Source organism: Marmota flaviventris, chromosome 9 (genome assembly GCF_047511675.1).
Source record: "Marmota flaviventris isolate mMarFla1 chromosome 9, mMarFla1.hap1, whole genome shotgun sequence".
NCBI lineage: Eukaryota > Metazoa > Chordata > Mammalia > Rodentia > Sciuridae > Marmota > Marmota flaviventris.
In genome coordinates, this window is record NC_092506.1 from 125,155,029 (window position 1) to 125,227,117 (window position 72,089).

At 41.9% G+C, this 72,089-nt stretch overlaps 1 long non-coding RNA gene and 1 pseudogene across 3 annotated transcripts; one reads left to right on the forward strand and one right to left on the reverse strand.

The window, feature by feature from the left end:
• Nucleotides 1–14,097: 14,097 nt before the first annotated feature.
• Nucleotides 14,098–35,755, reverse strand: LOC139707143 (ruvB-like 1; annotated as a pseudogene).
• Nucleotides 35,756–54,984: 19,229 nt separating this feature from the next.
• Nucleotides 54,985–60,896, forward strand: LOC139706916 (uncharacterized). Of its 3 annotated transcripts, XR_011708633.1 has the most exons (4): nt 54,985–55,537; nt 57,852–57,919; nt 59,651–59,824; nt 60,673–60,896. It is a non-coding gene; the product is annotated as an uncharacterized lncRNA (long non-coding RNA). The 3 variants fall into 3 exon arrangements; XR_011708632.1 differs by lacking the exon at nt 57,852–57,919 and having other exon boundaries at nt 54,996–55,537; XR_011708631.1 differs by lacking the exons at nt 54,985–55,537; nt 57,852–57,919 and having other exon boundaries at nt 58,379–59,824.
• The last annotated feature ends 11,193 nt before the right edge of the window (nt 60,897–72,089 follow it).

The window sequence follows — 72,089 nt, forward strand, 5'->3', positions numbered from 1 at the left end:
ATTTCTGAATTAAAATCTAAGTTCCATGAAAAGTTGAATCAATATTTTTATGTTTGTGTATTGAGATAATTACTACACTAAGACATTTAGGTGTTTGTAGAGTAGGAGGATATAAGATACTATTGCAGTGTTAAGAAATAGGGAAATAAGAGGAGCTCTATCATGAACATCATGTTGAATTTTGCTGAAAACCCAAATGTGAAGCCTAGGGATGTTTTGTAGAAAGCAACAAAGTTAAGCAAATAGATCATCAGTTTTCTTGCTTCTGAGTACAGTCTAGAAGGTAATAGTTTACACACATATTTGTAACAAATTCAATAAAATGCTTCATTTCAAGGGAAACTAATAAACCAGGCTGTGGTTGAAGGAACTATCAAGTTCAACTTGTTCAACTGTCTTTAACACATCTATAACCGAGAAGAAAAAATGACTATTTTCCATGAATAAACTCAGTAATAACAAAAAGTTTTCTCAGATAAATGGCTACACTTTGAAAAATATTGCAATATTCATTAACTCTGGTTCTGCTTACAGAATAGTCTCAGAGTTCCTTAAAGACTCATGGGTACAAAGAAATATATATCAAGGTCTTATAGTCTTCTTCAAAAAAAATTCATTTTTTTCCAAGATTTAGCCATCCTGACATCAATGTGTGGATTCAGATATTTGGGGCAACGCTGTACTCTGATGATCCGTTTACCTTTTTCTTTTAAAATTACAAAAATTTCTGTAGAAAATGTTTACTTTACCCAAACACCCAAAGTGTCATTCTTTGAAAGAATTTAAATTGTCTTTGAAGAGCATTTTTTCTTGAAAGTTTTCAATGAACAAAATCATCCTTTGATATTTGGGTGAAAAATCAGTGAAAATTCCTTTGAAAGTTTGAATACTTCTCAGAAAAAGATAAAATACCTTTCTCTAAATTATTATAAACTGCTCTTATTACAGAAAAGTCAGTAATGTAATAGAAAATAATTTGGTATTTATTGATGTTGTCTTTTTTTTTTTTTTTTTTGGTTGTTTGTTTTTGGTTGTGTTCCTCGCAAAACAATGTAAGACCTCTCATTAGACCCTGGACGTGTATGGCTTGTTGTATAAGAAAATAAATTAAACAAACAATCAAACAAAAAAAAAAAACTAATGTTTTATGTGAGTGTGTATACTTTTAAAATATATTTTTCAGGTTTTTCAACTAAAACCAATTCAGAGTAATGACACCTAATATAAATGGATATGCCTCCCATAGAGCTTTATTTTCCAAATGACTAGTTTGTGAGAAGTAAATATGAAGAGTGAACTGAGACATCTTCTCTTAGAAAGAAATCAAGGAATGAATGGAGAGTGAGAGATAAGATGGAAATAACCAATAAAATGAGGAAGGAAGAAAATAGAGAAGAGAGAAAGAAAAAAAGACATTTGACTTTTAATTTTTTATCATTTGGGAATGAAGACAGGTTAAACAACTTCTTCCTGAGGGAGCCAGTTTTCCTTCCAATTACTCCCTTTCCATTATAGTCCATCTTCTCATTCTCTCACACTCATCATGTTGAATATATAGCAGATATACATTGTGATTATGAACTAATCTGTGCTTGAAGATAATTTCTTCAGCCACTGTACAGTCCAGCTTAGCCATGGGCAGGTAGTTTAAGAACTGTGAAAAAAAAGAACTGTGGTTGCCAATCATGCAGGATTTTCTTTTTCCCATTCTAGGAACCAAAATGAGAACCTCTTTTCTGTTAACCTTAGCTGAGAATGTAAGCGAAGGTCCTGACTGGCCCTGATTATGTCCAACTCTACTAAATATTGTTGTGAGCGTAATGGAACTTGATCTGGACAGAAATGACTCAAAGTCCCTGTTATCTGTTTGGGGTAGGTTAGTGTTAGTAACTACCAAAGCTCAGAAATGCAAGATCTACCCGAAAAGGGTTAATTTATTAAAAAATGAAGAAAGAATATGGAGCTCTCAGTATTACCAAATGCCTACTATTTATCAGATCAATTGGACTGTGTTTCTCAGTAATATCACCCACAATTTATCTGGCCTTTAATGTGTATCAGCACACCTCTTTACTTGGACTATCTTTATTTATTTCAACCAGAGATTTATTGAGTAAGAAAAAGAAAGTACTCTAATTTTATAGGTAGCATATTGGAAGTGAGGTAGACTTAAAAAATCTCAGATAATTTTCACATGAATATGAGTGTAGTAAAAAAAGTTTAGAACATCTTTTCCTTAGTATTCGAAGAATTACTACCTATGTAGCAGAGTGATGAATAACCATTTTTTATTGATGTAAAAGCATCTTTTGAATGTAAGGTACTAGTTTATTCACTAAGGACTTATGTTCACTGTTCTCTAAAAAGATAATGAAAATTGTAAAAATAGAAAAAAAAAGAAAGAAAAATAAGGTTGTTGGAAATTATTTATTCTTAGTACAAGTTTTATTATTGAGGACCTTTCCTAGGGCTGTGCATGTTTGAGGCAAGGAAAATCAGCAAACCTTCTCTGATTGTTTTAATGAACAGACTTTATTTTAAGAAGAGTTTTAGATTTACAGGAAAATGAAGCACATAGTAAGTACCTTGATATGATACGCCTTCCCTTATTTAGAGTTTTCACTACTTTTTTCTTTCTATATGACTGAGAAATATTTGATATAAGCAAAAAATCAAAATACTTTTCCAATAGTTTTGGTATTAAGTAATTATTAATGGCAATGAATAGTTTAATTATTTATTAAAACACTAATTTTACAGTTTTTAAATCATTGACAAAGAATAATGTCAATTTTCTTCATGATGGTGTCTTACAGAGTATATTCACCACACCAGAAGTCCCTGATCTTCACCTCTTTAGCATCTTGTACTCTCCCTGATTTCTTGGCAATGTTTAACATTTTTAATGTTTTGACTTTTACATAATGTCACAAATATGGCATTTCAGACAATATATTCTTTCTGGCAAATATAAATTTATGATGCCTACATTATTTTTATGTTTGATAGTAAATTTCATTTTTTTTAAGTTTTGAATGACCCTCCAGTGTATGGATGTATCACAGTGTTTACATTAATAACAGGTAAATAGCTACTAAAGTCTCTCTTAGCTGCTTCCTGTTTTTGGCAATCATGAATGAAGAAGCTGTGGACATTTGTATGTGGGTTTTGTGTGGACTTAGTTTTTAATTCCATTGAAATAACACTGAGAAATACAATTAGTGAACCATATTAAGTGCATATTGTAATTTTAAGAAGCTACCAAACTGTCTTCCACAGTGGCTGTCCAATTTTGTGATCCCAACAGCAGTGTACGAGAGTTCTTCTTGTTCCACATCTTTGCCAGCTCTTGATATTGTGAGGTTTGAAATTTTGTAAATTTTTATAGGTTGTTTAATTTGTAATTTATTAATGACATATAATATTCAGTAATTTTTCTATGCTTTCCAAATATATAGTTTGTTTTCTGAGGAATATATTTATTTCTTTCATTCAAATGTAAAACCATTGTATTAGGGTAATACCAAAATACAATAAAATATACATATATAATTCATATTTTGTCATGTTTGGACATACCTATTTACCAATATAACAGTGACCACAATCAAGTTTTTTACATTGAGAGTTTATGCATATGTTTCTTGGTGCCCTGTTGTAATTTCTACCTCTTGTTTTAATTTCTCCTCCTCCTACAGTGGGGGGGGGGTGGCAAACCAAACCAAACCAAACAAACAAACAAACAACAAAAAAACATGGACTTGTATTGTGATACATGATACAGTAAATTGTAAATCACACAAATTAATTGTGAGAGCCTTAGTCTGCATAGATGGTGACCCTGGGACAATCAGTCATCCCTCAAACTTAGTGTACTCATCTGTAAGATTAGAAGTCTTCCAATCAGGACTCAAGATAATGGAAAGATAAGGACAAAGTAAAAAATGAATGTCTGACACAGAGAAAGCTATTGAATTCTGTTATCCAGTGTTACCATCCAAGCTTTAGTCTCATGATGCAGAGTACATGTGAGTGACTACAACTCCATAGTTTCTTTCTTTTTATTATATTTTATTTGTTATTTTTAAATATTAATAATGATAGGAAATATTTTGGAATATTATGCATACAGTGAGTATAACTCATTGTAGTCAGAATTCTATATTTGTGATTCTACATCATGCAGTTACTCTGGTCATCTGTTCAAATACAAAGATAAGAAAGTTATGTCCAAACACATAGTTCATTTCTGTAACCTCTGGCTATAATTGTATAGACTTCAGTGTTTTCACAATTTTTTTTTTTCTTATTGGTGTTATTGAGGTTTAATTCTCATAAGAGTGCCCATCAAAAAATTAATTAAGTATTGACATTTACAATTTTGTGGTAAAATTACCACAATTACCTTGTTTTAAACATTTTAATAACTGATTTAATTAATTTAATCTGTTAATCAACCACTTAAATGCCTTCCAAGTCCCTGGCAACAAACTCTCTCCTTCCTAACTCTATGATTTTCTAATTTTGGATGTTTAATATAAATGTAATTATCTCTCACCCATACAATCAATAACTGATTCCTACATGGATGGATTAAGAAAGAATCTGCTAATGTGCCCCTTTGGATGACATCCTAGGAAGAGACCTTTGTGGTAACCACATGGAGCTATGCACTTGAAGGAACTAACAGTCCATTTTGGGTTCAATGTGCCTTGGTCTCTGGCCAATCTAGATGGACATGTGCTTGGTCAAGTAGCAAATAGGGTGTCATATTGCAGAGGTTACTGTACAGTCTGGTAACTCCTTCCATGTTAGTCACAGACTTACTAAATGACCCAGCAATCCTACTCTAAGTGTACACCCAAGAGAAACAAAGGTATATGAGTATTCAGAGCAGCATTATTCAAATAGCCAAAAAGTACAAGTGATTCAGTCAACTAACAATACAGATTAATAAATATGGCATTTCCATCTAATGGAATGTTGTTCTGCAATAGAAAGAATGGAATACTGATGACATGCTATTATATGAATAAACCTTGAAAATATTAGGCCAACTCAAAGAAGCCAGTCATAAAAAAGACAGGGTCTCACTTAAGGCTCTGATTTTATCCTTGATGAAGGAAGAGCCACAAGGTACTTTGTCCCAAGTGCAGACAGCCACACACCTCTCCAGGCACAGTTAGAGAAAGGTTCACTGAAAAGTTCTAAGGTGAAGCCAGGTTTCTCAGCATGCTTTGCATGGTTCCTCCCCCAAGTTCCCTGATGTCACAATTCCTTTCAACACCTATTCTTCTAGTAGATCCTCCAGACAGAAGGCAGCATCTTCCAGGATAGTTCTTGTCATGCCATGTCATTGCCCTGCCCGAACTTCTCCATTCCTGCCTTTCTCTGGACCTCACCAGAGAGCCACTTTCAAGGTTGCTCAGGGCAGAGCTCAATGCTCTAAGGCAGCAGGCCCTAAAGCCTCTAGGAGGTGCTCTTCTTAGAGTCATGGGCTAATGGAAGAGAGGGGACTCAGGAAAAAGTGCATCATGTAATTTATATCACAGAATTTTCCTATGGGTACGTAAAGTATATACATATTTTGAATAGAGGTTTACATGTCCTAAATGAAGGTGTCATTTCTTATTTTCAGAAATCTGTCACTGTAAAAAACTCTAATAGAAGGCCACATTTGTCATATTTATGACCTTCATTCAGTTGTATGTTGAAAACAAAAGTTGTATGTTTTCCTCTGACCCAATATTAATATCGCTAATGGCATAATGACTTATTCAACCAAAATTTCAGGCAAGGATTTATGAACAGCCTGCCATCACCAACTAAACCCTCCCAAATGAATCCTCAAATGAACACCTCACCAGGATGGATATCCCAGCATGTGGCACCATCTAATATATGTATTGAAGTTGAGTCACCTGCCATCCTCACTGACAACTCACCTCTCTGTTCTTTTAGACTCACTGCTCCTTCACTGGAACCCCTCAGTTGTTTGTTTTCCATTTTAAGCACTGTATTGTGGTTAAAATAGACATGACATAAAGTTTTACATGTTAAGCATTTTTTAAAAAATATTTTTTTAGTTGTAGATGCACATAATAACTTTATTTTTCTATATGTAGTGCTGAGGATTGAACCCAGGACCTTGCATGTTCTAGGTGAGTGCTCTATCACTGAGTCACAACCTCAGCCCTCAAATTTTTTTTAAATGTAATTCTTTTCCTCAATATAAATACTCTCAGGTCCATAGCATATTTGAGAAATATTGTTATCCCTGAATATATGAATTTAATTCATTTCAGCAAAATTCTACCATATACATTTCCTCTATTTTAGAAGAGTAGATGGTGGCCAAGTGCTAGGAAATACTTCTTCAGGCCTTTGGTAAAACCACTATAGAATCAAGGAATCCCTGTAATGAATAGAGTATGTGAAAATAATTCAGGCCTAATTGTTATTGGTTATCTATTTTGGGCTTGTATTTATTTTATAATGTAGATATCCTCATTATATTTTTAGATTATTATTAGTGGTTATTAGAACATAATCATGGGCTGGGGTTGTGGCTCAGTGGCAGAGCTCCTGCCTTGCATGTGTGAGGCACTGGGTTTGATTCTGTATCCTACATATAAATAAACAAGTAAAGCAAAGGTCAATCAACAACTTTAAAAAGTCATAAATAAAACGCTTAATCATATACCTATTAGTTTCATTCACTTGTACTATATTTATCCACATTAGTCATGTAAAAAAAAGACTATTTCTTTAATTATGACAGCGTGAATATCAGGAGGAGGATTCCTCTTTAGTTGTGGAAATTTTGATTTTTACAATAACAGCCCAATTATTTAGGTAAAGTACATGTAAACATGTACTGTATATATTACTTTTTTTATTTAATACTTCCTTATTTTTCTATAAATTGCCGAATTTTAATATTGTTTTATTTTATTTTACTGTCATTTTTTAGAGCTGTAAACAATGTTGGAACCTGATTCACTAAATGCTGTCATATTTAAAAGGGCCCTTCCGGTTTTTATTCTGAAGCTATAATTTTTTATAGGACTGTATCATGGTATTTAGGCATTTCAGTACTGTTTTCAACATGAAATTATATTATTTTTGGTTTCTTGATGTAAAACATGAACTATACTAGCAACTATTCTCCTACAGTAGTTAGGGCAGAAGTAGTTCTTGATTAATATCAGTGGGGAATAGTCAGCCCATTTTATAGAAACTTTGGATGTAGACTGCCATCCACTTATTTAGAGCGAGTAATGTTTTATGCTGGAAAGTAAAAATTATTTATAGGATTGATTTAACAACAAATGTTACTTTTGAGAGAAAAGTGATTAGATTTATTGAACTTATAGAGTTTCTTTTTCAAGGCCCAACTTTTTCCTCATTTAAATTAATTGTGGGCTCAAGTATCATTGAAAGTCTTCACTGGCCATCAATTGTGATAAAGCTACTGTTTATATTTAAGAAAAAAGTTATATTACTGTATTTATTTTAGACTTAAATATATAATCTTCACAAAAAACTGAAGAACATATTTATACTTGGAAAAAAGCTTTAACCACTAATTCTTAATTAGGGTATTTTTTATAAATGTTCTTTCTTGGTCTCTATCAGGGAAGCATTGTTCAAAGTGTCACCTCTGGACTGGTGCAGTTTTGGAAATTATTACTTATTTGAAATGATATAGAAATTGAACATAAGAACTTCAAACATGTTATAGTAGTTTAGCAGAGTCATTTTATGCTTATTGAATCTAACAATAACAAAATTTTGAGTTATGTCTTTGTTTCTTTATTTCAGTGTCCTAATAATTTATTTGCATTTTACAAAACTCTCCCTGGGAACAAAACAAAGACTAGAACACTCCCCATATCAGCATCATGTGTATGAAATAAAGAAGATGTAAGAAAAAACAGGGACAGAGTGAACTTAAATTATGGTTTTCAACTCCTATAAGTTTTCTGAGAATTGTAATTTTTTTCTGTATTCAAAATCTCCTATTTCCATGACATGTTTAATTGTGTTTCCTGGCTTACTCTTAATATGCTCTAGTTATAACTTTTTTTAATGGAAAAAGTAGCAGATTTTTATTATCATTATCAATGCCAAACAAGACTTTAAATCAATTAAAATCTTTCATTAAGCATAAAATTACTTTCACATTTGCTACAATCACAGTAAATAGGTTTCTTTGTATAAAGGGACAGTCTTTGGAATTTAAAATATCCCCAACTGAAAGATTACATATTTAAAACTCTGTCTGTTGCTCATATAATAGTGGATTACTCAAATTAAATGTTATACTCTCTTAAATAAGATAAAATGGAAATAATTCACTCATAAGATTTATAAACCATCTTTATTTATAAAATACTATCCTCAGAATTATAATCTCATCAAGCTTCAATTGGAGCAAAATTATAATCACTTAAATAAAAGCACTTACATAAACTAAAAATGAGAACTATATTACTTTTGAAGGCAGATAAAAAATTATTGTCAAGTTTCCTGTTGTACTTCTGAATGTTCAGTAGCAGAATCTTTTGAAGGTGGAATCCACCCTGAAGGGAACTCACTTCTACTTTCAGAATGCAGGGGAGAGAGGAAATCCAGCTCTGGGGGGAGATAATGAAGAAAACATCATGGTCCCATTGAGAATGGAGGGGGTGGTGGCCTTGGTTGGAAAATATTCTTGAGATGCTCCATACATGTTTTCTGGAGGAGGTGGAAGAAAAAAAGGTCCTCTTCTCATGAACTTACTCCTTGGATCCATTGGAAACAACGGATGTTTGATATGAGGGAAAGGTAAGAAAGCAAAGCCAGAGTCAGTTGCTTGGATTTCAGCAGGGAGAGACGAATCAGTTTCATTGGAATCACCAAGATCAACTTGGTATCCTTTCTACTGGCTTTCATTTCTGAAGATGAGGCCCATCCAATTAATCCAAGGGCAGCATATTGAAACTTCTGACTTCTGCTTATCAAGATGGTCTACTACCATAATTAGAATAACATCCATCTTGCCTTTGTAGAGGAAGATGTGGCTGGTGGCAGGATCATTATCCTATGGGCCTGTTCCCATGGAGGTGCCAGGGGCCCAGCACCAGAAGGTGCTCTCTGAAGATCACTTCACAAATCACAGCTTGATTCTCTTTTTGAACTGCTGATAAGATGGTCCAGAGGATTCTATGGGCCCCTTGGCCTCTTTCTCCTCCCAATGGCACCAAAGGTGAGAGTATGAGTGGACCCTTCTTTTCTGAATGAGAAGGTCTTATTTCACATGAATTTTGACTCAATGGTGAGGAACTATTTGGGGAATTCTGCTGGCAAAGACTGAATATGAAACATCAAGTACAGAAGGATATTTTTCCACAAGTTTAAATTTGAAATCCATTTCAGTTTATTTTTGTCTATTGAGAGCATTTTGTTTCCTTAAATCATTAAGGTATCTTTCAGCATTCTGAGCTGCCAACACATTATCATGTGCTTTTTTTTTTTTTCATAGTAAATAAAGTGTGCCTGATAAGAACAAATGGTTCTCTCGAATTCTTCAAGATCTTTGGCTTACTTTCTATAGGTCTCCAGTGGTTTAATTATATGGCTTATCTTTTCCTCCACTTTGGAATGTTTGTCCTCTTGCTCTACCTGGTAGTTTTCTTCTCTTATTAATTTCCTTTGGAGTTTCATTACATTTTCTTGATATAGTTCCATCATGACTTTAAGTTTATGCTAAAGATTCTGATTTTTGACTTTCAAATTCTGTATTTTCTGCTTGCAAAGTGTGCTGTATGTATACACATGGACGTATAACCAATGTGATCCTGCAATCTGTATACGTGGAAAAATGACAATTTATACCCTATCTGAATCAAATGTATGATATGTCAAGATCATTGTAATGTCTTGAACAACTAATAAAAAATAAATAAAAATTTTAAAAAAGAGAATATAAAAAAGATGCTTGTTCTGTCTTAAGATTGTTAATGTTCTATAAGGTCTTCCTTTGTTTTACCTACTTCAGATAATAAAGTAAAAATTTTATTTCTTTCTCTAAGCTTTTAAAAGAGGCATTTAACTTAGCAACATAAACCAGTTTTTAAAGCTCCTTTTGGCTGATCTTCTAAGTGAGCACCAATTTCTGATTCACTTTCCATTTCCAATTCCAAGTTACCACCATCTGTTAGCACTTCTCCAAGCAGAGGAACCCAATCTTTCATCTGCAGCAAGTGTTCATTCAGAGACTTAATGTGATTTTCTTTATTTTTTAAAACTTGTTCTGCATGTACTTTAGAGTGTTCATGTGCCATTTATTAAGGCAATTCAGTTTTTCTTTTCATACTTCAACTTCTTATAAAAGCTATTTTTGTCTTTCCTGAAGTTGGGGATTTTTATTCAAAGAATTTTTTATTGCTACCGTAACTCCTTTATTTATTTGACATATTCTCAAGGTTGTTTTACTTTCAGGTATTTGTGATTTGAGGAATTTTGATTTATCTACTAGAAACTTAATTTTTTTATATATCCCACTATCAATTCATCCTGTTGAGAATGTTTAGTTTTCTCTTCTTGTAGCTCTTTTTCTAGAAAGAATATTTCATCCTCAGGTTTAGATACAGATCTATCCAGGTTTTTATATATTGCCACCAATTTTTCTGCTTTTATTGACTCTTTCTCCAAAATGGCATCCTTTAAAGATGACTTTAAGCCATATCCACAATATATAAAGAGCTCTTACAATTCAATAATAAAAGATAACATAATAAAAAAAGGCCAAGGATACAAACAGATATTTCTACAAAGATACAAATAGCCAATAAAACACAAAAAATGCAGTCTCACTGGCCCTTGGCAAATACAAATCAAGTGAGAGGCCACCACACACCCACCGGGACATCTACAGTGGACAGTAACAGATGTCAAGTGGCATATGGAAAAACCAAGACCCTCAGACATTCCTGGTAGGAGTATGGCAATAAAGCCATCTTACTGGCAGTTCCTTGGAAGGTCAGTGGTGCTGTGTGACACAGCAGCTCTACCTCTCCACACAGATCCAAAAGAAAGAAACTGCAGTCCCTGCACATCTGTGGCAGCATCACTCCTACAGCCAAACCTCCCAACGGGCTGGGACTGATGAGTGCACAGATCCATGAGCTGGTGAAGGCCCCATGCAGTGGGCGCTCCTCAGCCACGGGGGATTCAAGGGCCTGGAGGACAAGGGTGAATCCTGTCAGTCACACCCCACACAGCCACAGATGGCTAAGGGACAGAAAGCAGCCTCCCACTGCCTGAGGTCAGGGTGATGGATGGGACGCAGCAGCAGAGGGGCTGTGGATGGCTGACAGGGATGGGGGTTGCAGTGTTCTAAAACCGACTATGGTGGCAGCCTTGCGATTTTGTGGACACACTAAGCACTGCTTGAGTTTTCCAGGGTGTAGGAGCTGCATCTCATAGAGGGCTGTTCAAAGCCCCACCTGGGACTAGGCCACAGGCTCCCACTGGGACCAGGCCACACCACTGCCTATGGCCTGGCGCCTATGGCCTGGAGCTAGCCTGGCACGGGAGGCACTGGGCTCCCTCCTTAGCCCCACACAGAAGAAAACGAGGAGGCCAAGTCCGCCATCCAGACTCACCACCTAAGACTTTTAAAAAAGACTGGATGCTGCAGAGGCCCACGCCTGTCATCTCAGCAGCTTGGGAGGCTGAGGCAGGAGGATCGTACCTGGAGGCCAGCCTCAGCAAAAGAAAGATGCTAAGTAAGCAGCTCAGTGAGTCTCTGTCTCTAAATGCATTGGGTGGGGGGTGGGCCTTGAAGCCAGGTGCTGCTGGGGTGGACACTTGCTGGCTCTGGCCTGGGCAGGTCCCTGAGTCAGGACAGCCCCACGGGCTCTCAGCAAGTCAAGACGTCCCACTGCCCCTGAGGTCCCACGTGCAAAGCCAGGAGAAAAAGCCCTCATCCAACACTATACCTTCTTCCCCTGTCCCTCATGAGTTCCGGGGTCAGACATGGGTCTGCGGGGCAGGGAGCGGGAAGGTCCCCTTGGGAGCAGCCTGTGGGCAGCAGGTCAGAAGTCGCCGACAGTGTGCTCATGTCCCAGATACTCTTCAGCCCCCGCCCCAACCCCATCTTGCCCAGAGCCCTGGGTCCTGGCCCAGTCCAGCATTGGTCACAGCCCAGCCTGCCTCTGGGCTGCACGCTCCCTGGACACCAGGTCACAGCCCTTGCTCCTGTGCTTGGGGGGCAGGGCCATGTCCCTCAGTGCTACTCAACCACGTCCCCGGGACTAGGCACCAGAGTCCTGTTCTGGAGACCACGGGGCTCCATCCCCACAGGCAGGTTCTCGGGCCAGAAAGCTCCTTCCCGTGGAGCTTTCTCTGGGGCTCAGGGTGGACAGAGCAGCACCCTCTGAAGACACCTGCTGGCCAGGCCAGGGACCCTGGGAGGGGGCTGTGAGCAGGGATCCCCAGCAGAGGGTGCCATGTATCCATGTGGAGCCCTCGGCCAGCCAGGCAGGACCCAGATAGGGGACCCAGTGAGGGGACCCATTAATAGGGACCCAGTGAGGAGATCCAGTATGGGGAACCAGCGAGCGGACTCCTACAGTATCAGGTGGTGGCTGAAGGGCCCCCGGCCCCCAATGCTACTCAGGGTGCCCTGAGCTCCCCCAGCAGCTGGCCAGACTGACACCAGCTGCCCCCAAGCTGCAGGAGGTACTTTCACCCTGATCTTGTTCAGTCACGTCAGGGGACTTGGGGGGACCACACAATGCTGCCCATGAACCTGGGTCATTCACTCAGATCCCAAGGGCAAGGGAGCACCCAGTGGCAGGGACTCGTGGGTGGCCTAGTGCTGTGGTCCCCTAGCTCCTGAGATGGGGCTTCTCCATTGAGAGCAACTGAATTTCCCACTGTCTGTCACTCAGCAGCCAGTCTGGGCAAATGGGGGGGTCACTTCTGGCTCTAGCCGTCCTGAGACACTTGGATCACAGGGTTCTTTTCTAATTCCTGCCCCAGCATGCATTCTCGGGGACTCGTCCCCATAGCCCTCGGCTGCTGGGGTGGAAGAGGCCCTCTTGCCACCTTTGCTGAGAAGACCCAGGCCCAGCTCCTGTTGAACCAGGAAGACAGAAAACCCTGAGGGTGCCACCTGACCACTGAAGCTGCTGGCACGAGGGGAGGCAGGAGGCCTCCAGCGCAGGGGCCCAGGGAGGAATATCCCCCAGCTGTGGCACAGATAGCAGAGCCACTGTGCTAAAGGTGTGTCCACGCCATTCTGCACAAGACCCCCTGTCCCCACAGCCTGGAGTAGCTATACTCAAAGGCAGGCTGAGGCCAGGCAGGGGCCAGAGGCCCCACTGTGTCTCCAGGAAGGTCTTACTGTCCTTACTGGTTTTGTTCCTGGAGAGACCTGCGTTCTCCTCAGTGTTTAGAGCAGCTCAACTCACAGTAGACAAGCTACAGAACCAGCCTAGGTTCCCCACAGCAGATGGACGGATAAAGAAACTCTGGTCCCTATACACAGTGGAATATTACTCAGCCATAAAGAAGAATGAAATGATGGCATTTGAAGGTCAATGGATGGAGCTGGAGAGGACTGTGCTGCTTAAGTAAGCCAATTCCAAAAAACAATGGCTGAGTGTCCTCTCTGACATGCAGATGCTGACTCACAATAGGGGAGAAGAGAATAGAATTTAATTGGATGAGACAAAGGGAAGGGAGGGGAGGGACTGGGGGATGCAGGAAAATAAATGGATGTCACTTTCCCATGTTCACATAAGAACACAACCAGGGACACCCCACAGTAGGGCCAGTCACAGGAATGAAAATCATACCCTGTGTAGGTGACATGGCAGGATGCATGCTGCTGTCATGGGGAGCTAAGAAGAACCAATTCAGAGACAAATCTGTGTTCCCACCTATGCCAAGTGACAAGGTGCAATGTCATTCAGTGTCCTCATTGGAGATGAAACGGGCTCTCCTGGCCTCTGGATGCCAGTGTGAGGAAACTGACACTCAGGTCACCAGAGGGGCCCCACCTCCTCAGGCCTTTGCTCCCCACGGGAATGTCGAGCCTCAGAGGCCCATGGAGACCCTGCCCATCAGGGACATGGCAGCTGCGGCCTTCAGTCCCCCTGCTGTCTCCTCCCAGGGGCAACATGCACTCCCTTCATCCCATCCTGACTTGTGACATCATGGGAGGGGACAGACCCGGGCAGCAGGGACAGCTGGCAGCACCTACCTGATAACACAGTGGCCTCGATTGGAGGCAAAAATCACGATGGGGGCGATGGAAGATTCCAGAGCTCAGTGCAGGGAGTTGAAGCCCTCGATGTCCAGCATGTGCACCTCGTCCACAAACAGCATGCTGGGGACCCTCTCAGCCACGCCCTGGTCGATGTACTTGTTCACCACCTTGTTGACCTCGCCTTGGGCAGGGTCCCAGCCAGTGGGGGAAATGTCACCTGCTCTCTTCTCCACACCTAAATTCAATCAAGACCCAACCCTGCAGCCTGGTTCTCCTACTGGCTCTCTGACCCAAGGCTGGGTACTGGACCCATTCCAGGTTTGGTGTCATCATTTGTAAACAAGAATCATGCCAGTTGTGGTGGCACACGCCTATAACCCCAGCAGCCTGGGAGGTTGAGGCAGGAGAATCACAAATTGGAGGCCAGCCTCCACAACGTGGTAATGCCCTGAGCAACTCAGTTGAGACCCTGTCTCTGAATAAAATACAGAATAGGGCTGGGGATGGGACTCAGGGTCAAGAGCCCATGAGTTGAATCCCTGAACCCTCATCTAAAAAAAAAATAAAACAGGCATCATCGCCCCCAAATGCCACAAAACGCCTTTTGTGGAGCTGTGTGGGGCACAATGACCAGGAGCTGCCCCATCAAGCCCTGACCCTGATGCCAAGACACCTCATTTGGGAGCTCCAGGGAGATGTGTTTTCAAATGTGAATTCCCCTCTGCTGCACTCAGTCAAGGAGCTCTTTTGGGGGCCGTGCATGACAATGCTTAGGTTAATGAGCTTTCCATCAAGTGCAGTTAGAATCCTCTCCCCAGGAAACCTGAGCAAGGAGGGTCAGAGCAGGCCCAGCCTTGGCCCCAGAAACATCAGCCCTTACAGAACAGCAGGCCCACCTCAGGTCTCAGCCCTCACCTTCCAAACCAGCGCCCCCTGTCATCAGGATGGAGCTGTTCCCAAAGAACCGGGATCTGAGGCCTGTCCTCGCCCAGAGCCATGATGCATGGCTCTCAAAACCGAATTCAGAGACAGATCTGCTCTTGGCCACTCATGGAGGAGCTTAGGCTGCTGCAATGCCTCAAGGCAACAGCGGATTCATGTTGAACTTACATTTTCAGGGAGTAAAGTGGTAATGGTCCGGAGAAGGACACAAAATTAGGGAAGAGCCAGGCGCGATGGCACATGCCTGTCATTCCAGCAGCCAGAGAGGCTGAGGCAGGAGGATCACAAGTTGGAGGCCAGCCTCAGCAACCTAGCAAGGGCCTAAGCAACTCAGCCAGGCCCTGTCTCTAAATAAAAAATAAAAGTGCTGGGACAGGGCTCAGTGGTCGAGGGCCCCCGAGTTCAATCACCGGTATCAAAAAATAAATAAATAAATAAGTCCATAAAGGAGCAAGGGAGACCCACTCCCTGGTGTCAAATTCGGCACCTTTCTGGGACCTCAAGAGAAGCAGATGCTGACCTCTGTGGGGCCAGAGCACACAGTGTGGCCATGGCTTCTAAAGGGAGTGAAGACCCAGAGCCACGCAGTGGGAGGCGCTCAGAGCCAGGAGCTTGTCAGAGAAGGGCTTCAACTTGGCTCCAGGCTTTGGCTTTGCCATGTGTCCTACCTGTGATCTCTGTCTTCTTTGGTTTCATCAACTGGCCCATCATGGACAGGACATCTTGTCCCCCTGTACCTGAGAGGACTTTCTAAGGCAGCTACCAAAGCTCATCCTCCTTCCTCCTGTGGGTCCCTGATGTCACTCAACTTGGAGGCCTGAGGTGGACAGGCCCAGCACACTCCCCTGGAAGGGATGAGGGGCTTCTGAACTCAGAGGGATCCCCTTGAGGTTTCCCCTGACCTGCAAGAATCAAGCAGAGTCGTGCGTGGTGGAACATGTCTTTAAAAATCCTGGCAATTTGGGAGGCTGAGATAGGAGGACCGCAATTTGGAGGCCAGCCTGAGAAACTTAGTGAGGTCCTGAGCAACTCAGCAAGACCCTGTCTCTAAATACAATATAAAAAGGGCTGCGGATAGGGCTCCATGTGTAAGCACCCTGGGGTTTAAGCTTCAGTACAAAACAAAACAAAAAATACTTCCGGCCAAGAAGGAAGAAACTCCAATCTCAAGAGTCTCTGGCCTCTCCTGGGAAAAGCTCCAAGGGACTAAAAGAAAAACCAGATTCCCAGCAGAAATCCCGTTCCTGGTGGGGAGGAGGAGGCCCCTTCAGGATGAAGAGCAAACCTGACTCTCTGTCCAGTGGGGCCCAGAGCAGCACCAGCTGGGAGCTGGAGGATTTGGAGCTCTTGCTCTATAGAGGCCAGAGCCTCCGTGAGGCTGTCTGAAGCCCTGTGAAGGCTCCCGCCAGGAACCCCCAGCCCGGGGTGGAGAGCAGCCCCCAACAGGCTGGCAGGCGGCCAGGGGCAGACAACGCCCAGAGATCAGCGGTGACAGCATCTGGACATTGGGACAAAGGGGCCGAAGCTCATGTCGTGCTCATTGCTGAGCCTCTCAGAGGGCTTTCAGGAGGACAGCACGGCCCTGACAACTGGTTCCCAGGGCCTTGGGCATGTGCTGGCCCAGCAGAGCCTGTCCCTGGGGCCTGGTATTGGCCACATCCAGGTCATGCAATATCCCATTCTGGATGACCTCCTTCTTCTTGTGCATGTCGCCCTTGGGCAGGGCATGTCCTCATCGGCCTCCAGGGTGAACTCCGTGGCCTCTGCCTTTGCCAGCAGAGCCATGGGGCACCGGGACCACACAGAGCTCAGTGACAGCCAGGTCTCTGCTGCCCACCGAGGGCCCCCAACAGCAACCTCTGCCTATGCCCCACAGCCGGGGGCCCCGCTTTGGCTCCCAGACCCGCCCGGGCCACACCTGAGACTTTCTGGAAGATTCTCTCCCCTTTCATTTCACTCCTGATAAAGGAGCATCCAGGGGACTCACTGGAGCCGGGGTCCCGGGCTTTTCTAGGTGGTGATTTATGGGTGACACGAGGCCTTAGGCTCATCCATGCACCAGAGAGGTGCAGCCACCATGGGACGCAGCAGCAGATAGAAGACGAGCCACCTGGTGCAGTCCCCAGGTTTAGGACTCAGGGAGGGACACCAGGGAGATAAAGGAAAATGGAAGATGCTGCCTGGTGCAGCGGGAAGGGACAAAGGCTATCTGGTCCCTGTCCCCGACAGGGTTTGCATCTTGCACACTCTGCCTGCTTAAGTCATGAGGAGAGGAAGACAGAGAAATCCAAGGTGACTTAGGTAAAGGGACAGCTGCTGACCTTCCCCCACCCACCACCAATGAGCAAAGTGACACCCTAGTTACCCAGTTGTCCCCCTGGCAGACCCTCATGTGTAACACTGTCCCCGGGGAGCATACCTTCACAGCCCCGATGTTGGCCTCCATGTAGATGACGTCATTGGCCTCCACTCGCTCCTTCTGCAGACTTTAAAAAATGCTGGAGTTCAGCTAAAACCAAACCAAACCAGACAAAGGGGGACTCAGACCACCCTGATGCATGTTCCAGTTCCTCCTGACCCCGAGGGAAGGCACCTTTCCGGAAGAGACCTGAGAGGCCAGGCACAGCAGTGCACACCTGTCATCCCAGGGACTCGGAGGCTGAGGCAGGAGGATCGCCAAGTTGGAGGCCAGCCTCAGCAACTTAGCAATGGGAGACTCTCTCTCAAAACAATACAAATCAAAATAAAAAGGGCAGGCTTCTGGCTCCCTGCTTAAGCACTACGGGTTCCGTTCACAGGACTAAACATCCATGGGAACGAGGTCCCTTGGAAGGTCATGACAATATTCTAGAATTAAGATGGAGAGTGTAAACAATGTCATGCATCAAAATCCTGTGTGCTACACAAACTTAAAATGGGTGGATCATGTTCACAACTACACCCCAAGAGAGCTGCCAGAAGCTCAACAGGACCTGGCCTCTTTGGCCTCGTTGGGGCACTGTGCAAACAGGAGCAGGATTGGGGAGTCCCTAGGCAAAAAATTCATAAGCCTCCTTCAAACTCAGACACTTCACAACTCCACACAACACACCTGAGGTCCTTCTGTCCCAGTATCTCATCCATGTGGAAAAACTGCCCAGAAGGACATGAGTTTTGGGGGGGCTGGGGGTACCAGGGATTGGGCTCAGGGGCCCTCAACCACCAAGCCCCATCCCCAGCCCTGTTTGGCATTTTATTTAGAGTCAGGGTCTCCCTGAGTTGCTTAGGGCCTTGCTTTGGCTGAGGCTGGCTTTGAACTTGCGATCCTCCTGCCTCAGCCTCCCAAGCTGCTGGGATCAGAGGTGGGTAGCACCTTTGTTTTGGAAGACAATTTTCCTCTTCTCTGTTAGGCTCATTTCTTTGAGAAGCTGGTCGAAGCAGAGTGATGGATGGCTCAAATTTCCACTGTGTTTCTGTGTCCTCTCTCCTACAGGGAAGAGGACAATTTTTCTCTTTTCACCTCAGGCACTTTTATTCGGTTGATTTTCCAGAAGAACTTTCTCAAGGTGTTATTCTTGAGAAGGGGCCACCTTCTCAGAACCTCATTAATCCAGGATGGACAGGATGTGATGAGGGATTAAAGAGATAAAGACAGGTTGTGGAGCCAAGCTCCTGAGATGAAGGCCCCATTAGGAAACAGAAAAATAGCCCTTGGAAGAAGTGACATTTTCATGATCTCCATAAAGCTGTGACCAAGAAACTACCTCAGAGGATCAAAGAATCATCAAGTTATAAAAGGGGGAAAGATGGAGAGATTCTATGGTGGATGGAGAGTGGTCTAGAGATGAGAAACTGAGCCCCAGAGAGCTCAGAGGACATGCAGGTGTTACCCAGCACCAGAGGACTCGCAGTCACCCTGGCCCTCAGCCAGCACTGGACACAGGATGACTGTGGAGCCTCTTTCTGAGCCTGAAGACTTGATCTGGAAAACAGGGGAAATGAGATTCCTGGCACCTGCACACACGGGCACACAGCTGTGATGAGCCACAGGTAAAACACCTCCCCAAGCCCACAGCAGGGGACCTGGCCATGCAGCAGGGGAGGTACAGAGCTAGTGTGAGTCAGTCATAACACAGTGGATGAGTAAAAACATTATGAAAAAGAAAGAAAAAAGAAAACAAAATTATGTCCACTTAGACTTTTTGGGGAGGTGAGGGGGCAGTTTGGGGATTTGAACCCAGGGGTGACTTATACCTGAGCCACATCCCCAGCTCATTTTGTATTTTATTTAGAGACAGGCTCTCACTGAGTTGCTCAGGGCCTTGACTAAGTTGATGAGGCTGATCTCCACCTTGTGATCCTCCTGCCTCAGCCTCCTGAGGAGCTGGGATGACAGGCATGCTCCACTGTACCTGGCTGGCCAATGGTTGTCATTTGGGGGATGAGATGGCATTAACAATTTCTTGACTTAACCACACAACTCACAGAAGCAATGAAAAAAGAAAGACCTACCTTATGAAGGGACCTATGTCCTAGTCCTTACGAGGTGTCCCTTTATACTACACGGTGTTATCCTGAGTGTCCCATATGGCATCAACAGTGCAGAGGCCAAGGAAAGGGGGACACAGAGGTCACACTACCTGCCTGTGCCACAGTGCTGAGGACAGGGCTCAGGACAGACTCCCCTTGAGCTGTGTGGTGCCCTTGGCTGTCTTGAGCCCTATGATCACGTGGCTGATGGTCTTGCCATGGGGTTCTCGGTCTCACATGACGTCAGCTCCGTCACCTTCCCCTCATAGACCTCCTTGGCCTCCTTTATCCACAGCCCTGGAAGGGATGGCTGATGGGTACATGGTGAGAAGTGGGACCATCCTTCTCTTCACATACATCTCCTCCTCACCAACAACCTTCTTACCTCAAACTGCCACAGCACAAGAACTGACAAGTCACCTTACAGTACAACCCAGTGACAACATCATGGGTGGAGAGCAACTCTTCTGGGAGCGGTGACACAGGCCTGTCATTCCAGCTCAGGAGGCTGAGGCAGGAGGATTGTAAGCTGGAGGCCAGCTTCAGCAACTCAGTGAGGCCCTGATCAACTCAGGGAAACCCTGTCTCCAAATAAATTCAAAACAGGGCTGGGAGGTGGCTCTGTGGTTAGGATCCCCGGGTTCAATCCCTGGTGCCCCTCCTCAAAAGAAAAAAAAAAAAAAGGGTCACTGCTCTCCCAACAAATGGGGAGGCCACAGAAGACTTCTGCTGGCAGGTGGCCATCAGGATCCCTGTGAGCTGATATGGAAATATCCCAAAGGCAGAGACACACAGCCACATGATCAGACACTCAGGCCACTTCCCTCGGTTCAAGGGGGGCATTATCTTATCACCCTATCCCTTGCCTTCTCTTCTCCAGAAACCCAACCAGGACAAGGACACTCAAGACTGGAAGCTAAGGGCCAGCTCTCCTCTGCCTGTGATCCACCTGAGAGCCTATAAGTGGGGCTTGTGGAAAACATCCAACAGGGTAGCCACATTCTGTGTTTGATGAACCAAATTCACAGCTCCTGAACCCCAAAACAAACTTCCCAAACAAAGCCCGAAGCAGCTGTGCACACCTTGAGTCCAAGTAGCTGCAGAGGCTGAGGCTGGAGGATCATGGGTTAGAGGCCAGCTGCTAAGAGCCAAGTATATGATGCATGGCATTTTTGGTTGAAAGGTGATGCCAGCTAGCCATTGAGATGATATGATTATGTTAAGATTTGCATTCATATGGATATTGGACTCCTGCTGTTCACCTAGGCCGGCTACGGGACTCCTGGAGAGTTCCCATTGGTTGGGGAAGTACAGTAGGAGGGAGTTCCGGGGGAGGAGCTCGCTCGGCGGTCCGAGAGGAGGCCGCGTGGGTGGAAAAAATCTTCCCGGGCGGTACCGGACATTGGCGGCAGTTTCAAAAAATAAACTTTGTTCCTGCTTGAGTGGCTCGTGATTTTGTGCCCAGCCAGACTGCGGCAACTGGTGGCCCGCACGGGGAACGCCTGAAGTTTGGAGGTGAGTAAAATTGCTCGCCCCTGAGGGAAGGCAACAAAATGGGTGACCATTTCAAAAAACAATGTGTTCTCGTTTTGATTTATCTTGTTTTTGTTTCAAGCTGCCTATCCCTAGAATTTTCTCAGGCAAACTGGGAAAATTGGTTGGCTCAAGGTTTGAAGTTGTTCGGCCCTGAGAAAGAGAAAATTGATACAACTATTCTTTGTTCGGTTTTTGTTTCATTCTTTTTCGGTTTTGTTTTATGCTATCTTATTGGGTTGCGTTACCTGTATAGTAGATTAGAAACTAGTAAAAAACAAACCGAAAGACTGTTAAGTAAATTGTTAGAGGTCCAGACTATGGTAGAAAACATGTTAGGTCAAGCGAAAGAGAAGGTCTCTCAAGCTAGTCAGACAGAGGAAGATTTGAAGAAAGAAAGCTTAGAGGAAAAACAACCATCAGGCGGGGAATTACAACAGGAGGCTGCTACTAACCCCGTTCTATCACCAGAGGGCGTAATTCAACCAACAGCTCCATCTACAGCTGAGCGGCCCTCAACTCCCGTAGTTGATGGACGGAATCCTGAGGCAGGACCCCAAAGATTAGCATGCCCTGTACTTGAGCAGGCAGGAGGGCAACGAATTCACAGTGCTTTAGATTTCAAAACAGTGAAGCAATTAAAAGAGGCTGTAACAACCTACGGGCCGCAAGCATCCTTCACTGTGAGCATGGTCGAATCCATTACCAACTTAGACATGACGCCAGCAGATTGGGCTAACATGTGTCGATCTGTGCTAAATGGAGGACAATATTTGTTATGGAAGGTTGCCAATGAGGAATTTTGCATGGAGACAGCTAGGCGAAATGCAACAGCCGGTTACCCTCAAAGAAATCTAGAGATGTTATTAGGAAAAGGACCTTATGAGGGTCAACGGCAACAAATTGAATATGATCCTGGCGTATACGCACAAATTGCTGCAGACGCAGTTAGGGCATGGAAAACTTTACAGGGGCATGGAGATTTACAAGGACAATTATCTAAGGTAATACAAGGAGCTAATGAACCTTACGCTGAATTTGTAGATAGGCTTATTCAGACAGCATCTAGAGTATTTGGAGATACACAACAGGCAATGCCATTTATAAAACAACTGGCTTATGACCAAGCAAATCGTTGCTGCAGAGAGGTCATCAGACCATGGAAACATGAAGATTTAAACACATATATTAAATTATGTAGAGACATTAATGAACAAGGGCAAGTCTTAGCAGCAGTACAACAGGCTTTAGATGCCAGGCCAAAAACATGCTATAATTGTGATCAAACAGGACATTTTAAAAGGAGTTGCCCCATAGGAGGAGGGTTTAACAAGGCTAGGTATCAAAGGAATAGAATACCGGGTATTTGCCCACGATGCCGTAGAGGGAAACATTGGGCTAATGAATGCCATTCTCAAACTACCATAGAAGGTATTCCGTTATCAAAAAACAGACAAGGACCAAGTGTTTACCCACGATATCGTGGAGAAAGGCATCAGGCTCCATTGCCAAAAAACGGACTGGAGGGCCCAATGCTCCGGGGCCCAAAACCACAAATATACGGGGCAGTGGAGGAACCCAGCAACACCATCAAGGTAGTGCCCAGGACGCATTATCCATTAAATCCCTCATCAGACAAACTAGTGGGAGCGCAGGGTTGGACATCTGCGCCTCTGCCAGAGCAGTACTAACTCCAGAGATGGGAGTTCAAATCATTCCCACAGGAGTAAAAGGACCTCTTCCCCAAGGAACAGTAGGCTTATTATTGGGACGCAGTTCTTCAACACTAAAAGGACTTATGATAAGTCCTGGGGTAATTGATCCCGATTATGAAGGTGAAATAAAAATTATAGCTAGTTCTCCAAGAGGTATATCAGTAATTTCACCAGGAGATAGAATAGCACAGTTATTAATAATACCCAGCCTACATGATAAATTTTCCAGTCGTACTGTAGAAAGAGGTTCCAGGGGATTAGGCTCCACAGGTGTAGATTGGGCTATGCTGTCTTTAAATCTAGATTCTCGCCCAATGCTAAAACTAAATATTCAAGGACATGACTTTAATGGGCTACTTGATACAGGTGCAGACCTTAGCATAATATCTCGTCAAGAATGGCCAAAACACTGGCCATTACAACAAGCCACTCAAACGCTTCGAGGCCTAGGAGTGGCAACTAATCCCCATAGAAGTGCAATGGTATTAGATTGGAAGGATCCTGAAGGATGTGAAGGAACTATACAGCCCTATGTATTGGATCATCTTCCTATAAATTTATGGGGACGAGATGTCCTAGATCAATTAGGTTTGACATTAACAAATAACATCAATCCTAATGCGCCCACTACTAGGGCTAGACAAGGCTTTAGGAAAGAAGAAAGATTAAGAGAACAAGAACAAGGTATGACAGCACCAATTCAAATAAATCAAGAAACAAATAGACATGGATTGGGTTTTCAGAAAGGGCCACTGAGACAATCAAAATTACTTGGAAATCAGAAAGACCAGTGTGGGTTCCTCAGTGGCCCCTGACTAAAGAAAAGATACAAATAGCCCATGACCTGGTCAAACAACAATTAGCGGAGGGACATATACAACCTTCCATATCTCCCCATAATACTCCCATTTTTGTCATTAAAAAGAAATCTGGTAAATGGAGATTATTGCAAGATTTAAGAGCCATTAATAATGAGATGGTTATTATGGGACCTGCTCAATCAGGGATTCCCCAATTGTCTGCTTTACCAAAAACCTGGTATGTTTTAGCTATAGATATTAAAGATTGTTTTTTTTCAATTCCAATTCATCCCGAGGATAGTCCACATTTTGCATTTACTATCCCTGCACTAAATCATGAAGGTCCTGATCAGAGATATGAATGGAAAGTACTCCCTCAAGGGATGGCTAATAGTCCAACTATGTGTCAAATTTATGTTAACAAAGCAATCCAGCCACTTAGAAATCAAAATCCTGAACTACAAATATTTCACTATATGGATGATGTGTTATTGGCACATAAAGATAAAAACACATTGCTAGAATGTTATGCCACACTTACAAATTTATTAAAAAATTATAATCTAGAGATAGCAATAGATAAAGTACAATTAAATCTTCCAATTAATTATTTAGGGGTTTTATTATCCTCAACCATGGTCCGTCCACCCAAAATTCAAATACGAGTAGATCAACTCAAATCACTTAACGACTTTCAAAAGTTATTAGGAGACATAAATTGGATAAGGCCTTATCTAGGCATACCAACAGGAGAGTTGGGACCTTTATTTGATATTCTAAAAGGTCCATCAGATCCAAATTCACCCCGCATGTTGACGCCTGAAGCAAGAAAGGCATTAAAAATCATTGAAACATATATGGAAAATATGCATTTAGATAGAATTGATATAAGTTTGCCTTTATTATTTATTGTACTGCCAACAAAAAATATACCTACAGGAGTATTCTGGCAAGAAGGTCCATTATTGTGGATACATTTATCTTATTCTCCTAATACTATTCTTACTAGGTATCCTGAGGCTGTAGGACAATTAATACTCAAAGGAATAAAAGCAGCCAAGGGAGTGTTTGGGATTTCTCCCAATAAAATTATTACTCCATATACTATAGATCAAATTGATGAGTTAGCTAATGAGTTAAATACTTGGGCAATAATCATGTGTAAATCTAATGTTTCATTTGATAATCACTTACCGTCTAATCCTTTGTTGTCTTTTTGGTCTAAACATCCTGTAGTTTTTCCAAAGATGACAAAAAAAACCCCTATCATGAATGCTCCAAATATATTCACTGATGGGTCAAATAATGGTACAGCAGCAGTAGTTACCCCTGATCAAACTTTTACATTTTTAGTACCCAAACAATCAGCTCAAAAGGTAGAGCTTAATGCAGTATTACAAGCTTTTATGATGTTTAAAAATTCTGTATTTAATTTATTTTCTGATAGTCAGTATGTAGTTAATGCTATAGTATCCCTTGAAGATGCTGGTAGGATTTCCCCTTCTTCTACTGTTTTCTCTTTGTTTTCTACTATACAAAGTCTAATCTGGGACAGAAAAGATCCATTCTTTATAGGACATATCAGGGCACATACAGGATTGCCTGGAGCCCTTAGTTTGGGCAATGAGTTAGCAGATAAAACTACACATGACATACATATTTTCTCCACAATACAAGAAGCTATAAATTTTCATAAAAGGTTCCATGTCAATGCTAATACTTTACAAAAGTGTTTTAAAATAACTAAAGAACAAGCCCGACATATAATAAAACAATGTCAAAATTGTGTGACATTTTTACCACAAGTTAATCTTGGAGTCAATCCTAGAGGACTGATACCTAACCATATTTGGCAGATGGACGTCACACACTTGCCAGAATTTGGAAAATTAAAATATTTACATGTTACAGTTGATACTTCTTCCGGATTTCTGATGGGCTCCCTTCATGCTGGAGAAAAAACTAAAGATGTTATAGCTCATTGCTTACAAAATTTTGCCACTGTGGGTGTTCCAAAACAGTTAAAAACCGATAATGGTCCTGGTTATACGTCCACCTCTTTTAAACAATTTTGCTCATCATTTGGCATTACTCACATAACAGGAATTCCATACAATCCACAAGGACAAGGCATAGTTGAAAGAGCTCATCAAACTATTAAAATGTACTTATTAAAACAAAAGGAGGGAATTGGAAAGGGGTATATATCCCCCAAAGATAAACTTAAAATAACCCTTTTTACTCTAAACTTTTTAAATTTGGATTCATCAGGGCTTAGTGCTGCGGAAAGACATTTGTATCCAAAAAATGTACATAAGCCTAAGGTACTTTGGAAAGATATTCTAACAGGACAATGGAAAGGTCCTGACCCAGTGATAGTCTGGAGTCGGGGCTCTGTTTGTGTTTTTCCACAGGAAGAACAGCAGCCGATTTGGATTCCAGAAAGACTAACTAAAACAGCTCCTACAGAACAAAAGGAAGATGATTCCACTCAAATCCATAACAGCTGATATCCAGATCTCCAGCTTGGCTATTCTTACATCTGTGACAGTGATTAACCAGGATGTTTTTTTCAATATCTATTTTATTATTGCTTTTTCCCACATCATAAAGTTCTATTTTATTTTTGAGCTCATACAGACCTAGGTTAATGTTTTTTCTGATCAGTTTTTTTGACTGTGGAGTTTTTGAACATTGCAATGGAGATTTCACCTAGGTAAAGCTACAAGGCCTTTACTATTGTCTTATGTGTTATATGTTACGTGTGCACACTTCTGTTTTGTGTTGTATGTCTGTATGTGCGTATGTCCATATTTCACATATGAGGGGCGCTCATGCACATGGATCCAAAAAATTTTTTTTTTTTTATTATTCACGTGATTTTAATAGTTTAATTTGGGTAAACAGCTGTTGAGGATTGTTCTAATATATGAACAAATAGAAGGTTAACAAATCTGTTTGTTTACTTTCACCTTTCCTTTTCATTATATTTAATAATTCTGTTCAGGATAATGTAAATTGTTCTAAATATTGTTGTCTTAGTACCTGTTGAAATGTTACATATTTTTTTTTTAGCATCATTGTCAAAATTCCTATTTTCATCCCAGTGCCGGTGAAGACAAAGATAAAACCAAACTACAACTTCTTTGAGAGTTATCACAACAAACCGTGTAAGCTGATACATCAATGATTTATAACTCAACAAGTAATGCTCAATCAATGAGTCGATTTATTTTGGAAGGATATGGACATATTGATAGATTCCTCTGCTTTGAACTGCTTACAGAACTTGCCTGGACTATGTATCACTTGTATGCTTTATTTTGGGAGGATATGGACATATTGATAGATTCCTCTACTTTGAACTGCTTACAGAACTTGCCTGGACTATGTATCACTTGTATGCTTTGTGATCTATTTGTTGATGCAGCGAATTATGGTAGTGCTAGCGTATCTTTGCTGATGTGTCACCAGTGATGTAATTTTTCCTAGGAGCCGTTAATTGACTTGGTGTCATGACATTTCTGTATCCTCCTCCCTTCTACTAGTGATGGTCTAATTTTGGGGGCCAACAGAGGTGAGGTAAAGAACCTCATCCCCCCACCAGCACCAAGGCCAATTTTGGGGGCCAACAGAGGTGAGGCAAAGAACCTCACCCCCCCACTGGTACATAGGCCTATCCACAAGTATGGCTATATGCTGGACCGGTAGTCAGTGACGGGTATGATCCAATTGCAGTGGTATCAACCTAAGACAGGAGGCTGACGCCTAAAAGTCAGTTTTCCGATGACGGGTAAGAACCATATGTTGAATTGGACAAACCTAACAGGCACGGTCCCTAGCCAGATTGCTTGTTACTTAAACAGAAGGGGGGAGATGCTAAGAGCCAAGTATATGATGCATGGCATTTTTGGTTGAAAGGTGACGCCAGCTAGCCATTGAGATGATATGATTATGTTAAGATTTGCATTCATATGGATATTGGACTCCTGCTGTTCACCTAGGCCGGCTACGGGACTCCTGGAGAGTTCCCATTGGTTGGGGAAGTACAGTAGGAGGGAGTTCCGGGGGAGGAGCTCACTCGGCGGTCCGAGAGGAGGCCGCATGGGTGGAAAAAATCTTCCCGGGCGGTACCGGACATTGGCGGCAGTTTCAAAAAATAAACTTTGTTCCTGCTTGAGTGGCTCGTGATTTTGTGCCCAGCCAGACTGCGGCAGCCAGCCTCCACAACACTGAGTCCCTGAGCAACTCAGGGAGACTCTGTCTCTAAATCAATGCAAAATAAGGCTGGGGACGGTGCTCAGGGATCGACGGCCCCTGGGTTAAATCCCTGGTACAAAAAAAAGAAATTTTCCAGACAACATGAAGGTATCAGAAAACTCTATCAAGCTTGGAAAATTCTGGGCTTTTAAGCCTACTTTGATTTTTTTAATAGAACCATTTCTATTTTGCAAAGAGGAAATTCCTCCAAATGGAATGCCTGCCCATACTCACTGTGAGGGGACAGTGACATTAAATTTCTCCAGGAGAGGAAGAAAGGCATCCCCAACTCTCAGCCACTCATATTTGTCTAGAAGTTTCTTGGTGGTGACAAGTAGACAGAGGAAGGCCCAGTGGACCATGGGCCCAGCTTTTGGCCAAGAGAGAGGCTGTGGGCGCTGTCTCTGGCCAAGACAGCACAAAGGACACAGGTTTCATCTGCTGGCTCAGGTTTCTAAGTCCCTGACAGGGACTTTATCACATCAAGGAAGTGGCACAGACGGGGACAGATGACCCTCTCTCCCTCTCTCTGCAGCTTTGCAGGAATTCAAAGATGTGGGAAAAGCAGGCTTCTGTCTGAGGGGACACCACAGCTTGCCCTTTATTCTGTGGTAGGATCTAGAAATTTCTCCTCACCTGCTGCCACCAAAAGCCCTGCTGTGTCCCCAACCACACCACTCCAGGGGCCACTCCCATCAAATGTGCCTGGTGACCTCTACTTTTTCAAATTTTAAAGCATTTCAGTTCCCACTGAGCCATTGAAATACAAGCAACTGTGTGAAGGCCAGTTTTATCAGGTTTTTGTCTCACAAAAATGGGGGTTTTAAATTTTTTTTTAAGTTGTAGATAGACATAATTTCTTTATTTTTTCAATTATTTTTATATGGTGCTGAGGATGCAACCCAGGGCATCACACATGCTAGGTGGGTGCTCTACCACTGAGCCCCTGACCCATCCCAGAAAAATGGTGTTTTTTAAATTTAAGTTCTTAAAATATTAATATCCAGGTATTTGAAAGGTAGTAATATCTTACTTGTCACATATTTTTCTTGGTTCCTTTTTGTACCAGGAATGGAATTCAGGGGCCCTGAACCCTGGAGCACCATCCCCAGCCCCTTTTATATTTTATTTAGAGACAAGGTCTCACTTAGTTGCTCAGGGTCTGGCTAAGTTTCTGAGGCTGGCCTCCAACTTGCTATCCTGCTGCCTCAGTCTTCTGAGCTGTTGGAATATGGTTCATATGTTTAACTTATGAGTTGAATAAAATCACTGGCACATGTTTAAATAAGGAAAAGTAATCCAGGCACTGTAGCACACATCTGTAGCCATAGTTACTCAGCATACTGAGGCAAGAGGATGGTTTGAACCCAGGAGTTCCAGGATTGCCTGGGAAACATAGTGAGATCCTGAAAAATAGGACATGAAAAGGGAAAATAAAAGAAGATATGAAGAAAAAAAAAAAACAATAGAGAGAAAATTTTTAAACGTAAAACCCAGTTGTATACATGTATAATCCCAGCATCTCAGGAGGCTGAGGCAGGAGGATCGAGAGTTGGAGGCCAGCTTCGGAAACTTGGCGAGACACTGTCTCTAAATAAAATATTAAAAGGGCTGGGGAAAGGGCTCAGGGGTGAAGTGCCCCTGGGTTCAATTCCTGGTACCAAAAAATAAAAATAAAAAGCCTAAGTTCAATGTGACACAAAGCTTAGCTTCTAGACACAAGTTCAGAATTAGAACTCTTCAGTTCAGCATTAGTGTCACACAGGGGCTAGGGGTGGCTCAGCAGCCATGGTCTCAAAAGGAGAGAGAGAGAGAGAGAGAGAGAGAGAGAGAGAGAGAGAGAGAGAGAGAGAGCGAGCCTGCCCCATACTTGAGTGCTTACAGGGACCTGCTGGGGAAGATCAAAGGCAGAGCCAGTCCCACAAAGAGGAACCACAGGAAGATAGAGTGCCAGCCACGGGGGTACCAGGTGGCTGTGGGGGGTGAAACAGGGTCCCATGATGTCTCCCCACTTCCAAATGCTGCACCCTCCTACTGCGTTTTCTTTCCTTCAGCATTAAATCAAAAGTTCCCCAAGTAGACTGCTTAGTCTTTTTATTTATTTATTATTTATTTGGGTACCAGGGATGGAATCCAGGGGCCTTCGACCATTGAGCCCTGTCCCCAGCCCTTTTTATATTTTATTTAGAGGCAGAGTCTTGCTGAGTTGCTCAGGGCCTCAGTAAGTTGCTGAGGCTGGCCTCCAAATTGTGTTCCTTTTACCTCATCCTCCTAAGCTGCTTGGATGGCTAGCTACTCTTGCCTGTCTTGTCAACAGCACCAAAAGAACATGAGCATTTTTAAGATGAAAGGATTCAAAGCACCGGAGAAGCAACAGCCATCTTTCACACTGATGTGATACTCACCAATAGCCCTGCGGAAGTTCTCCATCAGCACCTCTGTCTTCTTGATCTCCATGAAGTAAACTTTGCTCCCCACCAAGGAGCAGAAAGGCACCTTACTCCCCAGCTCCTGTGCAATCGCCAGAGAAAGGGCTGTCTACAGAGGCAAGAAAGGAAAGGTTTTCATTTTACAGTCTTGAAAACATAATTCAAACCCATCTATAAAAATATTTATTCAAGAGGCTGAACATGGTATTGCACACTTGTGATTCCTGAGACTCAGGAGGCTGAGGCAGAAGGATGGCAAGGTGGAGGCCAGCCTCAGCCACTTATCAATACCCTGGGCAACTCAGTGATACCCTGTCTCTAAATAAAATATATAAGTTTGGGGAATGGGGCTCAGGTGTTAAGTGCCCCTTGGTTCAATCCCTGGGACCAAAATAAATAAATAAATAAACAACACTAACAAATCAGGAAGGATTTATTACATGACCTTTATTTTATGTTAAAAGGCCAGAAAATAATGGATAATACATGAGGCCAAATCTGTAAGCGGTGGCTTGGTCTGCACAAGCTCCCCCTGACAGTGCCCTGTGGTCAATTATAAATTGATGCTCAGTAACATAACTTTGGTTGGAAGATACTAAAGAGAACCTGGTGAAACAGACATGTCATCAAATACCAAGTTTTAGAAAGCATATGCTCTCAAGTGGGTCCAGGACTGGGAAATGCCATGGCCTCTGAGTGCCATTTCATCCTCCCTCATCTCTGAAATAAGAATGAGGTCAGACCCTAGGTGTGTAGGCCAAGCAGAGCCTCCTGAGATGCTGAGGGCCTCACTAAGTTGCTGAGCCTGGCCTCCAACATTAGATCCTCCTGCCTCAGCCTCCCAAGCTGCTGGAACAAGGCCAACTGAAGCTACTGCTTCAAAGATGGACCAGGGAAGGCTCCTCTTTTCAATGCCCATTTGGTTTCAGCTCTGAGCAGCCGACATGGGGAATGATCAGCGAATGCTGTCAGGAAAAATCCACTAGCCCATGGGGCAGAGGTTGGTTCTAGTTCTGATCTTCTCCCTGTTTTCTAGGGTGGTCTTGAGCACACAATAGTGCTAATGCTGGACAGCCTCATCTGGCGAACTAAAATACTGTTTAGATTACAAGAAGCCAACAAGCTGCCCACAGGATGGTTTGATTGGGACCACGTAGTTTTATATGTGCCTTTAAACTTGGCTTTTGTGGGGGGGGGATTGAACGCAGGGGCCCTCAACCCCTGAGCCCCATCCCCAGCCCTATTGTGTATTTTATTTAGAGACAGGGTCTCCCTGAGTTTCTGAGGGCCTCGCTTCTGCTGAGGCTGGCCTCAAACTCGCTATCCTCCTGCCTCAGCAACCCAAGCCAGCCACTGGGATTAAAGGCATGTTCCACCGTGCATGGCTCTTGCCATTTTTTGAACCCTAGGAACTTTCCTGTTAAAATCCAACTATTTGGTTTCTGTTGAGAAACCAGGTCTGGACACAGTGGCCCTCTTTAGTGAAAGGGCACCACATCCTTGGGCTTGAGCAAGTCACTTTGCTTACCTCGCTGCCCGAATGCTTAGGCACCTGAGTTGGCAAGCCCAAAGCATGTGTTCTAATAGCAAAGGGAAAATGAACACAGAGGGATGCGATTCCAACACCATGAGGCCCAGGGGAGGCCACAGGTGGCAGTGCTCATCTGTTTTATTTTGATGTTCCTGGGAATGGAACCCAGAGCCTTGTATGTGCCAGGCAGCTGTTCCACCACTGAGCCTCAGGCCCAGCTTTTCTTATTTAGAGACAGGGTCTCACTGAGCTGCTGAGACTGGCATCCACGTTGAGATCATCCTGCCTCAGCCTCCCATGTTGCTGGGTTTACAGTTGTGAGCCACTGTGCCTGACTCTTCCCTGTTCTTTCACAGCCCCCAACTCCCCATTCTCAGTTTCCAGTGTCAAAGACAGTGCCCACTAGCCACTGAACAGCATCCCTGCCTCCTTCCACCTAATACTGAAGGGGTGACCATTACCCTTCCATTCAAATAGAAACAATACTTGGTTAAGAATGGCTCCTTTTCTGTCCAGCTTTCTCCAATTAAAAGCTCATGGAAGGGGCTGGGCTGGGGCTGGGGCTCAGTGGTGGAGCACCCGCCTAGCATGTGCAGGGCCCTGGGTTTCTTCCTCCATGTGACATAATAATAAATAAATAAAACAAAGGTATTCTGTCCAACTACAACTAAAAAACTATATTATAAAAAAGAAACTCATGGAAGAAAGGCACATATACCTACCCTTTCCTATGGAGCTCTTTATATCTCACTGATCTTTCCATAGCCTGTCATCTTGAAAGTCTAACTTGTATTTTTTTAATATTTTAATATTATCAGGCCTCCCAGCTGATCAATCACTACCCAACAAGACACATCCCAAACCTTTATGTTGTTTATTTTTGAACAGGGTTGCATTATTCATATTTATTTTTAAATTTTTTTTTTCTTCGAAACAAGTTTAATTTTGTTCCAGCCCTAAATTGGGGGAAGAACTTAAATCTTAAAAAATTCTCAAAAATCAAGCCATTATAAAGTTAAGCACCCCTCCCCTTAGCAATAAATATTGAACTGATATAGGTGACGGAATTAATATAACTGATTTAGGTGTAGATGGACACAACACAATGCTTTTATCTTTATGTGGTGCTGAGGATCAAACTCGGGTCCTGTCCATGCTCTGTGAGCCCTCTACCACTGAGCCACAATCCCAGCCTGCTAACTTGTATTTTATGGATTAAGAAACTGAGAGCTGGGTGTGGGGGTGCACTCCTGTCATCCCAGCAGCTTGGGAGGCTGAGGTGGGAGGATGGCTAGTTGGAGGCCAGGCTCAGCAACCTAGCAAGGCCCTGAGTAACTCAGCAAGACCCTGTCTCTAAAATAAATACAAAAATGGCTGGAGATGGGGCTCAGGGGTTAAGCACCTGAGTTTGATCCCTGGAAGCCCCCCCAAAAAAATAGGAGAGTCTTTTCTCTGTTTTTTGGGTACAGCCTTGCAGTGCAGGTTGTTTGGCAGCATCGCTGGCCACTAACACTGGAGTCCCCCCATCATGTTTTGAAAACCACAAGAGACGACTCTCCAGATAGTGGCAAAGATCTTCTGGAGGGCAAAACCAGCCCAGGTTGAAAATCACTTCAGAGCTAATCTCACCTAGCTGGACTTCCAGAAAGAGCACACAGAGAACAGGAACAGGCCACAGCTCAGGGGTTCAGAGCTGGCGACTGTCCACACCAACGACACCAAACAGTGAGTCTCAGAAAGCCCTGTGTACATTAAGAAAGGGAAATCAGGGGAGGGCGCCCTATCCAAAAGTACCTCCAAAACATCCAGAAAGGAAGGTTCCAACCCTGAAAATCAGACTTCTTAAGAGCAACACTGGAAGACAAAAAGTACCAAATAACACTGAGTAAAACAGCACTGAAGGAAACAGCTATCATGCTGGTGCTGTGGCGCAGGCCTGTCATCCCAGCAGCTCAGGAGGCTGAGGCAGGAGGATCAAGAGTTGGAGGCCAGCCTCAGCAAAAGTGAAGCCCTAAGCAACTAAGTGAGACCCTGTCTCTAAATAAAATGTAAAAAGGACTGAGGATGGGGCTCAGGAGTCGAGAGCTCCTGGGTTCAATTCCTGGGGTTCAATTCTTGGTAACGCCCCCCCCAAAAAAATGGAAGACGACTTGGACAAGCTAATGTTCCTGTAAGTGCACACTGTATGGCATTCCAGCCTCAAAAATTTTCCCCCAGATACAGGACTTCTTCATCCACCATCAGACACCACAAAACACACCCTGGCAACTCCATATGTACAACTTCAAAATTAGAATTCAAGCTTTTTTCACAGATGATTGTGTTTCTGCTTCTGAAAGGTCAAGTGGCCTGCCCCAGGCCTCCCAGCTGATCAATCAATACCCACCAAGATGTAGCCCAGACCTTTATGTTGTTTATTTTTGAACAGGGTCACATTAAGTCACTTAGAGCCTGGTGAAACTGCTGAGGCTGGCCTCCAACATGTGATCCTCCTGTCTTAGCCTCCAGAGTCACTGAGATGACAGGCAGGGGCCACCACCCCTTGTAAGAGCCCACTTCTTTACATACAAGAGTGCAGGCTCCTACTCTCCTGTGCCAAGAGGCCCTTCCAGAGAACAAGCCATGCCCAGACCAGGAGCTCTGGGAAGCCTGAGGATCTGGCCAATCCCCTTGCAGATCCCAACAAGCTCCACCATGTGTCCTCTTTTGTCCCCTGGAAAGCCCAAATCGGGGGGAATTATCAAACCCTCTGCCCAATTCCAGCATTTATAATCAGTCAGCAGTTTGAAGCTCAGACTCAACTGAGCCATTTTGTGCCATCAGGAGACTTCCTGTTTCTCTGCCCAGAAAACACTAGAAGCCCCTTGAAGATCAAAATTGTGTTTCTGTTATTTGTCAATCATGCACGTAGCCAAAATAGTGGTGGGCAAATTTCGCATTCAAAAAAATACTGGCTGACTCATTTTCCCCCTCCAAAAATGTGCCACAGAAGATTTTTAAATATTTTTTTAATTGTGCATGGACATAATATCTTTGTTTCATTTTTTTAATATTTATTTTTTAGTTGCAGTTGGACACAATACTTTTATTTCACTTATTTATTTTTATGTGGTGCTGAGGATCGAACCCAGGGTCCTGCACATGCGAGGCGAGCACTCTACCACTGAGCCACAGCCACAGCCTGTCACAATTTTTTACAAGGCCCTGGACCAACAGAAATGGATTTTCAGTTGGGCGCGGTGGTGCATGCCTATAATCCTACCACTCAGGAGGCTGAGGCAGGAGGATCACGAGTTGGAGGCCAGCCTCAGCAACATAGCAATACCCCCAGCAACTTTAGCAAGACCCTGGCTCTAAATAAACTACAATCATGGGAAGTGACTCAGTGTTGATTGCCCCCAAGTTCAATAACTGGTTAAAAAAAAAAAAAGAAGAAGAGAAAAGAAAAGGAAAAGAGATACATTTCCCAAGCAAAGGAGACTTGAAAGAGTTCAAGGACCATCCCAGAGACCAGACCCCTCTTAGGACTTTCCCCTCCCTCTGACCAGGATGATTTTCATTCTAGAAGTATGAGTTGAGATCAGATTCCTTTCTTAAACACACATGTGACCCACGTCGCTAAACAAAGACTAGTTAAGATGCATATTCCAACTGGCTTCAACGTGAGAATCGTCCTCTTGGGCAGCAGAAATCAACGAGAACACAAGCACCTTTCCAGTTCCCAGGGGTCCGGCCCACAGCAAGGCTCTTCCTGCCATTTTCCTGCTTTCAATTAATTCTTCTATGATGTCACATGCCTGCAGCACAGAGGGGAGAAATGGTCACTATTACTGTGTTTCAGTGGGGAAAAAAATGCAGTCCCTGGTCCAAACAATTCACAGACTCGTCCAACCAACCCTGAGAGCCAGCACCCTCCAGGCACAGCTCTGGGTGCCCAGACAGTGGAGGTGAGAGAGGAAAGTCTGCTGGGCACAGTGGCCCACACCTGTGATCCCAGGGACTCGGGAGGCTGAGGCAGGAGGATCTCAGTTCAAAACCAGCCTCAGACAAAGTGAGGCCCTGAGCAACTCAGAGAGACCCTGTCTCTAAATAAAATGCAAAATAGGTCTGGGGAGGGGCTCAGGGGTTTAGGGCTGGGGAGGGGCTCAGGGGTTTAGGGCTCCCCCCGCCCTCCAAAAAAGACATAGACAAGAAACCAGAGGCTTTTCTTTGGCCCTTTCTGTTACTAGGAGACTCCAAGGCCACAGTCACAAGCTCATATAAATTGCAGGTTTCTGTAGCTGCTCAGCCTCCAGGGAGACCATGGGCCATGACTCTAGGGTCCAGCAGCTTAGAGGTGGTGGAGTGCAAACCTCCAGCTGTCATTACTAAACTCGGTGGCCTATAGATAGGCCATTTTTTTCTGCAAATAATAATAATAATAATAATAATAATAAATACCATAACTGAAGCGACTTGGTACAGTTGCCACTTAACAAAAGTAGAACTTACTGGTAAAAGGATGGTTAGGGTTAGGGCACGATGGTGCAGGCCTGTCATCCCAGGGCACCTGGAGGCTGAGGCAGGAGGACTGTAATGTGGAGGCCAGCGTCAGCAGCTCAGCCAGATCCTGTCTCGGAATAAACACAAAAGGGGCCACAGTGTGGTTCTGTGGGCAGCGCCCCCGGGGTCAACGCCGGGCACCAAAGTGACACTGAGTCGGGGCGAATGCCAGGAAGGTCCCCACGCCCCCCAGCCCCGCCCGCCATCCCTCTCATGCATTCTCCTGGCCCAGGAGCCCCGAGGCCGCCTGCTTGACCAGGGCACTCTCGTTGAGGCCCAGCCCCTTCCCGTGGCTGTGCGAGGCGATGCGCGGCATCTTCGTGGTGCTCTCCACCTCCTCGATCTTCAAAGTGCCAGCCAGAGCCCAACCAGTGCAGGAGCCACTACCCTGCACCCGCCCAGGGGTTACCAAGGGCCATTACAAGGGCGGCTGGCAAGAGCCCGCCTCTGTCGGTGCCCCATTGGAGGATATTGGAACACCGCCACTCTCCATTGGCTCAGGCATGTGCTCATCGCAGCTGCCGGTAGAGCTCCACCCACACACTTCCCGCTGTGTCTCTGGGTTGACTTCCCTGGCAACAGGTTCTTCCAGCTAGCTCTGAGGGTGTGATTGCAGGAGGGAGCCAAGAGTTTTGCTGCCTGGCTGAAGAGCTGAGCCCAGGGGGTGGGTGGCTCCGAGGAGCGTTATTCTGGGTGTTTATTTGGTACCAAGGATTAAAACCAGGGGCTCTAAATCACTGAGCCCCAGCTCCAGCCCATTTTGTATTTTATTTAGAGACAGGGTCTCATTAAGAATCTTAGAGACTTGCTAAGTTGCTGAGGCTGGCCTCCAACTAGCGATCCTCCTGCCTGAGCCTCCAAAGCTGCTGGTATTAGAGGTGTGCGCCACCATGCCTGGCACTTACTCAGAATCTTAATAAATGAGTGAGAATTTATCAGAAGCAAATGGCATTGCACCATTTTGCAGATGAATAAAATGCATCCAGAGAAATACAGAACTTCCAGGGATAAGTGAGTTCACAGGAGGGTGAAGACACGCCCGAGATCCAGCCCAGCTGTGGGGGCTCCTGACTCCCATGTGATTTCTTTGTCCTCTCTAGTCTGACTTTAAAATCTAATTATTTTATTCTAATCATTGACATCATTATTGAGTCAATGTTTGCCTCTATCCCTATACTGCTTTACATTATGAAGGTGGAGAACACATATTTACCATTTTAATTTTAATTTTGGAACATGGTACACAGTCTACAAACAAGCTTCTAGATAAGACTTCTGATGAATTCAAAGAAGGTTCTAGAAGATATCCCCCTGCACACGCACACACACTGTTGAATCCATGCTCTTTAGTTTTATACTATGGATTGAACCCAGAGGCACTTCACCACTGAGCCCCATCCCCACTCTTTTTTATGTTTTATTTACAGTCAAGGTCTCACTGAGTTTCTTAGGGACTCACTAAGTTGCTGAGGCTGGCCTCCAGCTTGCAATCCTCCTGCCTCAGCCTCCCAAGTCACCGGGATGACAGGAATATGCCATTGTGCCTGGCTTCAATTATATTTTTATCCACTAATAGGTACTAAAATGCCAGATCAATGCAATGAAACACACACCAATAATCCTATGGAGAACTACCTTCCAGAACCGTGCACTGGACAAACCATCTATCCCGTCTCTCAGCTTCTCACTCCCATCAAGTTTCACCTTAAGTCCTTCCACCTCTCTTCTCTCCAGCCCAAGACTGAGGCCCTCAGTCACTTGGTTCCCAACTCTTTTGCTCCCTGCCTGCCTTGACCTCTGTCCCATCTTATCTTTGAACCCCCAAGCCTGGGATCAAGCCTGCCTTTCCTTCTGTACTGCTGCTCAGGAGGAGAAAGTCACCCAGGGTTCCCCAGGAGCCCTTGTGTCATCATAGCCTCCGACCTCAGCTGAACACTCACAGCTGTGCAAGTGATGATCTAATATTGTATTAGTTAGAATGTTAGTATAACTGCATTAATGGAGAGATTCAAAACAATGGTGGGTAAAGCAAAATAGAAGTTATTTTTCTCAGTTGGGCATATTGGTGCATGCTTGTAATCACAGGGCTCAGGAGGCTGAGGCAGGAGGATGTCCAGTTGGAGGCCAGCCTCAGTAACATAGTGAGACCTAGTCTCAAAATAAAACATTAAAAGGGCTGGAGATGGAAATCAGTAGTTAAGCACCCCTGGGTTCAAGCTCCAGTACAAAAAAAAAAAAAAAATTATGGCTATCTGCAAGGGATTTCCAAGAAAGAAAAGCAAAGCCCGGGACCCAATGGCTTGACTCAATTTTGAATTCTATGATATATTTAACGAATGAACACCAGCCAGGCAAGGTGGTGCACTCCTGTCATCCCAGCAGCTGGGGAGGCTGAGGCAAGAGGATTACAAATTAGAGGCCAGCCTCAGCAAAAGCAAGGGCCTAATCAACTCAGTGAGGCCCTGTCTCTCAGTAAAATATAAAAAAGTGCTGGGGATGGGGCTTCGTGGATAAGTGCCCCTGGGTTCAAATCCTGGTGCCAAAACAAACAATGAAACCAAATGCATTTCAAACTCTTATCAAATAAATAAATAAATAAAGAGGAAGAAATGTTTTCTAATATGTTCCCATGAAGCCAGCGTCATCCTGGTAACAGCATCTGGTAAAGATTCTACAAGCAGAAAAAAAAAAAAAAAACAAGGTCAATATCCCCATGAACATAGACACAAAATTTTTCACAAAAATCTGGTATTAGTAAACTAAATTCAGTGGCAGTTTTTCTCATTGATTGTGGTCCTAGGGAGGGAACCCAGGGATGCTCTACCATTGTGCTGTATCCCTCGCTCTCTTTGGTGTTTTTATTTTGAGTCACTGTCTTACTAAGGTGTGGAGGCTGGCCTCCAACTTGCTTGCCATCCTCCTGCCTCAGCCCTTGAGCCACCTGGATGACAGATGATCACCACTGTGTCCTGCTTGAATGAGATTCTGCCACTGCATCAGACTTCCTGCACCTCTGATTCAGTGTGACATTAGCAGATCTGTTCAGTTCTGGGGGTGACAGGGAGCTCAGCTGGAGGCCTGAAAGTCTGCTCTGAGGTTGGTGTACAACCCACTGAGGATCACACAGGGTTAATGGCAATTGCTGGCAAGGTAGGTCCCCTCTGAGAAAAGAGAAATTTCCATTTCACTCCTGAAAGCATCTTTAAAGCCCAAATTTCAATCAAAGGGGAAAGTATAATAACTTCCTCTGGGCAAATTTATAATGAATCCAGGATTAATTGCCCTTAATAAAGTTGAATTCAGGACTGGCTGTTTGTAAAGAAGTCTGAACCACCTCAGTTTCAAAATGGCATTGAAAACACAGAAATAAGCCAGCATCCTATGACCATGAAGAACAAATTCCAAAATCATACAGTTCTGCAGGCAGTTTTCCAGCAGTCATGTCCCCAGGGATGGTGCCCAGCTTGTGGGACTGAAGGGGACATGGGGAGTGTGCTGTGGAGGAAGATGCCTATATAGGCTAGTGCTCTGGGGGTGAATCCCACTCAAGTTGGGGTCATGGTACATTTACACATGTCCATGCATCCTCAGAGATGGGTATGGTGGCACATTCTCTCATCCCAAGAGCTTGGGAGGCTGAGGCAGGAGGTTCAAAAGCTGGAGGCCAGCCCCAGTAACTTAATGAGGCCCTGAGCAACTCAGCAAGACCCTGTCTCTAAATAAAATATAAAACATGGCTGGGAATGGGGCTTAGGGGTGAAGCATCCCTGGGTTAAGTCCCCAGTACACACACAAAAAGAAAAAAAAAACAGGAAAGAAGACCAGCAGCCCTCAGAACGTGGGTGGCCTCAGGAGGGCTGACCTGTGGGCTAGCCTTTATGCTCAGTCCCGAGGCTGGCTTTGAACTCAGGCATGTGGCTGGTGTGGAGGGACATGGGGCTGATGAGGGTCTTGGGCACATCTGGACCACAGATGGCTGTAGAGATATTCTTACTCGCCTGCTCTCTCCAAATGACAAGAAGATAGAGAAATGTTGACAGAGGGCTCCAACTTCAAGTCAACCCTTCAACAAGCTGGGAACCATAAATGGTGAGCCTTAGTTTCTAAATCTGTGAACTACAGCCAAGGACAGGAGCCACACTGCCTACTGAGAGGTCTGTGGAGAGAATTACAGACTAGAAAATATGGAAATACTCATGAAGCTTTAAAAAACTGTTCAAAGTTGGTGACAGGTAGAGATTCAAAAATGTCTGTCAGGTATTTCTACAGATGATACTTGAGATGTGTGGGTGCTGTGAGTGAAAGAGGATAATATGTGTTTTACATCTGAGTCAGAGAAGCCTGTTCTGTTTTGCTGCCCACCATAATCTGTTGAGATAGGTGCAGAGTCTCACACTCATTACTCATGAAAATAAAACAAGGTTTCTGAGCATGGAAGGGACTTATCCAAATTCCCACAGCTCCTCTGTGATGGAAATGAGGGCACATTGCACTCTGCCATTTGGGCTTTTGTAGAATTTGGTACAAAATCCTTTCTAAAGAGTCAGATTGACAAAACTGGGTGGGGAGCAGACTGGGTGTGATGTCACATGCCAGGAGCCTTGGATTCAAGTGGATTATTGCCAGTTTCTGAGACTTGAGTGTCTCTTTTTCCCTTTCCTGTTTTCCTGAGGAGTATTTGTGTCTTCAGATCAACATTCTGTGCTCTCCTTTCTCTGATATTTGGCCACCCCTGTCCTTGAGCCAGGAATTTTCTCCAGGAAGAAGCCAGGTGGTTATATGATGCAAAAGATAAAATCTAGCTTTTGGGCCAAACAGATGTAGTTGGATTCCCAGCTTCACCTTTTCTTAATCTGGGACATTGCACAAGCCATGGTTTCTGAGCCTCAGTTTCCTCATATGAACTGACTCCTCTGTGTCTCTGAGATGCTTTCAAAATTTAATGAAACACAAATGAAAGAGCCCAGCCTGGGGCCCAGGACTGAGCCAATGCTCAAAGAGAGGGGGCACCTTTTTCATTCCCCCTCCACGGAAAAAGTTCCATGGGAATATAAGATCAGTGTGTCCCAGGGAGCAGGCAGGCAACACCTTACTAGCTATGGCCACCAGGGACCTGAGAAAAAAGCAAAGATTCAGTGAGACGAGTCCAGAGAAGGTGGTGTGGAAAAGTTCAGAAACATGTGGCTAATAATTCCCTGGGAGAAGAAGGAAAAGTTGCTTCTATAAAAAAATCTATGTCAAGAAAAAAAATCGAGGGAATCTTAGGGACAAACACTATTCTGTACAGAGTTGATAGGGCCTTGAAGATTATCTTATCCAGCTCCTTTGACCCATGTGGAAATTGAGGCACAAAAAAGGAGGTTACTATTGGGGTCACAGAAGGCATTCATGGAAGACTTCCAACTTCCTCTAGTGTTCTGAAAAACCAGCCTCTACCTCAGAGCAAAGCCTGTCCAAGGAAGAGACATGACATTTGTCCTTGGAAAGACCCACAGAGCACTCCTAAGCACATTCCCACCCTGCTGAGTTGTTTATCTACAAATAACAGGTGAGATCTGCTGTGCCAGGTGTCCCTGACTCAGTCAGGCTAGGTGGGGATCCATAGCAGCCCCCTAGCAGCCACCAATCAGCATGAGACAGGGAAATACCTGGGATGCCAGTGGTTTATGGTGGTTGATAACAAGTTGGGAAACCATGTAGTTCAGCACATACACCCCTCTTGGCTTAAACCAATCAGATCAAATGAATACCCCTTTTGTACTGACCAATCACCCCTACCCAACTTGTTCCCTCCAGTGAATGTGCTAATCATGTTTTAGAGTTGTTATTTGATTTTCCTGCGGTGTGTGATGATTTGCTAAAAGAGGCTATGATGTATGTGAAGTCCCTGCCCTCTCCAAAAAATGTATAAAAATGCTGCAAACTCTGGGCTCAGGGCCTCTCAGCATCACCAGTTGCTGTGTGTGCGCACGAGGAGGACCGAGCTAGCTCACAATAAACACCTCTTTGCTGCTTACATCGATCTTGGGTCTCTGGTGGTCTTTGGGGGTCCTGAATTCGAGCATAACAGTTCATGAAACCTCCCATGCAGGCTGTTTGGGACTGAAAGAGGGCCTACCTGTGTCATGGAAAGGGAGATAGAACTGTAAGGGTCCCGCAAAACGTCAGAGAAAGAGACCACCAAAGTGACCACTCATGCAATTGGCAGAAGGGGGATTTATTGAACCAGCATGCTGGGGCTCCGTGCCCACTCAAGAAGGGAAAGCAGCCCAGAGCCCCGAGCAGGGGCTGAGCACTGCTTAAGTACACTTTTTGGGGAGGGCGGAGGGCTTTGTATACATCAGAACAAATCATCATGAGGCGTGGGAAAATTGAACAACAACTCCTAAACATGATTAGTTCATTCATTGGCGGGAACAGGTCAGGCTGGAGTGATAGGTCATTCCTAAGGAGGGGGTTACATTTAAACTGATTGGTCCAGGCCCTGCAATGCCTATGTGCGACCACACAGAGCCCTAAACAACCAAATAGTCAGGGGAAATATTTACTGGGTGGTTCTAAGCATTGTCTTAACAGCTACAGAAATTTCGGGTTTTTCAGGTAGCATAGAAACCTAACAATACCTCCTTTACATTTTAACTCAGACCTTGCAACTTAGAAACTTTTACAACACCCGGTCTTTTACCCTTTAACTTTTATGCTTTAACTTCAATTTCTTTTACCCTTACAGAACCTGCTCCTATCTTTTGGTGGTCAGAAGAGAAACAGGAAAGAAGGTGGGTCCATTGGCAGCATCCAAAGCCTGTACCCCAACATTTCTGTCCAAGGCCTGGTGGCCTTGCAATGACTCTGATCTGCCAGTTGAAGCTGGCTGGACAGCCCTACCTGTCTAGAATTCTTCCTGGCCCATCCTGCCATGAAATAAGAAATTCTGCACTCAAAGAGGGGGCTGGGGCAGGCAGGATGTCCTTGGAGGTCCTTAACAGCTCTGGAAGTCTTCACACAGGGTCTCTGGAAAAATGAGAGGTGATGTTCCTGCAGAAGAACCCTTAGAAACTTCTGTGTGATGGTGACACATACCATTTCTTCTTCCATAATCATCCATGCTATAGTCCTGGCTCAGGTCAGACAGCCTGCCATGCATGCACTTTATTTTAAAATACCTCTTGCTTTATCTATATCTATATCTGTATCTATGTATCAATCTCTCTCTATATCTATCTACCTACCTATCTACCTATCTATCTATATATCTATATATCCATACATCTATATATCTATACATCATATCTATCTATATCTATATATCTGTATATCTATATATCATCTATCTATCCCTGTGAATTCCTGAACTCCCAGTCAGAAGAAAGCACTCAATTCTGTCTTTGAGTATGCTGATGGTGATGTGATTTCTCAGACAGAACCCTCTGAGCTCTGCAGCAGAAACAAGCCCCCTCCTGATGTAATTTAAAAGAATAGCCTCCCAATTTTCTCATCTCTTTGCTGGATACACCTTATCCAAGGACAGGATAAGCCAATGTTTGGTTAAATAGCTCAGAGGTTAATTCTCAACAGATGTGAGAACTTTTTTCTTACATTCCTCCACTCTTAGAGGGAATCTGGTCAGCTCTTCTTGCTGGATTCACAAGGCTACCTTTGGCCCACATGTTCCCCACTCTTCAGGCCTTCACACCTACATTCGATCACTGAAAGATAACAGAACAAAGGACAGGAACCCTGACAGAAATGCAGGAAAGCTAAAAGAAAACCTTAGCTATAAAAAGGAGAAGAAGACCCTTCCACGGATTCCACCTCTTGGGTCTCCTTCTTCCTCTGAGACGTCTTTTCTGCTGTCCTTTAATAAACTTCTACTTTCCTCTCTGACCTTGCCTCAGCGTGCTTCTCTGGTGTTATACTTCAACATTGGGGAACCAAGGACTCGTCACTGGTAAACAACAACAACACTGGTGTCCGAAGAAGTGAGGATTTCTGTCCTTTTTTGTATTCTAGGCTTCCTTTGTTCTCATGCCTTTTCTTCTTATTTTTCTCTTTTCTGAATCCTTGACTAGGCCCAGAAATAGGCCAAGTAATTCTTGGTGGGGTGGCCCAAAGGTGGAACACAGGTGGGCTGAAGGAGGAAGAGCAATACAGAGAGCGAAAGACAAATGAACCACCTTAAAGCTTCCTGTAAAGAGGGGGAATTCTTGGGACAGATTACCTTGGTTACAGGTGGAGGGGTGAGGTTCTTGACAGGGGTCAAAGAAGAACTCTGAGAGAGTTAAAATTCTTCCCTTATTGGACAGTCTCCAAATGGTTGGAATCATTCAAAATCGGTCTTCTTGATTTTGCCTGACTCAAGTTATCTATCTGTACTGACTGCCTGTCTAATTCTGGCTTCATGAAAACATTTGCTTTTCAATTTTCAGTATTTTCCCTATAATTTAACATTGCAAAAAAACAAAGAAAAAGGAACCATTAAATCATCAAGGAAAACAATTAATGGAATGCACTTGGGCCCCTTCCCTTCAGTCTCTGGACACTCTCTCAGCATTCCTGCTTTTTTTTCTGCCAGGGTCACAGGAAGCACCTGGGGTAACTGTGTTAAGATGATGAGAGTCACGGCCTCAAGAAAGAGTGCTTTTGTAAAGTGATCCCAAATAAATAGTGAAGGAGAGAGCAGAGTTCAAAACTAGGATCTCCTAAGCCCTCAGGCACAGAATAGGCTCAGTATTCATTTCTAGTTTTTTTTTTTTTAATCTTCATACAGATTTCCAGATTTGTATTAATTTGCAGATCCACTGAAAGACCCAAGCAACCTCATTCTACTTGGGACCTCATTTTGCTCTGAAACTTAACCTTTGACCTACTATAGTCCTAAAGTCAGGAAAATACCACAGAAAAGCTCTGTGGAAACAGTTCTAAAAAAGCCGCAGATGGTGATCGCTGAAGACAGGCCAAGATATTGTAATATCTGAAATTCCAGATGCTCCCATCTAGGTGTGGTGGCCAATATCTAAACTAGAAGCCCTGCAGCTGGGCTCCTGCCCCCCTTGCCACACCCTCATGGTTTAAACCAATCATTTTACTTGCATCAAACCCTTGAACTAAGAATCCTTTCCATATTCTTAATCCGCTAATCCTGTTTTAGAATTGTTGTTGGATTTTCCGCGGTGTGTGGTGATTTGCTAAGAGATGCTGTGATGGATGTGGGGTGCCTGCCTTCCCCAAAGAGTGTATAAACTGCTGCAGGCCCTGGGCTGGGGCCTCTCAGCGCCCCCAGTTGCTGTGCATGGAGGACTGAGCTAGCTCGCAATAAACACCTCTTTGCTGCTCACCTTGATCTGGGTCTCTGGGGGTCTTTTGGGGGCCGCAAATTAAACATGACAGCACCTGGGTTTTAATCCTTCCAGGTCACGATGGTTGGTGGAGAGGATTCTAGGAAGGGCATATGGATAAAAGGTCCTGATCCTGGGCTAGGGCTCAGTGACCCAGACCAGTCCGCTATCCCTGGGGTGAGGGCGGCGGAGTGCAGAGAGGAGGAAAATCTCGCTAGTACTGGCGGTGGTGGGGCCAACACGTGAGCTGCAGGCAGCAGCAGTGTTCGGTGGGGGCTGAGGAGGTTAAGGGGGGGTATTTGAGGAGGTTGAGAGCGGCAGAGACCAAGGCCGCAAGGGGAGTGGGTCGGGTGGGTGGCCCGCATCTTCGGAGGTAGCCCAACAGGCCCGAGGCTACAGCAGCACTGCCCAGCGCTGCCCAGTCCCTGCCATTTGGGGACCCAGCACAGGGCAAGGCACCAGGTGCCGTGGGCCAGTCCCCCTGGCCATTCAATCCTTGCACTCGGGTGCAACCCTGGGGCCCACCTCAGTTTCCCAGGGTGGCGGGGTTGGCACTGCTGGCCATGGCACTACCACTTTGCTGTGTACCAGGCACTTAACTTGTGCGTTTCCATGCTCAGGGTGCACAGAGAGGTGCAGCGCCCTGCCCAAAGTCACACTGCTGGGATGTGGTGGGATGAGCTTCCAATACCCGTGCAGGCCTGCACACTTCCTGGCCTCTGGTCCTTCTCCCAGCGGTGCTCACAACTGGTTCCCTCAGGTCCTGGTGGGGCTGCTGAGGGTGTTCTGGGACTTGCTCTGAAATTGGATGCAGCAGAGTGTGTGAGTTCCTTGGGACAGGCTTTTTCCATGCCTTTGTCCAATTACTGGAAGGTATTCCTGTTAGGTGCCCTCTGAATCTGGCTGCAACCAAATAAAACTGTTTCCCCATCTTCAGTGCTATCTTAGGTGCCTTGCTTTGTCCATCACTACAAAAGTATACTTCTATACACTTAAACATTGTTTATATTTTCATGAAACGGTAAACAGATGAGATTAATTGTGTACTTCAAATAACAAAATATCACTTATTAAAATGGAATAATTTGCCTAAGTTCAGAAATTTACAAGGATTGTTTTAAAGTGTGAATAAAGAAGAAGTTAACAGATGGGAAAGAGAAATTAGAAGGTTCTAAGTATGGATTTAGTAGAAGGAAAATTTGTTTTGGGATAAGAGAGTGTATGTGATTAAGTAAATCAGAGGGTTTAAACAAGTGATAAAGAAGGTCTGTTTATGTTGGCTATATAGGATTCAGTAAGTCATAAAGAAGGTCTGTGTAAGTTGATTATATATGTAAGTTTTTTGAGCAAGTAATCTTGAAGTAATTAAGCATTATACAACTGTGGTTAAACCACAACTGTTATTTTGCAATACTGTAGTATGTTATTTCTTTAAGAGCTAAACTTGATTAATATAAAATCAACTATAGTAATTGTGGTAGTATTACTCTTTTTTGTATATCAAATGTGTTCATGTTTTCCAGGTATATAAGTCTTTAAATTAGAAGCTCGACAACAACAACAACAACAAAAAAAAAAAAAAAAAAAAAAAAAACCTTATATCAAGCTGGTGTTCTCCAAACTAAAGTTGCATGGTAATTTTAGACTTATAAGAATAACACATTGAAGATTTATTTATATCATTTAATTTTCTATAACTGGACCTGTTATCAATAATATAAATATGAAGTCCTATACACTGGGTAGAATTCAAATGTAACATCATATTTTGTTAGCTAGTATTCATGTAACATCAAACAACAATATATGTAAACTTTATAAAATGATATTTAAGAAACAAAGATCAACTTCAATACTAGAACACTTTACCTAAGATTTATAAAGAGCCTTGCCTTCCCTGAGATAATGTTCTGCCTACCATCTTACTATATATCAGAATGACTCCAAAGTAGCCCTGACTTCAGCTAAAAGCCAGTACTCTTAATTTAAGGTGAAACTGACTTTGCTGGATCTTTAAGATCAAGAATTAAAGTTAAATTAAAAAGGCCAAGAAAACCAATATTTGACTCTTGCCCTCTGAGTCAGTCTGAATCTAGGGAACAGGGAACTTCTCTAAAGAGCTTTGCAACTCTGGACCACATAACCTCCTGATCAGGGAGATTAATGAGACCACTGGAGAATGAAAACCCAATCAGTGAACTTGCCGTGAATAGGAGGGTCATTTGAGACAGGAGATGCCCCTGATTCTTCCAAGGAAAGCCACATGGTCAAGCAAGATCTGGACCCCTCATTGTGCAGATAGTACTAGCAGAACTAAGAGGCTGCTTTCAAGTTCTCCCACAAGTGATCCCTATGGGAACTCAGCTGACTCTTAATGATAGAAACAAAGTCAATTTTGACCAGCTTCATCTTAAACACCTACCAAAAACAGTTAAGCTAAAACACAGTAATTCCTGGGAGTAATGAAGGACAGGAACAGCTAGAAAAGAGGAGACAGCAACTAGGCCAACAGAACTCCAGGGGTGGTGTTCAGTCAAGTGTGGCCTTGGCTCCTCCACCTCACAGGACCCCTATTAGTCCTCTTTATGTTTCTCCTAATAGAACTCTGTATGTTAAATTGCCTACAGAAGTTCCTGCAAGATCAGATACACAAATTCACCAACCAGCCGGGCAATCAACTACTTCTTTAAGACTACCAGCCCCTGATGCCCAAGACAGAGACCTACGACTCATGACCAACTCTTCTAGTGAAAAACCAGCCTATACCTCAGAGCAAAGCCTGTCCAAGTAAGGGACATGACCATTGTCCTTGGAAAGACCCACAGAGCACTCCTAAGCACATTCCCAACCTGCTAAGTGGTTTATCTACAAATAACAGGAGAGATCTGCTGCACCAGGTGTCCCTGACTCAGGCTAGGTGGAAACCCATAGTAACCCCCTAGCAGCCACCAATCAGCATGAGACAGGGAAATACCTGGGATGCCAGATGACCCTCCCAGTAATTACATGTTGGGAAACCATGCAATTCAGCATGAAAACCCATCTTGGCTTAAACCAATCAGTTCAAATGAATATTTGTAACCAATCACTTCTACCCAACTTGTTCCCACCAGTGAATGTGCTAATCATGTTTTAAAGTTGTTATTTGATTTTCCTGTGGTGTCTGATAATTTGCTAAGAGATGCTATGATGTATGTGGGGGTCTCTGCCTTCTCCAAAGAATGTATAAAACTGCTGCAAATCCTGGGCTCTGGGCCTCTCAGTATCACCAGTTGCTGTGTGTGCGCAGAGGACCGAGCTAGCTCATAATAAATGCCTCTTTACTGCTTACATTGATCTTGGGTCTCTGGTGGTCTTTTTGGGGGTCCCGAATTTGAGCATAACACTAGCTCTAGACACTCTTTCCCACCTAACACCCTTCATAACCTCTTTTCCAGATATTACAACCTCTCTTTCACTTCCTAGAAATGAGATCTGCTCTCTGGCAGGCCCACTCTACTTGGTCTGTCTGCTCTACAGCATCCCCACCATGAAGCATCAAACCTAAACTCCCCACACATCAGATGAGGAGCCACCAGTCAGATGAACACTGGCAGATCAACTTCACTCACATGCCTAGGCACAAAGAGCTTCACTACCTACTTACTTTGGTTGATACATTCTCAGGTTGGATAGAAGATTTCCCTACATCCAGGGAAACTGCTGACACTGTCACCTCAATCCTCATCAAGCAGACCATTCCCATGTTAAGAATTCCCACCTCCTCCCAGTTAGACAAAGGTCCAGCCCCCACTTCTCAGGAAACAAGCAGACCAGTGCCTTCCTGCAACATTCATCACCTCAGTCCCAGCACAACCACAAACTGAATTGGACCCTCTTCAACTCAGTCTTACTTCAGGAACTACATTCTCAGTTGTTGCAACCTTGCTGGATGGGACCCCATACAGTCATATTTACTACCCCAATGGTGACCAAGCTTTTAGACATTCTCCCTGGTACCATGTCTCCCACCTGAAAAAGGCACCTGTTCCAAATATCCAGTCCTGGACTTCCACCACGCCCACTAAACTCAAAATTTCTCACCAATCCTGTTCTTCTTTTACTAATCATTAAATTTCTTTCAAGTTTCTATCCCAACCACAGATGGTGCTTTAACATCCAAGTGACATGGCATGAGGATTACACCACCCACTCTCAGTTTATGGGTCAATTGCCCTTCCACTGGCTGAAATTGGGCTGTCACCCTTAACATTACTGGATTCAACCAAGCTACCTCTGATACTTCCTAGAGTCCCTACGACAGGACCAAAGGCTGATACCAAGGATCTCCTCTGCCCAGGACTGATTTGAAGCCATCGATCACTTGTGGTTTCAAGGAACTTTTATGGACTTTACCCCTGCCAAAATAACTGTTTATAGCCACTGGGTGTTATTTCTGGCTGCTTGGTGTTCCCAGACCTGTCCCTGAACATTCCTCCACTTTCTCCCCTAGGTCCTACGCTGCCCACCATTAAGCAGGATGTAGCCAGAGGATTTTATGATTTCCCCATGTCACTTAGAAAAACAAATGGGAGGAATGTTAGGTTCAGGACAGGCTGAACCCAGTTGTATGTAGGGCAGGCTGAACGGATGTTAGCTGCAGGATAACACATGCCCCCCCTCCCCCCGTTCTTTATCACCTGTTTACATCAAGTCTGAACACTCGACCCCCACCCATCTGGTGCAACAGAAACCCACATCTGACCCCTGCACCATCTGCCTGAAGGCAGAAGAGGATACCCTTAGCAACTACTGTGTAATCCAATCATTGTCCACCAACAAGGCAGCTTGCAGACCCAGAGACCCCATTAGAATTTGGCTTTAAAAACTCCCTCCTGCTGGTGCCTCCATATCTTGTTCTCTCTTTCTCAATCTCTTTCTTCACTCTCTCTTTCTCTCTCCTCCTCTTTTGCACTGCTGCAATAAAGATCTCTTGGTCACTCCGAGTGTTGTGGTCACTTTCCTTTCACTTCTACCCCTAAACTATCATTTGGCCCTGTGTGAGAGAGCAGAGGTGGGCTTAGAGTGATCTTTGTACTCCAGAGGTGGTGTCACTCACCCAAGGAAAGTGAAATACTGGAGCCCAAGCCTTGCCTCAGGCAAAGGAACGTTTAGATAACCCTTGAAGCATGGGATTTCAGTCTGGAACAGTTGGTTGTCAACCCCAGAACCAAGGTTCCTCTCCTTGGTATTGAATGTTTATCAAGCCCACTTTGCTACTGAGCAGTGAGGTTTGTACACAACAGAACCTGCCTACACACATAAGTGAAAGTCGGTGTGATACATTCACATACATGTAGAAGAGAAATAAAGGGAGGACAATATATGACATGCATTGCAGTCTGACTTATAACCAGAAACTTCAGCTGTAGTGAAAGACAGCATGCGTTCGAGTGCTTGCACCTGCTGCTAGTGAAGACGTTTGAGTTGGTTAAAAAAAGAAAGAAAGAAAAAGTACTAGGATCTAGTTCAAACAAGAAAATCCAAGAGGGAGATGAAGATGGAAACTAGTGTTGGGACACTTAGTGTTGGGACAACCTTATTTAAACTAATAAAAAATAGAGGCTAGATTGAACTAGGGATGACACGCCAAGGTCAATTACAGGCTGCCTCAGTCTACCCACAGGTTGTACTATGACCCTTCCATGGATCCCTTCAGTTGCCACTAATAACAAGTAAAATATTAGCAAGATTGTAATTTTTAGATTCATTGGGGTGATATTTATGTGCCATCTCATACTGTTAGCATATATACTAGTCTATGTTTACTCACTATAATTTTAAATTTATGTTGAGTTAATGTGTAGTGTGAAAAAATGAGCACTAATTTTCATAAAGTTTCCTTATTCTCCTGAAGCTCCCCTTACTACTTTGTGTTACATAATTAGAGGCAAGGGGTAGAGTTTCCTATAAAAACTTTTAAATATTGTGTCTTAAAATAATTGTCATTTAAAGTGGGCTTGATTAAACCATTTTAAGATCAAAATTCTTGTGACCAGATGAATCTTGATAATACAGATCCATCCCACCCAAGAATTGTGTGAAGCCTAGATCCTGGCACCCAAACACTAAATTGGTGTCCCTCAATATATTTGATAACTAAAAATTTTCCTTAAGGACTGTTCTGCCTCTTTGAGAATACTATTGAGAACATATCCATTACCTACTTTATTTTAACAAGAAAGTGATGACAAACAACTTCTTTCTGGGAAAATTATTTTTTCTGATGTGTCTGACATATAAAAAAAGGCTATGATCTTGTTTAGTGACACCTTTGTCAATTATTCTAGAATCTTGGAAGGCAAGGTTATGTTTGTCTGTGTTTAATGGGAATTCACATTAGAAATGTTGACATCTAAACACTAATATCATTTTAGCAGTTTGATGTGAGAACAGAGTTGGGAAGTGACAGCCGTGTGTATGATAGTAGTTCTGAGTTGAGTAGAATATACATTCATGTCATCACTTTGGCGGGGTGGGTTACTTACTAGGGGTTGAACCCAGAGCCACTCTACCACTGAGTTCCAGCCCTTTCTCCCCTTCTTGAAATGGCAGTCTGAAACTTGGGATCTTCCTGCTTCAGCCTCCCAAATTCTTGGGATTAACAAGAAAGCAGCACCATGCCCAGCTGTAATCACTTTTAAAATAACCCTTTCTACTTACTGGTGTTCATATTAGCAAATTTGAAAAATGCAGATAGATGTACATACACCAGATCTCATGGTATGACTCATTACAAATTATCTTTTCATTTGAAGCACTGCTAGTTATGATAGAGAAAATTAAAATAGCATTTAGCTCAAGCTAGCTACAATGTAACAAAAATTTCTTCAACTTGTTTAACTTTAAAAAGGATGTTTATTTTGACTTTTTAAAAATCTTGTAAAGTGTTTGTTGCTTATTAGTATTGAAAGGTGCTGTGGAAACATGTAAGTAAAGACTTCTCGGAAGAGAATATATTTTCAATTGTGTAGAGATGTATTGAATCTCTTTGACCTGAGAAGCCAGACAAATTGAAAATAATTACTTTTTTTTTATTTTAAGCAAGAAAAATTTCCCAGAGTAAAAGAGGTCAGTACTGTTAAAAATACTGTTAAAAATCATTACTTTTTTTCATATTCACATATTCCTATGTAAACTAAATAAATAACGAGTTACAAAGATATTGAAAATGTTCCAGTTTCTAAGCATGGAGGAAATGTCATCAAATGGACAAAACATGCATGCCTTTTTGGAGTTTTACATTTGAGAGACATAAGAGTTAATTGGAAGAAAAACAAATAATTTACCATACAATTCTGTGGTTTATAATTAAGGCATTTCATTGATTTTTAAGATGCACATCTGAGATGGATGGAATCTTAAAATTGGCATGTTGTAACCACATGGAAATTTTTCTTCTGAGTTGAACATAGAATAAGAATGTTCTAAGTGTCTTAAAGGTGGTGGCATCTCAGAGAGAATGAAATAGGAAATATATAAAAATGTCAGCACATTGGTTAATTTTTAGCATCCAAAACTATTCAAAGGTGACTTGTAAAAAAAAGTTACAGATTTCTATATCCTTCTTTTTTTTTTTTGGAGGGGGGTGAGTACCAGGGATTGAAATCAGGAGCACTCAGCCACAGAGCCACATCCCCAGCCCTATTTTATATTTTATTTAGAGACAGGGTCTCACTGAGTTGCTTAGTGCCTCACCATCCCTGAGGCTGGCTTTGAATTTGAGAGAGTCTTGTCTCAGCCTCCAGAGCTGCTTGCTGAGATTACAGGCATGTGCCACCACATTTCACTTCTAAATCTTTCTGTCTAAACTAGAATCTTTTTTTTTTTTTTTTTTTTTTTTTTTGCAAAGGTCAAGAATGTTTTATTGTGGCTTGGGTGGGGAGGGGAGCGCTGCAATTGTTGCGAGCCCAGAGGTGGCAAGAGGGAGGGGGCCAGGTCTGGAGGCTGAATCCAGCTAGCCAACCAGGGCCCTGCCCATTGGCTGCCGGGTGGGGCGGTAACCATGGCGACGGCCATTGCTAAGGGCCAGAGCCAATCAGGGCATCACCCGGGCTGTTTCAAAAATCTCCCTGCAGCGCTTGGGGGAGGGGAGGCCAGAGCTGCGCATGGGGGAGGTGAGGTCAGAGCGGCGCGTGGGGGAGGGGAGGGGAGGTCGTGGCCCAGCAGGGAAGGTCCCCCTCCACGTTGTCGCGTGTGGGGCCTGGGCGCTCACTTGCAGCCCTTGGGCACCTTGGGGACACTGGGCTTGTCTGCCTTCTTCAACTTCTTGCTCCCAGCCGCTGCCTTCTTGTCCTTGCTGCTGCTGCTGCTGCTGCCCTTGTCCTCTGTGGCAGCGGCCTTCCGGGGTGCGTGCTTGTTGGCTGTGGCACCCTTGGTGGGTCAGGGGTGCTGCCTGCTTCTTGGGTTTGTGCACTGTTAGCTGGCCGTCAGCTTTTGGCAATTGAGCTTGAAGGAGCCGGTGGCGCCTGTGCCCTTGACCTGCAGTAGCAAGTCACTCTGCACCAGCGTGCACCAAGTACTTGAGGTAGGTGCAGCTGTTCTGCTGGTTGAACCCCTCCACCTTCCTGGCCTCTGCATAGATGCCCACCAGCGACAAGCTTCTGCTTGCTCAGCCTGCGCACGTCTCCACCACTAGCTGGCTGACCAGCTGGTTCTTCTTGCCGCTGCTTTTATGCTTGGGGCCGCCACGGCCCTTGTCGCTGCCCCCCCCCCCACCTCGCCGCCCTCCCCATGGCCCCCTTGGCGCCCAGGAGCTGCAGGGCCTTCTCCAGCTCCACCAACATGGTGGCCAGCGGGTTGGTGGCAGGCAGTGCCAGGAAGAGGAAAGTGGGGGGGGGCGCTCAAGGCGTGGGTCCTGGGGCTGGGTGGCAGGGCTGGGGACAGATGGACGAGCTCCATCGGGGAGCCGGGGTGGTTGTCTGGGGCAGCTCTGGGGCTCAGGGAGGGCTCAAGCTCGGTCCGAATCTCACGGCTGCTGTGGCGCCGCTGCTCCAAAGCTGCCCGCCTTCTGGATGTGTGTGATGCGCTCTGCTAAGCTACAATGTTTTATTCAGAAGATTCCTGTGAAAGACCCCAGCCCAATAACTTTAGGCCCAGTAATAAATCACCAGGGCTTGCTTCCGCACCTGCACAGACGTCAGATGTATTTTTCAGAAAATCAGTTAAGTGTAACCGATTAAGAAAGGACAGGATGGTTGGGAAAGGAACCGGCACGGTTGGGCAAACGGGATCATACAATGAAAAACCATACAATGAATAACAAATGGTTTTTATATGGTTTTTCCAGGAACCTATAGTGAAAAACAAGTTTACCCTTTAAGTGACCTATATGCTGGATTCAAAAGAGCCAATGAGATACCTGTTACTGTGCTAGGAGGGAAACTGACCACTGTACCCTATAAAAGATCTGTACCCCAAAGCCCGGTGTGCCAGTTCACCGAAGCTCCGGCTGAGGTTTCGCTGGGCACCCGCAGGCGCCTGTGTATCAATAAATCACCTCTTGCGTTTGCAGCCAGTGCCTCGTGCGTCTTTCTTGGACAGGGAATCGGTGGGTCTTTCATTTGGCGAGCCAGCCAGGAGAACTCCTGTAACCCCGTCCGGATCCCTGCCCGAGGAACACCCGATAACCACTGGGAGGTAAGCTGGCCAGTTCGTGTCATTTTGTGTCTCTGTCTGTCTGGTTGTTATCTTGTTATCTGTTCATGCGCAGCGTCTGTACGATTACGCATAATCGCTCTGTATTCTGGGCAGCTTGAGAAGGAGTTGACGAACTCGGACTTCTCCCCTGCCACCCTGGGAGACGTCCCAGGGGCTCAGGGAGGCCCATCTTGGGGGGCCTCCAATGTTCTGTAGAGTACACTGTACTCGTGGGTGACGGAGGTGATGGTATCCCTCCTCTCCCTAATCCGTCAGGTACGTTCGGTTTGTGCTCGAGCCGCGCAGCGTTCTCTGTGTCCAGTCTGATATTTGTGTCTGTCTTCTTGCCTTTGCACTTTCTCACTCCATCTAAGACTAACATGGGACAATCTATAACAACTTTAACATCTCGCTTTGACTTTTCTCAAAGCCCTGTCCTCATTATTAAATTAGTGTTAATTGGCTTTAGAGATGGGAACCAAATTTTCAGTCACAAATTTTAACACTCTCAAGGGGACTTTTAAGGAGTCCCCACTCTGCTCTCTTGGGGAAGCCTAGCACTCGAAACAACTGCAAGCAGAGGATGGACTTTTTGGGAGCTGGCTACTAAAAAGTTAGAAAAAAAAATGCCTAATGCCTAAGGTCAAACCAAACTGGAGGAACTGATCCTATGGGTGAAAGATGGGATTAAGGGACTCCCAGCAGCTGCCAGAGCCATTTAGCTCTGGGGAGTTCCCTGGGTCCTTATCTACATCTTAAGGATTACGCTACCTCTGTTTACTTAAAAAGAAGGGACACTGAATGCAGTAAAGCCAGTCACACTGGGACCCTTGATTTTACACCTATAGTTGCCCCTACGTGAAAACATCTGGTCCACTCATGGGAAAGTCTATGGTGCCATTGATGGGAGTCATAATTAAATGAAAGTTCAAAACCTGGAGAGATATTTTCTTATCTGGTTGTCTGATTGTTTCTTAGGGATAATCTAGGTTAAATGTGTGTCTAAAAAAGATAATAATAATAATTTTTATTGTAACAATCTGGTATCTGAATGGGTTTCTAAAGCATTGCACTATCTTGCAGTTAAAAGTTGGGTTTAAGCAATTGTTTAATTTGATTTCAGATAGTTCATGCTAGAAAACTTAAATACTTGGGATAAAAAAAAAAAAAAAATTAAAGAGTTTCAATTTTGAACTGGGTAGCCTGAAAAGAAATTAAAACGTTGGTCTGGCTCATAAAAATGACATTAAATAATTAAATAGTAATAGTCTTAAAAATTTTCAAAGCTTAATTTCAGATATATATGGTAATGTGTGGACAAATTTAATGTAACTCAATGCTACTTTAAAAACTTCAAAACAAGCAAAGTGGCTTAGAGGTACTAAAGAAATTTCTTCTGATGGTAGAGATCCTATTTCCAGTTTTATGTGAACAAGTTTTTCTAGTGTAAAAAGATATAAAATTTTAAATTTTGGAAATTGCTTCTTAAATTTGTGTCATAATTTTCAACATCTAAACCTGGAAATATAACTTAAGGTTAAAACGCCTTAGGCCTAAAGTGTCTGCTCAAAATAGCAGTTTTTTTTCCCTGCTCCTTCCAGACCTTGGTCAGGGCTTAAGCTGATATGCAAACAGAAGCAGCTTGGAGCTCAGGCCCAAGGAAAAAAAAAAAAAAAAAAAGAAGATAAAAGTGTCTTTTTACCTGAACTCAAACTAGACCAAACCAAGAAGTAAATTGTATGGTATTTACTAACTACTGGCCAGTCATCTTTTTTTTTTTTAGGACTCTTGTTTTTTCTTAGATTCTGTATTTTTTTTTTTTTTGAGCTCGTGATTCTGATCCTGCAGACCTAGGTTAATGTTTTTCTGATCAGTGAAGTTTTTTTAAAACAAAAAAACATTGCAATGGAGATTTCATCTGCAAAAAGCTACGAGGCCTTTATTATTGTTATGTGTGCACACTCTTGTTATGTGTTGTATGTCGGTATGTCTGTATGTGTGTATGTCCATATATCCTACAGTGATATAACAATTGACAGATGAGGAGCGCTCATAAAAAAAAAAATTAAAAAATTAAAAACAGATCCAAATATCTTTAATTCACGTGATTCAAACGGTTCAATTTAGATTGGGTAAACAGATAAAAGTAAAGATGTCCTCAAAATTAAGCTTATAAGTTTCTCTAGGTGTTCAAAAAGGCCCTAATAAAATGTTAACTCTGCTTAAATTTAAAAGTTTACAAGTATTGTTTCAAAATGTGAACAAAAGGAGGTTTATGTAATTATGGTGTTATTAATGTGTTCATATCTTCCAGGTATACAAGTCTGTAAGGTAGAAGCTTCAAAAGAACATTATATCAAGCTGGTGTTCTAAAGTTGTATGGTAATTTTAGGCTTAAAAAAAAACAAACATGTTGGAGATTCAATTATATCATTTGTGTTCTAAACTGAACTTGTTATCAATAAGATATGTACGGTTCCATGTTACTTTCTACTCTGAGGGTCTGAGAGCCTAATCTGTGTAAAGGTTTTATTGCAAAACAGAAAAGTACATTACAACTTTTCTATAAGAGGTTAAAAGCTTTCAGCCTTTAATTCATGTTTTAGGTGTGATATTAAACTTGAACAACAATTTATGTAAACTTTGTAAAATGATCAGCTTCAGAACTATAGTACTTGAGATTTATAAAGAGCCCTGCCTTACTTGAGATAAGGCTCTGTCCCATCTCACTACATGTGAAAGTGGCTATGAAAGAAGTAAGCCAGATTTCAGTACAGTTAAAGTTGTGTCCAAAAGTAGGTTTTTGCCAAGATTACTAGGATCTCAAACAGGGAATTATGATGTATAACCCTGCCAGAATTCAAGGTAGCTATTATATAAGCTAAATATGTTTTTACCCTAGTTAGTTTTGTTTTGTAGTTTGCTTATAGATGGTTTAAGGATTGCCTGTTAATGTTTTAAAGAGGTATTGCTTTAAGAACACAACCTGGGTCAACATAAGATAAGGAGTTATCACCTACAGGATAGAGAGATAAACATTAAAGCCCAGTGCTCTTAATATAAGGCTGTTAACTTATTTGCTGGATGTTTAAGATCAAGTTTTTAAAATTAGTTAAATTAAAAGGGCCAAGAAAACCAATATTTGGCTCTTGCCCTCTGAGTCAGTCTGAATCAGGGAATAGGGGACTTCTCCAAAGGGCTCTGCAACTCTAGGCCACATAACCTCCTGAGCAGGGAGATTAATGAGACCAGTGGAGGACAGAAAGCCAATCGGTGCATTTGCTGTAAAGAGGAGGGTCATTAGAAAAGGGAGACATCCCTGATGCTTCTGAGGGACGCCATATGGTCAAGCAAGGCCTGGACCCATCCTAGCGCAAATGGCACTAGCAGAACTGAAAAGCTGCTATGAAGTTCCTGAGGACTCCCAGGATAACTCAGCTGACTGTAAACAATAGGTAGAAACAAAAGTCAGTTTGACTTGCTTCATCTTAAACACTTAGCAAAGACAGTCAAAGCCAAAGCACAGCTGTTCCTGGACATCTTAAATGATAATAATAGTTAAATGTAACTTCCATAAATAAGTAAACTGGAGGCTACAAAAGAGATTCTTAGACAGAAATGCCTGATAACTGTCAAAGGGACTGCTAGAATAGTTTTAGTCTAAGGCCTTTATTTCTAGCCAACGCAGGTAGGCTTGATGTTTGCTAATATGGTTATCCAGCCCTAAGTAGCAAAATTAAAATTTTCTCTATTAGACACAGAGGTTATACTAATAAAAGGATTTTGCAGGATCAGATGGCATTAAATTATTAAACTATATCTTAAAGAAAAAGACATCTGTAACCCTACATGTTAGTTGTTGTGTTGACATCCCTGACATTTCTGACAATGTGACAAATATCCTTAAAGATTTACCTGCTCAGATGGAAGCCATGTTATCAGCAACTTTTTCGTGGAAATAATATCCTAGCTCCTAGTTCCTGGTACTGCCTGATAGAAAACATTGTTAATCTTTGTCTTGGCCATTATACTCATCGGCATATTTCTGTGCTGTGGCATTTATTACTGCATCAATATGGTTCCAGTACTAATAAGTTCTTGTTTCTCTTATAGACCACCCATCACTCAAATGGCCCTCCAGCCTATTACTTCTCAATTAGACTTTCATCATGGACCACTCGATAGACCCAATATTTTTAAGGGGGACTCCAAACTGCTTGCCCCACGCCGTCCCTTTTCAGCCTGAAGAAGCCAGAAAGATTCTCTTCGTCCCCCTTCCTCACAGCAGTAAGGAGTTCCCAAATTTAAAAAATAAATAAATAAATAAAGCCAGATTTAAAGTTAGGTAGTCAGTGTAGTTAGATAAATCGGGGGTCTAACATCAAGTGACCAAGTCTATCACTGCCTTAGAGAAATCTCTCTCTTCCCTCTCAGAAGTCGTGCTACAAAATAGGAGGAGATTAGATCTGTGATTCCTTAGAAAAGATGGTCTCTATGTGGTTTTAAAGGAACAATGTTGTTTTTATGCTGACCATACGGGGGTGGTCCGGGAAACTATGAAAAAAGTCACTGAAAGGTTGGCAAAAAGGCAAAAAAAAAAAAAAAAATTTGAAGCACAACAAGGATGGTTTGAACGTTGGTTTAACAAATCCCCATGGTTAACTACTTTGCTATCCACCATAGCGGGACCTTTAGTTATTCTGCTAATAATCCTAACGTTTGGACCCTGCATACTCAATAGATTGGTGCAATTCATGAGAGAGAGACTTTCTATAATCCAAACTATGGTTCTAACTCAACAGTACCAGTTGCTTAAACAACAAACAGGGTCACACACAAGCTTAATCCAAGAACCTGAGCAAGCAGAACAATGGATATAAGATTCTATCCATGATAAAGAAAAAGGGGGGAATGAAAGACCCCAGCCCAATAACTTTAGGCCCAGTAATAAATCACCAGGGCTTGCTTCCGCACCTGCACAGACGTCAGATGTATTTTTCAGAAAATCAGTTAAGTGTAACCGATTAAGAAAGGACAGGATGGTTGGGAAAGGAACCGGCACGGTTGGGCAAACGGGATCATACAATGAAAAACCATACAATGAATAACAAATGGTTTTTATATGGTTTTTCCAGGAACCTATAGTGAAAAACAAGTTTACCCTTTAAGTGACCTATATGCTGGATTCAAAAGAGCCAATGAGATACCTGTTACTGTGCTAGGAGGGAAACTGACCACTGTACCCTATAAAAGATCTGTACCCCAAAGCCCGGTGTGCCAGTTCACCGAAGCTCCGGCTGAGGTTTCGCTGGGCACCCGCAGGCGCCTGTGTATCAATAAATCACCTCTTGCGTTTGCAGCCAGTGCCTCGTGCGTCTTTCTTGGACAGGGAATCGGTGGGTCTTTCACCTGTACAGATCTTTCTCCTTGTGTAAAACAAATGGAAGACCAGTGTTCATCAACATGAGGACAATTTTTTGAAAAGGGTTTGAGGGAAACAAACTTCTTGGTGCTTTTCCATGAAAGCACATGGTGGGAAGTTAATGCATTTGAGGTTAAGTTGTTCACACAACACAGGCAGAATTTATGGAATATGGATTATTTTTGTTTCTTAGCCCAATTTCTGAAAGTTTGTAGGTCCACTTATAAGTTTTTTCAAGTGAGACATCCTTAAGTTGAATTTCAATGATTCATAGTTGTTATTGTTTTTATAAGAATGTATTTGAAAACATTTATTTTCTGTGTACAGTTTATGTAGGAAACTAGCTCCATGATATCTCTTGGCTAGGAAGCCTGTATAAGGACTTTTTCCATCTGATACTGAGGACAGGTTTCATGGGAAACTCAACCATATGAAGGTTACATACCTTTTTCCCCCAGGAGGACTTCAGCTTTGCTTATCCAAGTGTGGTCCTATGTCCTGGAGCTTGTTTGAAATGCAGACTGGTGGCGTATCTGAACCTGTGGGAAGAACCAGACAAGATATGTGACTCTCAGACTTGAGGGTATTACCAGGATTGCTGGACTAGTACAAAGTTTCTGATTCAGTAGTCTGGGTGGGAGCCTGAGAATTTTAATTTTAACAAGTTATCACATGCTGCTGATGTTGCTGGTACAGGGACCATACTTGGAGAACCATTATATTAGAGTGTCCTCATTGTACATTTTTCTCCCCTTTCCAAATTTCTTACTCATTTAAATAGCTTTTTAAAAACAGATTTTCATATTCTTTAACTTGATTGAAGGGGGAAAAAGCATTTTTTTTTTTGTAATGACCACACCAAGATTGCTTTTCAGCATCTAATTTCAGAGCAAAAAATCTCTTTAAACCTTAGTTTTAAATCTTATCTATGGGTGTCTCTTTCTCTTCTTTCTGTAATATTCTTTTTAATGTTTAAAAATTCTTTTAATGTAGATAACATGTTCTTATGGTTCAAAAGTTAAAATGACACAGGCATGCTTCGGAAAATGTGATTTCCAACTGCTTTGCCCCCCCTTCACCTCTCTTTTTTAGATAACTACCTTTAATTTATTTCCCATAGATGTCAATTGTTTCCTTTTATAGTAGGAGAAATGCCAGTGTACTATATTCTTTTTATATAAAATGTGGTATACTATTTAAGTAATTCTATCCTATTGTTTTTTCTTTATATGCTCTTTAGATTTTTTCCTATTAGTATTTATTTAGAATGAATATAATATTTGTTTATAGAAAACACTTAAAAAAAACAGCTGTGTTTAAACAGTGTCTATTAAGTGCCTTGTTTACTTATCCAGCCCCCCCCCCCCCCCGTAGTGTTTGGGTTGTTTCTAGGTTTATCACAGACCATACTATGGTGAACCAGCTTGTATACATATCATTTTATACATGTGCAAGTACATCTGTGGGATACATTCCTAGAAGTGGGATCACCGTGCCAGTGGGCATTGCATTTATAATTTAGTTAAATGCTTCCTTTCTTAGGTGTTGCACCATTTTAAACTCCCACAAGTACAGTTGCTCCTCATTATTCATAGAGGATTGATTTGAGGACCCCTTTGTGGATGCTGAAATACAAGGATGCTTAAGTCTTTTATATAAAAAGCATAGTATTTGCATATAACCTATGCACTTTCTCCACATACTTTTAAATCATCTTTAGATTTCTTAGAAGACTAATACAATATAAATGCCATATAAATAGTTGTTACACTGTATTGTTTAGGGACTAGTGACAACAAAAAAGTTGGTATGTGTGTTCAGTATGACAATATTTTTAAAAAATATTTTCACCTATGATTGTTGAATTCAGTCTGAATACCACAGATACGAGAGGGCAGATCTCAGTGTATGAGAGAGTTCCTATTTTTTCTGGGGCCTTTCCAATGTACTGTGTACAACCCTTGAATTTGTTAACAGCTTGATAGATGAGAATTATCAATATAGAGTAATTTAATGTGGATTTCTATCATTTTTAATAAGGCTCTGCATATTATGCTTAAAAACGAATTGTATTTTTTTTCTTGTGAACTCTCTGTTAATTTTTTTTTTTTCACATTTCTGTTTTGGGTTGCTTTTTTCCCATTATCAATTTCTAGAAATTTGTAAATTGGAGAGATTAGCCCTGTGTGATATCAATTCTAGTTTTCCCCAGATTTTCACTTATTTTTATTTACCTTCACATATTTTGATATACAAAAGTCTTACATTTTTTTAAAATTTTACAGTTTATATTAATCATTATGGTATCTTGATATTTTTTTAAAAATATTTCTTTATTTCTATGTGGTGCTGAGGATCAAACCCAATGCCTCACAAGTGCTAGGCAAGCACTCTACCACTGAGCTAAAGCCCCAGCCCAGGTATCTGGAGTTTAAGTCACTGAAAGGCCTCCAAGATTTTTAGAATTTGCCCATGGTTTCTTTTAGTACTTTTATGGTATCACATTTACATTTAAATGTTCAAATTATGATTTATTCTGGTGTTCAGAATGATGCATAGGTTCAACTTTATCTTTTTCTGTGTGCCTGTTATTTTCACCTGTTGCTTTTAGAGCCCTTCTTTGAATCTCTTATGGTGTTGTTAAATTTTGGAGGTATTGGGGTGTCTCTGGGGTTTGTATTCTATTAGTCTTTTTCTTCATATACCAGGATCACATTATTGATTTTATAAAAGTTTTAATATCGTTTAAAACTAGTTTCCCCTTTTTGCTTTTCATATTCCTGGGAATTCTTGCTTGCTTATTTTCCCATGTACTTTTGAACTGTTTTCTCTAGTTCCAGGAAAACAAAAATCTAAAGGAAATAAACATCAGATTAAATGTATACATTTAAAATCTATTTAACTTCTCCAAACTTTTTTTTCAGGTTCTTAATAAAGGTGCTATGAAAGAATGTAAGACAGGAAAATAATTAAATATTTTTACTGTGGTAAGTGTTTTATGATTTTACATTTTAAAAATTATTTTATTATTATTATTATTATTATTATTATTATTATTATTATTATTATTTTAGTCTGCTTCCTTAATGTGTAAAAGGGATATTGTTTTAGGAGTGTTTGAGTTCATACAACCTCTGGGTAGTAAGGTGAATGCCAATAATGTGGGCTGTTTGAATAATGATGTTTGTCTTTCCCTATCTCTATGACTCTAATATTTTAATTTCTATTATTTTGTCATTTTAAAATGTGGTTCTGAGAAGGAGATTCTGTATTACATTTACTTGCAACATTCAATGAATTCTTTCCTCTTAAATAGGAAGATGAAAAGATTTGAAGTAATTTTGGTGATATAGAGGCACTTCTTTCTCTTAAAAGTTTGTTGTGATTTTTTATTATAATAATTAGAAAAATTTTTACCCATATAAAACAACATAATGACAAAAGTAAACCCTCAACTCCTGCACAAAGAAATGGCCACAATTAACTCACTTTTGGAAACTTATTGATGGATATGAAAGTGTATATAAGATTTTAAATACACAGCAGTCTCTCTCTATATATGAAGCTATGTGGTCATTTTTATAGTGTTCTATATATATCTCTATTTGTGAGTTGAACCTGATGTGCATAATCATGGGTGATCATTTTACTGGCTGCCTAGTTTTTTTTTTTTTTTTTTTAATTATTTTTTAGTTGTCAATAGATCTTTATATATGCAGTGTTGAGAATCAAACCCTGTTCTTCACACATGCCAGGCAAGTGCTCTACCATTGAGCTACAACCCAGCCCTGCCTGCCTAGTTTTCTATTATTTAGAGGCATCATACTTTATCTAGCTACTCCTTTCATAGCCATTTAGATTGTTACTTGTTTTTCTTTCTTGTTAATAGTGGTATATTGATTATGGTATACTTATTCACTTATCTTCATAGAGGTATAACTGCCAGGTCAAAGATTATATACATTTTTTAAATATTGATAAATATAGCTAAGCTGTTATCTGTAAAAACTGTCCCCTTCAATGCCCATGAGAATCCTATTTTCAAAACCCTTGCTCACACCAAGTTTTGTTAATCTTTTTAATCTTTGCTAATTCAATAGGGAAAAAAGTACATTTTTGAGATAACATGTGTTTTATTGGTACTGGGGATCAAACCCAGGGGTACTTCACTTGTAAATTAGATCCCCAGCACATTTTATTTTATTTATTTATTTATTTATTTTTTTTTTTGAGACAGGGCCTCGCTAAGTTGCTGAGGCTATCCTTGAACTTGTGATCCTCCTGCCTCAGTCTCCTGATTTTCTGGGATTATAGGTGTGTTTCACTGTAAACTATTAAGGAAACCTTGTGTTATTCAAAGATTTCTTTCATTCAACATTTTTATTAACAAAAGAATTCTCTTCCTTAAGAACATACTAGTGATTCTTACATGTCAGATATTCTTAGGCATTTAATGTGATGAAAATATTTAAATATATTGAGTATTTTTTAGGTCTTTTGCCTTGATTTTAACTCATTGTTAATATTTGAAAACTTGAGGGTTGGGGATGTGGCTCAAGTGGTAGTACACTAGCCTGGACTGTATGAGGCACTGGGTTCAATCCTCAGCACCACATAAAAATAAAATAAAAGGATTGTGTCCACCGTGAAAAAAAAAAAAAAAAAAAAAAAACAAACAAACAAAAAAACTAAAAAGCAAATATTAAAAGCATTATTTGAAAACTTGATCAACCAGCTATAATTGTTTTGAACACAGAATGTTTTCTTCTGCAAAGAGTAGTACTTTTGTGTTTTATTCACCTGAAGGAAAGCCTAAAGTAACTTTTAAAATAAATTTCTTAACAATTTCCAAACATGGATACCAATGGCTGAATAGCATAAAGAATATTATTTCTGTAATTGGGTGATAATATAGTTTTTATGAGTTATGTAAACTATATGATTGTCCAATCATGTCTAAAACTATGTGTATCTCTTCTGTCCAAAGATTTTATCACTTCCTGATGAAATATGATTTTTAATTTTATGTTTGCTTTAGATTTTATTTCAATCAAATAAGAGTAACATATAAAGATGGCCTCACATGAAGCAGATTCACAACTTTATCATTGACCGACTGTTTATTCTTTGAACTGTCTTCTATATATAAAGTACATCTAGATTGCCTTTCCTGAGAGTGCTTTTCTTTTCACTTCAGTTAACATTGTTTACTGAATAACCCAAGGCTGGGACAATATGGACCAACTGGCGATTTATTCACCAGTTTTCATTCAGCACTGAATACCTACCTAAATGCTAGGCATCCACAGACATCAAAATCATTATTTACTTCTTTGTTTAATTTTTTGGTACTGGGAATTGAATCTAGAGGCACTTTACCACTGAAACACATCCCCAGCCCTTTTGTTTATTTTTTTAAAATTTTTAGACAGGATCTTGCTAAGTTGCTTAGGGCCTCACTAAGTTCCTAAGACTGGCCTTGAATGTAGGATCCTTCTGCCTCAGCCTCAACCTCCCAAAGGTTGATGCATATTATCATTATTATTTAAAGATGCAAAAGAGAATAGTATACATTTTAATTTAGAGCAGACTAACATGGTTTCTTTTAAATTTCGATGTGCATAACTGTATGGCACTTGCTGCCATAACATTCAATGGTTACTTTATTTCAAATTTTGATGTGGACTATATTTTATTTAATTTTTATAATCACATGTGTCCTGTATTTTAAATCTTTTTTTAAAGGGCAGAGTAAGTATTTAAACTGAGTATGCTGCTGGTTCCTGTTTAAGATCTGTTTATGTTTCTCAGTATAGACATGGCAATATTTTATAAAATATGTTGTTTAAAAATAATGATAAAGTAAATGCCCCCCAAAATAAAGTAAATATAATTGTATGGTTCACATTTTTTAAAATAAAAGCAGAAAATTAGATTGCCAGACTTTGAGTAGAATTAATAAATTTTTGTCTGAGTCTTGCCTGTGAAGATTTTCTGACTCCTAAACCAGTTTTTCACAGCCAAAGTAAATAGAAATGGAACAATTAAAGATTTAATAGATTTAAGAAGTATTTTAGTCTCTATTTTATTTACTTTATTCTAATATTTCTATTAGAGTACAGGATTCTAAAGAATACATGTAACTTGTTTTAATTATTATTTTTGCAGAAGTCATTTGCATGTGAAATTTTTAAAATCAATTAAATAATACTCTATCCAGTTTTATTTGCACTTTATTTTGCCTAACAATTGTTTCTTTTTAATATTTATTTTTTAGTTGTATGATTTATATGTGGTGCTGAGTATTTAACCCAGGGCCCTGATGTGCGAGGCAAGCACTCCACTGCTTAGCCATAACCTCAGCCCCTAGCAAATATTTCTTAATACATAGTCTGAAATTAAATCAAGGCAGACTTGAAATTACTGAGTCTTCATTATTGGGCCAAATTAATGAGGTTTTCCTGGACTTTTCCTTCTGGTATCTTATTGTGGCTAATGATGTAATCTTATTTGTTTTCTAAAATATTGAAGTTTTAGGTTTTTGAAACTTTTCTGTGAAAGTACAGGGATTTGTTTATACAGTGCCTTTCATTTTACTTATGAGTTAATTTCTTTAATTTTGTGCCCTAAAACCTACTAAAAATATTCCTGGAAAGTGAGGGATTAAACAGAATTTGTAATAAAAATGAAGACCTTTTTCTTTATTTCTCCTGTTAGCTGCATTTGTTAAAATTTTTATACTACATTTAAATAAATATTAAGACTTTATTACAGGGCTGGGATTATGGGTCAGTGTAGAGCACCTGCCTGGCATGTGTGAGGCACTGGTTTTGATCATCACCACCACAATAAATAAATAAACAAACAAACAAACAAACAGACAGACAAATAAATAAATAAAGCAATTATGTCCATCAACAACTACCCCCCCAAAGACTTTATTACATATTAAATGGGTGGGATTTTCTGTATTTGAAACAGTTTCTTTCTATATTAGGCATAAAGTTTAATTTAGACTGGCAGAGTAAGTGATCATTTGTTTGGAAAGAGGGGTAGACAATCTTTGGTTAGTTTCATTCTGTAACCTTCCAGCTAATTGTTGAATTGCATGCTTTTTTTGTTCTTTGCTCTGTCTACTTTGGATTTGGTTTTATGGTTGGTTGAAATAGAGATTTATTGGTAGGAACATAGATTATTTTCCCATTTTAACAGATTGTGTGTTTTTCTGACAGCTTATTCTGTCACAGGCAGAGTGATTCAACCAGACCCTTGTGCAGAGGTGTTAGTATATGATTTGGGCAGCCATTTTCAAAAATAACAGCTTTATTGATATATAATTCACATTACCATCAAGGTCACTCATTAAAAGTGCAATTCACTGAGTTTTAGTATATTCACACAGTTGTGTGCCTATCCAGCTATCTAATATGGAAAGACATTTGCCATACCCAAAGAAGACCCATGCCCTTTAGCAGTCAGTCTCCACTCAATCTTGCTCCATGTAGGCATGAATCTTCTTTCTCTCTTTGTGGATTTACTTGTTCTGGACATGATATATAAATGTAATCATTCAATATATGGCCCTTTGTATTTGTTTTTTTTTATCCTGTTTTTTAGGTAGCACATATTAGAACTTCATTCCTTTTATTGCTACATAGTGTTCTGTTATATAGATACACTGTAGTTTGTTTATCCATTTATCAGTTGATGGATATTTGGGTGACATTCACTTTGTGGTTCTTATGATCATGCTGCTGTGAATATTTGTGTTTTTGAGTTGACTTCTGTTTTCTTTTGGGTAGATACTTAGGATTGAAATTTATGGGCCATAAGTCACTCTGCCAGACTGTTTTATAAGGTGACTCAACCACTTTATATTCCCATCAGCAATGTTTGAAGATTTCATTTCTCCATATCTTTGCCAACATTGTGACATGGTGTTTTTCCATATTAGTCATCCTAATGGGTATGAAGTGGCATTGCATTGTGGTTTTTATTTGCATTTCCCTGATAAATAATGATATTCAATAACTTTGTGTACTTGTTAGCCATTGTTTATCTTTGTTAGGCAAATTCCTGTTCAGATTCTTTACCCATTTTAAAAACTGAGCTGTCCTTTTCTTGTTTAGTTTTAATAGTTCTTCTGTATTCTGGATATACACAAATGTTCACTTATCAGATATATGAAGTATATATTTTTTTCTTATTCTATAGTCTTTTCATTCTTATAAGGCCAATAGGTTTTTTGTTCAAGTCCAATTTACCAGTTTTTTGACTGCTTATGCAGTTTTCTCTGAAATTTTTCCATAAGTTAAAAAAAAAAAAAAACAGATCTTATTTCTCAACATCTTCCATTAATTTTTCTTCCTACACAAACAATGATTATTTAGTTAACTACACAATGGGTTACAGATATTAAAAATATTTTTTGTTTTCAAATATTTTCATCACATTTAATGAAAGAAACCCAAGTTTTCTAACTTGATATCCAGTGCACTTTTAAAAAATCTGCTTAGCTCAGAATGCACACATTATTCTGTAAATATTTACAGGTGTCTAATGTATTCTGAGGACTTGACTGGGCTTGGAGATCCAGGGATGCTTGGAACATGGTCCTGTCCTTAAGGAACCAGAGGTCATGTGCCACACTACAGATTTCTACAGAGGGTAGTGGCACCAGTGGAGAAAGAGGGGCACTGTCTGGGTGAGAAAGCCTCTCAGGGAGTCGGTGCTGGTGCTCTGTCTGCAGAGATTCATTGGTGATCAGAATCTTTTCTTATAGCCTATGATTCTTCCTTTTAGACATTTGCTGCTGCTGTGTGTTATGTACATTGGCACCAGTTATTTGTAACAGAAATATTTAGGGATATTGATGTAATGAATTGTAGACATCAATGTGATGACTTTGATACCTAGAAGCAAGCCAGAAGAAAGCCACATTTCTTTGATTTCTTCAGGTTTTCAAGAATGGGAACTTCCTACTTACTAATTAATTCAGTGTGGTGTGTGTGTGTGTATCTGAGCTCTGACCAAACCCAAGCAATTTTGGGTAGTCAGAGCTAAAATGTGAGTCAAGGAGGAACAGCTGTTTGACTGGAGGGAAGATTGTATATAGATATTTGGGTGAGACCTGTTAAGGAATTTATATCTTTCTTTAATAATGGAAAGCCATTGATGAGTTTGGTTGTGTGTGGGGAACATTGTCCCTCCTGTTATCTGTTCCACAGAAGCTGTTTGTGTGGACTAGAGACAGGAGACTTGTGGGGCTGTGGGACTAGTCCACATGAGAGCCAATGAGGACCTGAGCTAGGGCACTGCTGATAGATGTGGACACACAGATTGGAAATGTTTAGAAGGTGCAAGTCAGAATTCTTGGCTGCAATCAACCATCATAAGTTAAAAGGAGGATTATTGAAGAAAGAAGACTTCTGAAGAAAGTTTCAAAGGAATGAAATTCCACAGAAGCCAGCATTATTTTAGGCCCTTAGGGGCTAAGGGACAGAGCAGGGGCCATACTCAGGCCCTCACACAAGAGGGAGAAAAGAGGGTCTCCTTCCACCTGTGCTTTTTAAAATCCCAAGAGCACTCTTTTTTTAATTTATATATATTTTTTTAGTTGTTGATGAACTTTATTTTGTTTATATTTATGTGGTACTGAGAATCAAACCTGGTGCCTCGCACATGTTAGGCCATTGCTTACCACTGAGCCACAACCCCAGCCCCCAAGAGCACTCTTAGCCTTGGGTTTTGTGACCCTGCTCAGGCAGAAGTTTTGCTGGGAGCTCTGCACCCTCATCACTAGCATTCCCAAAAGCGGGGAAGGATTGTGGAGCAGAGCCATCTATTCCTCTTTGGTTATTCAAGTTGGCTTGGGCAGATGTTAAGATCTGAAGGGGAAGGTTAGGAATGCCTCAGAAGTTTGTGGCCTGGGTAGACCATGATGACAGCATTTCTGTGCAAGAACAAGGTTCACAAGTGAGTAGACTAGAATGCAGGAAGTAAACAGAGTTCACTTTTAGACCAGCTTAGTTTGGGATGTGCCTGTCAAGATGTTATGTTTCTGTGACAATTCACTTGACTTCATTCACTAATAGAAGCCTCTCTAGGGTTTGGTTATTTTTTTTGCTATGACTTTCCAGAGACTAGCATGGATTTTCAGAGGTACCTTTATTAGCTCTTAGATAAAGTAATTAAAATTTATTTTATACAGTGCAGCTTATTCTGTTTTTATGTTTTCTTTTCTTTCTTTTTTTTTTTTTTTTTTTTGTACCACGAATTGAGCTCAGGGTGCTCAATCACTGAGCCACATCCCCAACTATTTTTTTTTCTTTTTTCTTGAGACAGAGTTCTGTTAAGTTGCTTAAAGCCTCACTAAATTGCTAAGGCTGGGTTTGAACTTGCAATCCTCCTACTTCATGTTTACAAGCCACTGGGATTATAAGTGTGTGTCACCAACCTGGCTGAGCAATCTTTCTTAATGGACAAAGAACAGTAGATGCTGTTTAACTGTTCTTGCTCCTATGTTAGTGAAGTCTGAATTGAAATTTCTTTCTGCATCTCAAAGAGTACAATATACTGTACAGCAACTCTAAAAGGGTGGAAGTTATATGGTTTCTGAGAACTTCTTTTCTGGATGTAAATCCATGAAACATCAGTGTGTGTAGCAGTTAAATAGGAATTTTGGTCAGAGAACAGTGGAAGGCTGGCCTGGAACTACACTGTTACTCCAACAGCATCATTCAAACACTAGCATTTTGGGCTGGGGATGTAGCTTGCTTCACATGTGTGAGGCCTTGGGTTTGATACTCAGTTCCACAGACAACTCATTGTTCTGTTTTCATTAATGAAATACAAAGTCATTTTTGGAGGAATGAAGGATAAATTACTCATTTATATATCTTATGTGTTATAACATGACACAAATCATTTGCTTATGTGATAAACACTGCTACAAATAAGATCAGAATTGTTTTGAATATTTAAAGTCACTTTATACATGGTCAGTATTGAAAATAGCATTGCAGGTAAGGCCATTTCATAGATGTCATTTTACTTAAGAGATCTTGATCTTTCCTAGCTTTGCAAGATATGACAATGAAGGCTAGCTGAATGCTAATACTTGGAAGATAA